General features: G+C 38.9%; 3 protein-coding genes and 1 pseudogene across 6 annotated transcripts; all 4 read left to right on the top strand.

Annotated features, from left to right (window-relative positions):
* The first annotated feature begins 17,246 nt into the window (after positions 1 to 17,246).
* Positions 17,247 to 22,501, top strand: LOC126781954 (pseudouridine kinase-like). 2 transcript variants are annotated; one of them, XM_050507085.1, is made up of 9 exons: positions 17,247 to 17,382; positions 17,465 to 17,596; positions 17,969 to 18,071; positions 19,536 to 19,583; positions 20,432 to 20,529; positions 20,608 to 20,722; positions 20,921 to 21,003; positions 21,260 to 21,824; positions 22,242 to 22,501. In XM_050507085.1, exons 1-9 carry the CDS (start codon positions 17,299 to 17,301, stop codon positions 22,298 to 22,300), a joined length of 1,287 nt encoding a protein of 428 aa, XP_050363042.1. In that variant the 5' UTR covers positions 17,247 to 17,298; the 3' UTR covers positions 22,301 to 22,501. The 2 variants fall into 2 exon arrangements, with proteins under 2 accessions (XP_050363042.1, XP_050363043.1); XM_050507086.1 differs by having other exon boundaries at positions 17,299 to 17,382; positions 22,171 to 22,501.
* Positions 22,502 to 30,688: 8,187 nt separating this feature from the next.
* On the top strand, positions 30,689 to 34,873 carry LOC126783843 (pseudouridine kinase-like; annotated as a pseudogene).
* Positions 34,874 to 36,827: 1,954 nt separating this feature from the next.
* LOC126781952 (3-ketoacyl-CoA synthase 4) lies at positions 36,828 to 38,979 on the top strand. 2 transcript variants are annotated; one of them, XM_050507083.1, is made up of 2 exons: positions 37,216 to 37,299; positions 37,386 to 38,979. In XM_050507083.1, the coding sequence occupies exon 2, from the start codon at positions 37,394 to 37,396 to the stop codon at positions 38,732 to 38,734; it is 1,341 nt and encodes a 446-aa protein (XP_050363040.1). In that variant the 5' UTR covers positions 37,216 to 37,299; positions 37,386 to 37,393; the 3' UTR covers positions 38,735 to 38,979. The 2 variants fall into 2 exon arrangements, with proteins under 2 accessions (XP_050363039.1, XP_050363040.1); XM_050507082.1 differs by having other exon boundaries at positions 36,828 to 38,979.
* Positions 38,980 to 43,520: 4,541 nt separating this feature from the next.
* Positions 43,521 to 46,667, top strand: LOC126781946 (putative pentatricopeptide repeat-containing protein At3g18840). 2 transcript variants are annotated; one of them, XM_050507074.1, is made up of 3 exons: positions 43,521 to 45,872; positions 45,960 to 46,199; positions 46,336 to 46,667. In XM_050507074.1, exon 1 carries the CDS (start codon positions 43,555 to 43,557, stop codon positions 45,589 to 45,591), a length of 2,037 nt encoding a protein of 678 aa, XP_050363031.1. In that variant the 5' UTR covers positions 43,521 to 43,554; the 3' UTR covers positions 45,592 to 45,872; positions 45,960 to 46,199; positions 46,336 to 46,667. The 2 variants fall into 2 exon arrangements, with proteins under 2 accessions (XP_050363031.1, XP_050363030.1); XM_050507073.1 differs by having other exon boundaries at positions 43,521 to 45,876.
* The last annotated feature ends 9,108 nt before the right edge of the window (positions 46,668 to 55,775 follow it).

Raw genomic sequence — 55,775 nt, 5'->3', positions numbered from 1 at the left:
GGAAAAGAATGTGGAAACTGAACATCCCTCTCAAGTTAAAAACTTTTGTTTGGACCATGATTCACAAAAAGCTTCTATGTAATGTTCAAAGAGCCAAGATAAATTTACTAATATCAAGACTTGTCCTCTTGGCAATTTGGCTGATGAGACCATTCTGCACATGCTTAGAGATTGTCCCAAGGTGAAGCACATATGGGGTTTGTTTCTCACTCCTAGATCTCTTCTAAATTCCTTTTCCTTAGAGTTTGATAGCTGGTTGAGAGCTCAACGGAACTGTCACTTATTAGTTTAAGAATAATATCAATTGTTCTTGTTGCTTTGTGTTCATTTTTGGTATATTTGAAAGTGGAGAAATAAACAGCTGTTTGGCCCTAGATTTTCAGTTTCGTTTGTCTCCTAAAGAAATTTTTTAGAATGCAATTGAGGAATGAACTAGTGCCAATTTGAAGCAAAATGTTGATTCTATTTACAGTTATAAGTTCTTTTCTTGGAAAAAAACTTCTTCTAGTTTTCATAAGTAGACATTGATGACACTAGAAGTTCCTCTTCTAGTATGATCAGAGCTGGTGGTGTTATCAGAGACGATAATGGATGCTGGCTATATGGTTTTCAGATTAATCTTGGCAAAGGGGAAATTCTTGATGCTGAACCTTAGGGCCTCTTTTATGGCCTTAAAATGACTTATACTCTTCATAATTCTAAGCTTGAAATTGAGTCTGACTCGACAGTTCTTGTTCAGCTCATGCAGAATCTATTCCACTGTTCATCCTCTTGGTTCTTTGATACAAGGCTGTCACAATTTTATGAGCAACATAAATTCTTTATCTATGTGTCATATCTTTAGAGAAGCCGACATGACAGTTGATTCTCTTGCCAAGAATAATATTCTGCATGATAAAGGCCTGATGCAATTTGACTTTCACCCAATCCATACTTCTCAGTTCTATTTGAATGATCTTATGGCTGTTCTTCTAGCATTTCTTAGTTTCATTTTTTTTGGTTCTTTTGAGCTTCGTTTATAACAAAAAGAAAAAAAAAAAGACAATGCACACTGAGAGACGGCTAAAACCATATTAATTTACTCCTCATACCTTCGAATCATAGTATAGTTCAATTAATCTGCCTAGTGTCACGGACCTAGCCATTCGGCTGCCACACTTGGTCCGTGCGGCTCTCCATCCCCATGGAGCCAACCTTATCCAACAAGGCAATACACTGGCTTCGCCCTGCCTTGGGCTCATCAAGAGATCGGCTCCAGACCCCAACCTGTGTGTAGGGCGGCCAACTCGCTTCTTCGACGTTAAGTCCCCGAGTAGCGATAAACTCTTCGAATTGAACTAGGTCGGCATGTCTGAGCCCCTCGAAAGGAGTAGCCATATATCTCCCACACTTTTAATCTTGGAGCAAATCCCACATATGCCTGATGTTCATATAACCAGCGACGTCCACGATTGACACTCCCGAAAACGGGACGTGACATCCTCCCCCACCAAACTTTGTGTACGTCCTCGTACACGGCATTCTCACTTGCGGCCCACATATCCCTTGTACGCCCGTGATGCCTAGAGTGACAAAAAAAAGTTCCCAAGGATCGCCCAACAATGACTTCGCACCAGATATTGTCCAGGACTTTGCCACGGATCCTCTCGTCCGGTCCTCCCTTCCGGAGGCGACCCTGCCTATTCGACTCCCCCGCGGAGCCCTCTCGTATCTTGAGGACATGGCAACACGTATTAGCGCTTGGCAACACGTGTTATCGATTGGTGACACGTGTTAGCGCTTGGCGACACGTGTTAGCGCTTGGCGACACGTGTTAGCGCTTGGCGACACGTGTTAGCGCTTGGCGACACGTGTTAGCGCTTGGCGACACGTGTTAGCGCTTGGCGATACAACGACATCGATGTTGAGGTGGCTTTGATACCACTTGTCATAGACCTAGCCATTCGGCTGCTACACTTGGTCCGTGCGGCATTCCATCCCCATGGAGCCAGCCTTATCCAACGGGATAATGCACTGGTTTTGCCCTGCCTTGGGCTCATCAGGGGATCGGCTCTAGACCCCAACCTGTGTGTAAGGCGGCCAACTCGCCTCTTCGACGTTAAGTCCCCGACTAGCGACAAGCTCTCCGAATTGAACCGAGTCGGCATGTCTGAACCCCTCGGAAGGAGCAGCCATATATCTCCCACATTTTTAGTCTTGGAGCAAATCCCACATATATCTGATGTTCTTATAACCAGCGATGCACACGATTGACACTCCCGAAAACAGAACGGGACACTAAGCTCTATGTACTTATGGTATTTCATCAAAGTCTCTAAATTCCACTCCGTACGACTTTTTATATTTTAAGTTTCTATTTGCCGCCCAGATGAGCTTATATCATTTTTTAATTAATTAATTTTAGTTTTGCGTTGTACTATTCCAGGAATGATTCGGAGATGATATTTGTTTACGACTTTAATTAGCTTAATTGTGGTACAAGTAATTATCGAATGTCAATATAGTAATAATTTTTAAAGACGCTAAACATTCACACAACAATGAATATGGTCTAAACCATCATAAACGTAGAGGGTTTGGCGCGCTAATTAAATTAGCAAGGTGAGCTACAGACGCTGGAAATTCTATCTGGCGATCCCATGCATTCGAATTACAACTGTTGATCGACTGAAGTAAATTAAAAATGACGGGAGTAGCACAATCAGACACCAAGTACAGTACTCTAGCTAGCTCTGTGTTGTAACAAATTACAAATAGAATCAGTGGAGGATCCTTTCGTAAGATTAGGGATGCTCAACCATCTCCATGTCAATTAGAAAGAAAAAAAATTTGTATTAATTTTTTTTATTGGAGCTAGCATCCCCTACTCTCTCCCACACTCAATCCCCCCCCATCAACACCTACACATACACTCACCCACACCCAATCTCATCTCACACCAACCTCTCCAATCTCACACCGACCACCAAATTTTTTTTTCTTCGTTTTTTTTTTCTCTCCGTATCTTCTTCCCATTTTTTTTATTCCATAAAATTAAATCTCTAACCCTAAAAAGTAAAGCCTAATTCTTAAATTAGAGTGATAGATTACATTTGGGATTGGGCTCACTCCACCATCCCACCAAAAAGTTATGCGCGGTCTCCATTTCTCTAGTGAGCACGCGATATCATGATCGAATTGGGGATTTTCTCATTTGGGATTTTTGCGTTTGCTTTCCATCTACCTCGGTTACATATGATTGGAGGTATTTTGATGCAGATAATGTAAAACAATCAGCTCAAAAGTAAGAATCACAGAGTATTTTGTGTACATTGGTTGAATCTCATCTTTCGTGTACATTGTAAAAAAACATTTTTTTAACTTTTGCCCAAATTTCAAACTCTCTAGATTACAATTCTAGATCAAGAATCCCCTAAACACCAGTCCAGATCCGCCACTAAATAGAATGGAAAACCTAATATTGGGTGGCTGATAATTAAGTGATAACCAAGCTGAGCATGATAAGATTAACCTAGATTTATTGTCGATCGAGGCTAGGACTACCACATACAAAGCCGATCTGATCTCTTTTGTGTGTTCGGGATAATCAAAACAACAAGTACATGGTTTTGCATCAACGACTCATGCAACACAAGATGCATTTTTCGTAGGTTGGGTGAGAATCTATAGAATTAGTAAAATTTATAGAGTACGTACGTATATTGACTAACTAATTTTGACATTGGAAATGGGGGACACGACAGTAGCGATCGATGCATGTGAGCTGCGCATCAAATAGGGTTATGTGGCTTATTAGATCATATCATGAGTTCATGACACCTTGATAATCTTAATTATGTGTATTACTATATTTTTCGCGTCTTACTTGTATGGTTATATAGTATGCACATTATTATCTAGTACTTCTATATTAGTATCAAGTAGTACGAATAATTCATCTAATCATCACCTTAATTGCCTTCTCGTGATTGATCATTTCAAACATCAAGATCGATCCAGTAATCTAGTGATCATGGATCATCATTTCACGAGATTCACTTGATCGAGCTATCTGAATGAATAACAGAGATACTAGTTCTTTTATTTGTATTTTATGATTTCTATCCATCTATACTTGTAGCGTTTTCCATACGGGGTTACGTAATTATAAACACCTTAATGACCAGGAGGAAGGCTGTTCTCGATCAGGCTGGGTTTCATTATCAAAAGATTCAAAACACGGCAACCCTCCCTCATCAGTTTAGCGAAACCAACAAAAAAAAGATTATAAAACTTGCCTCTCACGGATATATAGAATTATAGATACACATGCTGCATTAGCCATTAGGTATGAAGTCCGTATACGTATGTATCAATGATCAATCCCAAATCTTCAGTATTTAATTACAAAAAACTAGTACTCGATTAGTTAATTTATCCCATTTAATCTCATTCCTGCATTAACAACAAAGTTATTCATGAAAACAACACAGATATAAAATATTGCAATAACAACAGCAGCAGGTAACCAACAACGTACAAGATGAAACTCATCTCTCAGAGACTGATATATCGATATATAAATCATGTTAACTTGACCGAATTCAAGTCCCCATCGATCTCATTCAGCTTATTTATTTATATGATCAAGCAGACCTTCGACGAGAGCTACTAGTTTGTCAAGTTAAATGACCAATAGGGTATTCCAAACCTCTCAATTCTGGCAGTTTTGAATTGGCTGTTTACCAGATTACATATGGCTCTTCCTGGTGCTTAAGAGTTAAGAGTGGTCAAGAACGAACTGGGTGTCTTTTCCAAACCTGGGTCCAAATACGTGCATATTAATTTTTCTTCAATAATTTATTTAGGTCCGCACAGGTGCTTGTTAGAGTTTGAAAAATTGGCACTGGATGGGAACTTGGTCCTGCAAAACCGGGCATATGCATTGAAACTTCGTCTATTCTTTCAACTCTGGAAATCTTTTGCAGAAGAGAAATCCGTAACCACTAAGTACTAACTTTATATATACTCGATGAGTACTCACCAAATACATCTCGATCGTTATCCAACGTCGACTGGCCGTACTTTGAGTAACCGATCGACTTACTGACTTGGACTAACTTTTGAATGAAAGAATTGAATGAACATACTATCTTTCAGCTTTTGTACTCCTATCTTTCAGCTTTTGGTTGACATAATTTAGTCATACGGACAAGTGAGACAACTGTTGATTTATACAGGATTTACAAGTAAATTGGCTATGAACATCATTAGCAGTGGCAAATTTAGGATGAAAATGTTAGCCGGGCTAATTTTTATACACGAAATGTTTTTAATAAAGGAATTATTAGGGTTTTAAAGTGTGTAATTTTGAGTTGAAATCGTCATTTTAGCCTAAGTTAGCAGGTAACAATCTTTTTTAGTTAATAAAAATTTCATTTTATGATCAAAGTAAGATGCAACTACAACACCATAAGAACAGTAGCTAGGGAACCTAAATCTAACAGAGACTTAAAAACCATAATTATAATAAATAAAATTAGAGCTAGACTTTAACAATCAAAATAAACTTGATTAAATATCGAAAAAAAATTAGAACCAAACTTTAACAAATAAAATAAACTTGATTAAAATGTAAACAAATTTAGAACCAGACTTTAACAAACAAAATAAGCTTAACGAATGTCGTTATGCCATAGTTAATTAGTTGGACTAAAGAGGACTGGAAAAATCAAAATTAACAGCTGTTGGAGGGAATTGAACTCACCACCCAACCACTAAACCACCCGTTTTATTTGCTACGAAACTAATGCAAGGGCATGAGCCCATGCTCGGCTAGATCCGTCACTGATTATTCATTAGCTAGGTATAAAATCATTAACTTAGGAAAAAAACCTAACTTAAGTTGATGCGTACGTTCATTGAGTTTGAGTTTCTAGTCAATTTTTTTCTGCCCTATTCTGGTCATTAACACTAAAAAAATATGAACAAAAGACACAAAACAAATGTGAGCATCATTTTTTGTTCAAGTATCCTACATACGTACGTACTTTAGAGCATCATTCTTCCTGCTTTGCACACAAAGTGATGAATGGAGTTATATATATCGACGTATTTAATTTCATGATTCATACTTACTTGTACGAACGTCAACGCTAATGAAAATCAAAAGAAGCAAGTCCTAGTCGATCTGTTGTGATAAAACCTGCAGTTTGGTGAAGGGGGACTTCGTCAATCCAAATCAAAGGCCCCATCCATTCATCACCGCAGAAACCCCGGCCCTCACCAGGAAGTATGAACTTCCCTGCCACAAACTATTCGATCAAAAACACAATCCCACACCTCTACCGTCTCCTGATCAGTTGCTAAAGCCGCCGAATCACAGTTATCACACCCATTGTGCACCACGTACAAATGCAGACGGAAAAATAAGTATGATATATCTTCTCCATTGCTCTGCGACGTACTGAAATTGCTTCTTGAACTAATAACTTAAGATGGTCAAGACGGGAAGTCAGGAACAAGATAAAAATACCGTCTCCAAATAGTGCAATATACAATATATTGGGATTCGATCTGGTCGATGTTGTGCCTCAGAGCATATCGATCAGTAAATAAAAGCTTGAAATCCAACAGTGTGCCTTAGAAAACTCTCGGATTCTCACTAATTGATGAGTGTGCGTAGTAAATTAGAAACCAATAGAGGGTTTACCCGACCACGCCAAATCACCTCGTTGATTGCATTTAAGTTAACTTGAACATGTACGTTGGTGGCCGGCTATATAACTTGAGGCGTAAGTGACTCGATCCAGCTTAACTTAATTGATGTCTTCACATTGTCACAGCCTGTCTCAATCGCGTCTCCATCGATCGCTCCCTCAAAACCCTAGCTAAGAATAGTGGGTTTTTCTGTTATCTATGGATCACGAATCAAGTCAAGCGGTATCTTTACCTAATACGTGGAGTGCAAATTTTAATTTTACATTGTTAGGATTTTGCGTTTACATGTAACTTTGATCTTGTTGTAGAACGAGAATCTGAAAACAAATAAGAATGCAGACACATGTACGAATAAAATGTGATTTATTGATAATCAAGCGTGAGGTTACAATCTTTGTGAACTCCTCTGATTCTATTTCCATATGTAACTTGGCTCAAGGGTGACGTGCATTTGATCTTGAGAATTTGAATTTAGATTCGGATTTGATGAAGAACGAGTGATTTAATAGCTCGATGATTCTTCGTGGACTTGAGTTTGGATTTGGATTTGATGAAGAACGAGCGATTTGGTAGCTTGATGATTCTTTGTAGAGTTGAGTATGAATTTGGATTTGATGAAAAACATGCGATTTGGTAACTTGACGATTCTTCGTGGACTTGGGGGACTTCGAGATTTCTCGAGAGTAATCTTGCTCTCTCTTGTGTTGAAGTCGAAGTAGGGGTCCTTCTCTTGAACTCTAGTACCTCTTCTCTTGCTCAAGTGATTTTCTCTCATTTTCTCAAGTCTCCTCTCTTCATGTTGAAAGGGGTATTTATAGTGTCAAGGCTTCTTTTTATAGAATATTTTAATGAGACTAAAATAATAATATTTCTTTAATTATATAATTAAATCAATATGTATTTTCTAATTAATTAGTTATTCTCATAACTAAATTAAGCAGAAAATAATTGATTTAATTACAACCGTTAAGGAATTGATTAATTTAATCAAATGTCTGACATTCAATATCCGATTTAAGTCGGAATCACGTAGCTTTTATTACGATCATCCATTTATGTGCTACATGAGTTTTATTCAGATCCGCACTAACTTTGTTGACTTTTGGGCCACATGTGCAATTTTATCGGGTTTTTGGTCGATTTACTCATTTAATGAAGATGATTTACTTAATTAAATATCATGTGTCTACAAATGCCCCACACCTCAAGTCGTGTTGCAGACATGTCGTCGTCACGTGACGAAAGCGCAGCTTGAAGAATGCACTTTGATTTGGAGAATTTGTGGAGCTAGCTTCCGAGGCTCCACAAATTTTGCAATAATATTTCCATCATATATTTTAATCAAATGAATTTAATTTTGAAAATCTTTCCATCCACCACCGAAAGCATCAAACTATTTTTCTCATTTGTTTTGTCTTCTTTTTTCTTCTATTTATCTCTTTTCCATCAATCTTTCCCACCACTACTGAAAGCATCAGACCATTTTTCTCATTAACCACTGAAAGGCTTACTGTCAATTTCTCAGTGAGCCCCACTCTCCTGTCAAAGGAAGTCACTTTCTCAGATGCACTTGCTGTCAACCGATGCTTTCATCAAATGCTTTAGCCTTGTTTATGGCATCTTGTCCAATAGTTGAACCTTTAGCAAACATAGCAGAGCATTTTTCTCATTAACCGTCGAAAGACATCTTTTACTTTAAGAATCTTAATGGCTTCTATGCTTTCCTTAATGCTATCATGTGGCTTCTTTGCCACTTTTGTCTTGTCACAGCTTTAAATTTCATTTTCTTGTTAGCTCTCCTTTCTTTCTCTTTATCTCTCATATCATGACTTGCTTGTGATTTTGGTTCTAATGCATCATGACTGGGTTGCCTCAATCTCTTTTCCTCCATCCTATCACGATCTTCTCTCATGTCATGAGCTTCCAAATCATCACATTTTCTTGGCCTCCTATCTACCCTTCTATCATTATATTCTCTTCCCTTTGGATGTTCATACTCTTCATGTCTTATTGATCTCATTTCTTCCCTCCTACCATAATCCTTTTGGCCCATTCGTTCAATCAGTAATGCACAAACGTTGCCCTCCAATGCACCAGCATACCAGAAATAGTCTCCAATCAACCTAGCCAGTTCCAACGCAGTAGAGTAATGAAGATTGGCATCAACCAGTGATCCTGGCAACATCCAATAATCACCCATTGTCTTCTGCGCACGCCCAAGCCTCTGTTTCTTTGCCTTTATAACCTCCTTTGAGTTGAGAGTAGCTTGAGAATCCAACGGTGTCTTGACAATAGTCCCTGCAGGCTCAGCCTTCAACACCCATTTCTCAAACTCCATTAGCAATGATGCCGCAATGTCCTGCATCATTGTCTGCAAGTGAAACTCCTGCGTCGCCCGATCCGCCGGAGGAAACAGCATCAAATTCCATCCTTTCTTACTCCCATCTTCCAACTGAGAATTCGTGGGGCAGAAGGCGAAGCAGGATGTTTCGAATTGATCCATGACGGAGTCGAAATCGGGGGAGGAAGGGCAGTGGCAAATTCCGATGACGGCGAGGGTTTTGCGGTTGGACTGGAAGTCCTTCCAGGGGAAGGAGGGGCGCCGCCGAGGACAAATTTGAAGCGGAGGCTGCTGGAGTCCCAGGGCTGGTGAGCGAAGGGGGATTTCTGGTGCTCCATGTAGAAGGAGCTGACGACGGAGAGTGGGATCGACTGGTGGTGGAGCAGCATGGAGTGGTAGTCACGGAGGAGGACAGGGGGGACGTGGCAGATCGGGAGGACGGCTACGCGGATCATGAAGCTGGTTTCGATGCTGACGTCCGGCTCCATTTCGGATTCGGGTCGGAGTTTCGGGTGTGAGGAATGGTGGTCAGATCGGGGATCGGAGAGAGAGAGAGAGAGAGAGAGAGAGAATGAGGAGGGTGAGTAATTTAATGATTGAGTTTGGCTTCTGCGGGTGTGCGGGTGTGCGGTCGTGCTCTAATGCGATCTTTTTTTTAATTTTTTAAGGTCATGGTATTTATTTTGACTCTTTTTTTTGTAGGATTTTAACAACAATTTGAGAGTCGCGGTCGATCTAGCTATTTGAATGCTTTCAAAACACATTGATTTCTGGCGGATTTGAAGAACGTAAATGACTTAATCGCTTGACTGCTCTCATTTCATAGACTTGACAGCACTAAATAAAAGTGGTTTAGGCTTTACACATCATATTCACCACAGTGGCTTTCAAGAGTTTCAAGAACATAAACGACCTAATCTGTTGACTACTCTCAATTCATATACTTGACAACACTCAATAAAAGCGTTTTAAGCTTTACGCATCACATTCAGCATGACGGATTTCAAGAGTTTAAGGACGGGACAATCACTATCCTTGACAATGTTGAAGATGAGCAACATGATGGCACCACCGCAACGAGGAGCTAATTTCAGACGTTTTGATGCTGAAGTCTGTACATCGTGACAAAGATGCTCTTACGGTGTCATTCAAGCTTCTCAACGACTCTATATCCAACAACTTTGTGCAATGGGGTGCATTTCAAACTACCGACGGCTTTACCTATACAGAGTGCTACTGGGAGTGGGTAGAAAATGTATTAAGCCAAAAAAAGACCACATCAAGAAGATGGGCCTCTATTGAGCAGTGATTGCGTCATTATTCAGCTATGATCGTGTTGCTCCCATTGTGCGAGCTTCTTGTGAATATTGGTGCCCTACTACAAAGACTCTACACACATCGCAAGGGGAGATATCTATATCTTTTTTGGAACTTGAGCATATTGAAGGCTTGCCTATCCTTGGAAGGTTTTATGACGAAATCGTTCCACACATTGATGAGTTTTATGCAAAGAGTAAAGAAAAGGAGCTTCTCATCCCCAAAAACTATCGTTATTTATTTCTTGCGTACCATAGATTGTGCAAGAGAGAGCGTAGCAACATGAAGATAAATACATGGATACGTTATTGGTATAAATGTCAGATGAGATAAAAGAGACCTCCCATAAAGATTACACGAAACAAGAGGGACGCGCCCACTAGTACTCACAATCCATCTGGCGCCATTTCGGGGATTCGGCAGCGAACTCCGGGAGACCTTTTACCATTCGAGAATCTAGGCGTAGAAGAAGCAAGCATGGAATTTGTTTACCTCTCTGCCTTTTTTTGCGTGTTGGCTTTGTTTATTCGTATTCCTGAAGAATTAGGCAGGTTTTATCCGTCTGAGAGTTTTTTAAGATCGCTCACAGAATGTCCCGAGGTCAAAACTATTGTCTGCCAGTTCCCGTATTAGCGATTATATATCAGGGTTTGAATGCCATATCTTTAAAAGGATGGCTCCAATCTTTAACATCAATGGTGTACACTGACACTATATGAGAACTGGCACACTGGAGTGAAGACTTTGTTTTCACGACCCACCTTTGGCAAATTGGGATCCAAATTTCGTCTCCAGACAATGCCAAAGTCGCCGCCAAGTTTGCTAATGCATCTGCCATTTGATTTTCTTTCCGTGGCACATATATGAGTGTAACATTATAAAGCCCTTCAAGAGTTTTGTGGCGAGTTGGAAATAAGGTACCAAATCTTCCTTCTTGACCTCGTAATTAGTTAGCAGTTGATCAATCACCAACTTCGAGTCTCTATACACTTCGAGACTTTGGATTTCAATTTCTAATGTTGTTTGCAATCCCATGATCAACGCTTGGTACTCTGCGACATTGTTGGAGCACAGTTTCCCAAGAGTGAAAGAATAAGGCAATATCTGTTTTTGTGGAGAGACAATGATAACACGAGCCCCTGCTCCGTCTGCCCTAGATGAGCCATCGAAAAACATCTTTCAAGTAGGAAAGACCTCTGCAAGGAAGACTTCCTCGTCCGGGAAGTCATCTGAGATTTCCCAATCCGCTGGAATAAGGTGGTCTGCTAGGAAGTCAGCCAACGCATGTCCTTTCATTGCTTTAGCGGGCACATATATGATGTCTTATTGGTTCAAGAATAACACCCACTTAGCCATGTGCCCAGTTAGAACTGGTTTAGATAATATGAACTTAACTGTATCGGCTCACGCCACCAAGTGGATTGTGTAAGCTTGCATATAATGCCTCAAATTTCGAATGACGAAGACGAGTGCAAGACACATCCTCTCTATTAGCTCATGTCCGATAAGGGTCCGACTTAAGTAGTACATGAATTTCTACTTCTTGGTTTTATTTTCTTGGGCAAGAAGGGCCCTAAGTGATCTCTCTTGAGCCGCGATGTAAAAGATAAGAGGTTTCCTGACGATAGGTGCACCCAACACCAGAGGATTCGCCAGGTATTTCTTTATGCTCTCAAAGGCATTGCGACAAGGTTCATCTCATACAAATGAAACATCTTTCTTGATGAGTCCAGAATCTGAAAACAAATAAGAATTTAGACACGTGTACAAATAAAATGTGATTTATTGATAATCAAGCGTGATGTTACAATCTTTGTGAACTCTTTTGATTCTATCTTCGTATGTAACTTAGCTCAAAGGTGACATGCACTTGGCATTGAGAATTTGAATTTGGATTCGGATTTGATGAAGAACGAGCGATTTGATAGCTCGATGATTCTTCGTGGACTTGAGTTTGGATTTGGATATGATGAAGAACGAGTGATTTGGTAGCTTGATGATTCTTCGTAGACTTGAGTTTGGATTTGGATTTGATGAAGAACGTGTGATTTGGTAGCTTGATGATTCTTCATGGACTTTGGGGACTTCGGAATTTCTCGAGAGTTATCTTGCTCTCTCTTGTGTTGACGTCGAAGTAGGAGTCCTTCTCTTGAACTCTAGTACATCTTCTCTTGCTCAAGTGATTTTCTCAAGTCCCCTCTCTTCATATTGGAAGAGGTATTTATAGTGTCAAGGCTTCTTTTATATAAAATATTTTAATAACACTAAAATAATAATATTTATTTAATTGTATAATTAAATCAATATGTATTTTCTGATTAATTAGTTATTCTCATAACTAAATTAAGCATAAAATAATTGATTTAATTATAATCGTTAAGGAATTTATTAATTTAATCAAATGTCCGATTACCATTTCGAATCGTCAATGACATTCAATATCCGATTTAAGTCGAAATCACGTAGCTTCGATTACGATTTAAGTCTTTACGTGTCGAAAGCGCAGCTTGAAGTATGCATATTCTTCACCATGCATAAATGGTAACGCATAAACTTCACCATGCATACTTCAAGCTTCGCTTTCGACACGTAACGACGACATGTCTGCATCACGACTTGAAGTGGGGGGCATTTGTAGACACATGAAATTTAATGAAGTAAATCATCTTCATTAAATGATTAAATCGACCAAGAACCCGACAAAATTGCACAAGTGGCCTAAAACTCGTGTCAGCACATAAATGGATGATCATAATTGAAGCTACGTGATTCCGACTTAAATCGAAAATTAAATGTCATTAACGATTCGAAATGGTAATTGGACATTTGATTAAATTAGTAAATTCCTTAACGGTTATAATTAAATCAATTATTTTCTGCTTAATTTAGTTATGAGAATAACTAATTAATTAGAAAATACATATTGATTTAATTATATAATTAAAAAAATATTATTATTTTAGTGTTATTAAAATATTCTATAAAAAAAGCTTTGACACTATAAATACCCATTCCAACATGAAGAGAGGGAACCTGAGAAAATGAGAGAAAATCACTTAAGCAATAAAAGAGGTACTAGAGTTCAAGAGAAGGACCCCTACTTCGACTTCAACACAAGAGAGAGTAAGATCACTCTCGAGAAATCCCGAAGTCCCCGAAGTCCACGAAGAATCATCAAGCTACAAAATCGCACGTTCTTCATCAAATCCAAATCCAAACTCAAGTCTACGAACAATCATCAAGCTACTAAATTGCTCGTTCTTCATCCAATCCAAATCTCAACTCAAGTCCACGAAGAATCATCGAGCTATCAAATCGCTCGTTCTTCATCAAATCCGAATCCAAATTCAAATTCTCAAGATCAAGTGCACTTCACTCTTGAGCCAAGTTACATATGAAGATAGAATCAGAGGAGTTCACAATTGTAACCTCACGCTTGATTATCAATAAATCACATTTTATTTGTACATGTGTCTGCATTCTTATTTGTTTTCAGATTCTCGTTCTACACCTGTTGAAAATTTGATTAATACCATGTTTGGTATCACTAAGGACATTATAAGTGAGCTTGATTACCTATCACCTTGTTTTCATCTTGCAATTTTTAAAGTGTTAGATCTAATCTTATGGATAAGATTTGGTTCTAAACCCAAAGGTGCCAAACAAACTAATGTCTTCTATAAACCTGTTTTATATATAAAAAAATGGGTTGATATTAGGGCTTATCAGTAAAGGGAATCACTCTGTCGGGAGTCATTCCGTTTCAGGGGTCTCAAAGTCGTTTACTAACTCTATCCGGAATGAAATTATTGTGGGTCCCACAAAAACTCACGTTTTATTCCTCTGTTTTGATTACTGAAGGGGGGGGGGGGACTAAGTATTCATTCCGAATCAGGCCTCAATCAACTTTTTCTTCCCAAATTGTCCTCATAAATTTATGATAATCCATGAATACCCATTTAAATTGCCTATAGGAACCCATCAATCTGCCCTTCTTCTTCGTCTGCTTCCTTGTTCATCGATGAAGATTTCAGGTAAGATTCTTTGTTTCTCTTTCGATTCATCTTCATCTTTAGAAATACCTTCGTGTTTCATATTCATCTTATACTCCTTGTTCGTCTCTCCCCATTTTGATTTCTAGTTTTGCGATTTTTCTAGTAGGTGCTCGGACTGCTCTCTATCTTGTTCTTCTTGAAACCAAGCTTGAATGGTGTAATTATTTGTTGTCTTAGGAACCCAAGTGATATCTTTTGTTGCATAAGTCTTGCTCATTGCATTTGTTATGATATGTACTTCCATAATTGAAGACATGATTTGCCATAATTTTGTTATTATTTTCATTGTTGTAGTTGTAATTGATATATGCTTTTGTGTAATTGGATTATGCTGATGTTCCTTGAATCCTTTTGTTAAAAGATCAGTTAAGCCTGGTAGGAGGTATAATTTGTGTTTTTATTTTTTATTGGTTCATCAACCCTTGGTCAATTTGGATATGCATGTGAATGATGAGATTTGATTTATGGGGAAGAAGCTCAAGCTATTTTCCTTATTGTTTCTCTGACCAATTTGTTATGCTAGTTTTGATGTATATTTTTTTGTCATTTTTCTTTAAGTTGCAACTTTTTCTTAGTGTTTGATTTATATTGTTGGAGTTGAATAGATAATAATCATAATTGAAGTTTGTTAATTGGTTAATGAAATACTGAGCTGTGGTTTTGGGTGGTGATCCTTTACAATCCCATGGCGAGGGGAGTGGTGGTGTTAGTTTGTGATGAAATATTGATTTAAAGGTTGGCTTAGTGGTATTGTAAGGAGGAGAAGGAGGATGGGAAGTTGTTGTGGTTGTTTGTTATTTAAGAAGAAGGCTTTCATATGGCTACTGGTCTATCATTGATTTTAGGATGAATGAGTCAAGTGTGCAAATGGGAGGTTTGGATTTCCTTTATTAAGTTGAAATTTATTTTGATTATACTTCATCAAATGGGAGGTTCTATCATGTGGTGCTGAGATGTAGAGGTTGAAATTACAGAGCAAGCAAGTTTTTCAAATTTGAATTTTTTGTAGTTTTTCTTGGTTCTGCATTAACAGAGATTTGGTTAGAATCTAGAGCTAATTTTATCTCAGTGCAAAAATATGGCTTGAACTGAGAACTTAAACTCTTAGTTGAATATAAATTTGGTTAATTTAGCATGGCTTAAATCTTGTTGTTCCTATCTTTGGACAAGTTCTTATGTCGCGACTTTTCTTCTTGATCATGACCCTCATATGCTCGTTTCATTTTCATTTTTTTTCTGCAGTGACACTAATTTATATATGCTGGTTGATTAAGCTTTATATATATATGCATATATGTGTGTGTACCTTCACTTCTAGCTACAAAGACGTGATAAAACATAATGTCTCTTAATTTTATCTCCAAATTTAGTGTCAAGTGTTAATCATATTATCATATATAATTTCTATGTTTCCTTTTGTACTTGCTAAACTAACTACTTTTATTTGTAGGAGAGCAATATAGATGCTGCTAAACTGAAGTTGTGAAGAAACATATGGAAGCGATCTATGGATGATTTTCTCTTATGAGAACTCCATGGCATATAGGCATTGTAGACCTACTATAATATGTCATTGTTCATAATTTCATATTATGTTACATTTCCTTGAAATCTATTATTACAATGTTTTGTATCGTAATTTGTGTGAACATCACATAAGTTGGCTATTACAATTTTATAGTATTAGCAAGTACTCATGAATCACATAAGTTGCGCACCATGACCGCCTGCTCTAGATTCATGATTCTCATCTAGGGTAGCATGATCAAAATTACTTTCACAAGTAAACTGCTCAAATTCTCTACTTGCATAAGATTGTCCATATTCAAACCTTGTATCTCCATCACCTTGTCGACTTCCACTACTACCATCACCATTACCACCACCACCACCACCGTCATCACTATCTGAACTATCTGGAGTTGCTACACCGCCCCACACACTAGTATCATTTCCCGGGTCTCCAATTTCATCAGATAATACCTTGTTTACATCAATTCTAAAATTAGTTGCCTTTTCTACGACATGTGGATGAGGGTTGCCATTTTCATCATCGAGGTGTGCAGACATAATCCAATCATGAAGAGAATCAATGCCATTCTGAAGTGTTTTCACTAGCAACATGAAGTAGATCGATATAGTTGTTTTCATTGATCACATTATTCTTTGCTCTTTTATCACGTAGTCGTAACTTCATGTTGTAGTAGCAGTATATGAGTTTTTCCAACTTCATGAGACTACGTTGTGACCCTTTATTTTGGATTCCCTCAAGGTTAATAAGAGCACTGGTCACTCATATGGCTTGAGTTTTAAGAGTTAAGACTTAAACTTTCACTTTTCATCTCAATATCTTTTACGAAATATTAAAAATTAGCCGATTAAAGGACTACTCTTATAGTCTTATTTTTTATATCCCTCGAGGCTCGAGGTGATTAATTAATCAAAAACTTCAGGTCAAGGAGAGTCTGAGACATCTTCAAATTGAGTTAAATTTTTTTAAGTGAAAATTTTCAGATACTTCTCTAAAATATCGAAAATATATCGGATATATCATAAATATTGGAGAAATATCGGAGATATTTTATGTTATCGAATAAATATCACAGATACGGGAAAAAAAAAGATTTTACCCCTAAAAAATATTATTTTTTTAAAAAAATCGGATGATATATCAAAAATATTTTGGAGATTTTGTACCTTGCTCAGATATGCCTTTATGCCCCAAAGTTGATAGTGAATCTCTTTGGACCATGAAATAATTTATACAACAAGCCGGGTCAAAGCCCAAACCCGAACCAAGGCATCACAAATTCACAATAGAAAATCAAGAGATCTGGACTTCAGTGTTGACTACTCTTCTTGCTTTGCTTGCTATCACAACGGTAAATGGAGAATAGAGCAGAGAGGCGATTGGATTCTATTACCCGCCACCTCCTTCTTCCATTGGAATCCAATCATACCCTTCATAAGGTACTAAATTCGAAACTGATTCATTCACCGTCTATCTCTGTATGTTTTTGGTAACTTTGAATTAATCAATTTTGACTGCTAGGTGGGTTTATCAAGTAACAGTGAGGGATTGAAGCATGAAAAAGGAGAGCCAATGGTGATTGGGGGTATGGTATTGGACATTCACGCCACTCCCTCTATTCCTGCTAATCCCAGAACCACTACTCCTGGCAAGGTATTCACTTTTCCCACTAGTTCTTTTTTTCATGAATTTTTCCTTCGTTATGTATAAAGTTTTTATTTTTATGTCTGTATTGGATATTCTGAATAGTATATATGTCCAGCTTTGCCGTTTTTGTTGTAAGTTAATCGGTAGTTGAGTTTCGAGTTTGTTGGATCAGTTCATTAGTTCAAGCCAATGCCTTTATAAACTGACGAATAGTTCAAGCCAAGCCAATGCTTATGGAAAAATAGTTTCTTTGATTCCACTTTATTAGTGTTTTTATTTGATGAAATTATAGGAACCTGTAGCAGTAGTTCTTGTGATGTTGGCTATTTTATATCATGACGTGATGATTGATTACATATACTCTTGGGAATTATCCAGGTGAGCTATGTGTTAGGAGGGGTGGCGAGGAATGTTGCCGAGTGCATGTCCAAGCTGGGAGCAAAGCCGTTCATGATTAGTGCCTTGGGGCATGACATGGCAGGTGATTTTGCAATCTTTTTGTATCTATTACAATCAATAGTATTGAAATCTCTTCAAGAGCCAAGCTGGCCTCATAATATAAATAGGAGCTTGTTAAATTCATGAAATTACTTAGATTGGAAGTATAATGAAGAACTTCTTTTGGGAAGGGTTGTTCGTGGCAAAAAGGATATAGTCTTACAGTCTCAGTTGGTGATGAAAGAACTGCAGTCTGCATGAAGAGATAGATGTCTGCCAGTATATATCAACCTAAAAAAGTAGAGACTATATGAATATTGACGGGAATGGTAATTGGGGATGAGTGAGGGTTCAAGAAGTTTGGTGAGGAAAATACAACCATATGTAACCTGTTTTCTTGTCTGGAAAGTCTTTCTATTTCAGAATGCTAACCTAGCAATAGAATGTCAAAATCCAAGCTTGGAAACATCCATTACATCCAGGCTGATTTTAAGAGTGCAAGAGTTGGCGTACGAGTGTTCTCTTATTAAAAAAAAAACTAATAAATAACTCTTTTAAAAAGGTGTGAGCTCTAGCTGGGATCATTGCTCATAGGATGATGAATACTTAAGATATGGTTCAGAGGAGATGGTTTTTCTGGTGTCACTATTGGTAGGCGATGTGTGAAAAGCCAGCTGAAATTCCCGTTCATGTTCATCTTCATTGCCCCATTGCAGTGGCGTTTTGGCAGGATTTATGTAAAAAACCTAATGTAACATGTCAGCTTCTTGCTGTCTTTATTATGTGAGAGAAATAAGTTATATGGAGGAAGTCAGGAATGGTGCTTGTAGGATGGATGTGCCTTGTTGGTTTGAAGAAATAGGACTTTGATGGAAGCGGTAGGAGTCATAGGTAGATCTTTTGTGTATGGTGAATATCTGGCACCACTTTTGGGCATGTGTATATTCAGAATTCAGAGATAGCAAATTCAGATATAGCTGCTATATTATTGGATAAGCAGGCTGTTGGTAGTTCAGCTTGATGTGTTACTGGTTCTTTTCACATAAACCTTTTTTAGTTGTTTTTTAAATTTATCAGTGGATACGATGTTTTTCATACCAAAGTCAAACAATTATTTGCATGATTCACTATAATATTTTAAAGGTTGCATTTAAAGCTGCATTACTTCTATGACATAACTTGTTTCGTTTATCAAAAGCATGGATGCAGGTTTCCAGTAATTTGAAAATTGATATGTATCTGCAACCGAGTTCTCCTTGTAATTTCTATAAATTACAGAATACATATTCTATGCATATAAATTCAACATGCCTTTATTAGTCCATTATTTATGTCTGGGAAAAAAGGTAGCAGTGCATTATATAAATATCTCTCATAAACTTTAACTCACGGATTACATGATATCTCTAACCCAGACATGTACGATCTGACTCATTTTCGAATACATCAATCTAACGTATCTGTACAGGTGAAACTGACAGTTATCCTCTCTTCTATTTGTAACTAGGAAACTTGTTGTTGGAGAACTGGAAGTCGCATGGGCTATCAACTGAAGGTCAGTTAATATTTTATATACATTTCAACGAAGTATGAAAGTGTTCATAAGGTGAGAGCCGATTCAATAACTTTTTACATGTTTCCATATATGTTCAAGTGCCAAACTGATAGACATTTACTTCTTTCTCCTGAGTTCTATCGAAGCATTATAACTTAATTTCTCAAGTATGCTGGCAGCTTGGATTTTTCATGGTTGGGTTAACTTCTTACAAGTTATGTTGGTGCCCTAGCAGTGTTATAATTTTGGACTCAGGTGTAATGATTTAATCAACCAGCTATCATAATTAAGCCAAAGGGCCTAAACCTACTGAACACCTTTCTATTCTGTTGCGAATACCAATATGCTTGCTACTGATTGAAGCGATAAAATGATTGATGGAGGACTAGTATTTCGTAGGGGTAACCATTTTGAAATCTGGATTACATGTGGTGTTCTTGAGAGCCTGCCAATTCATGTGATTCTGGATCGTATGTACATCACCCTTAAGTAGGCATTTTTATGCTCTTCTGCTTTATTTGTAATAAAGCTTCCTTTTTAAGTTTATATTTCCTAAAATATTTTGACATAGGTGTATTAATTATGTATCTGTCATCTAAATGTAAAGTTGTAAACAAATGTGACATTCTAGCATTGTTATCTCTTTCCGTCATCTTCAATTGGTTATAACATGTTTGCAGGTGTGTTTTTAACATGTAATCGTAATTTGGGGCAATTTGGAAAATACTGATGTTAAACATGGACTCTTTGGCATAAAGATTCTTGTTAATTTGCATTGCCCTCTTCAGGCTGAACCACGGTTCACATTTCATATTAGTTTATTGACATGTGATTGTGGTTTGACATAGGGATTTGGAAGCACCAAAATATCGAGACTGCTGTTGTTTGCAGCGTACTTGATGCCAGTGGGGAGTTAGCAGCTGCTGTTGCAAGTGTAGAATGTATTGTAAGTCTCTGATAAAATTAAACAAAGTAGAATGGTGTATTCAAATGCTTTATTTGCATACATAATGGCATGACGCAGGAAAAGTTTCTAACTCCTGAGTGGATCGAGCGGTTTCGATGCAATATACATTCTGCTTCAATAGTGATGGTTGATGCAAACTTGAACCCATCTGCTCTCAAGTCTTCTTGCCAATGTAATTTGTGGATTTTACTGTAGATTTCCTCTCTCTCTCTCTCTCTCTCTGTCTCTCTCTCATTATGAAGATATATGTTTCTGAATGACTTGGTTTACATTTTTTTGGGCAAACTCCAGTTTCCTTTTCTTTTCTCGGTTTGTATTTATTTTGGCTTTTCTTTCTTTCTTTTTTAAATATATTTATTTACTTTTTAAGTGGCAGCAGAATCTAAAATTCCAATGTGGTTTGAGCCGGTTTCAGTAGAGAAATCAAGAAGAATCAACTCAGTTGTCAAGTATGTGAGTGTTGTGCTCTTGTCCCTTTAATCCCATGTCAGATACTTGGCATCTTTTATTATACATGCAATACTATGTATAACGTTGTACCATAACTATAATAATTAGGAGCACAAAAATTTTACAAGTAAGAACAGGTATTATTTTTGATGCTGATACTCATACTTTTGTTTTAGCTGAATGTGTGTATGTGCGTGGGTGTAATTATTCATGGTTTTTTTCTTCCTTCTGCAGCTCACATACTGACTTATCTGTGCAGATAAGTTTTGCTTCTCCCAATGAAGATGAACTTGTTGCTATGGCAAATACTTTATCTGGTGGTAATGTTTTTTGCCCAATTGAACGGGATAGTAGCATAGGTAAATGTTCAAAAGAAAAGCTGTTTGATATGCTAAAACCCGCCGTCTGGATTTTGCTAAAGAATGGCATCAAAATAGTTATTGTGACTCTTGGTTCGGATGGAGTGTTCTTATGCTCTAAAGGAGGGCCAAGCTTGATGAGAGCTAGTTGTGATGGAATCAAACCATGTAACTCGGCTGATATTTTATTTAATATCATGACCGCAAGTTGTCCTCCAAAACCGTTTTCGACTCTTCCGGATTCTGAGCGAGGCTCCTTTCTGTTTGCTGTGCATTTTCCTGCACTTCCTGCATCAGTGTCTAGGCTTACAGGGGCTGGCGATTGTTTAGTTGGGGGAACAATTTCTTCTCTTTGTTCAGGCTTAGATATCATGCAAAGTGTGGCAGTTGGTATTGCAGTTTCGAAAGCTGCAGTTGAGTCAGAGACCAATGTGCCTTCCGCATTCAATTTGGCTACAATTGCAGGTTTGCATTTTAATATTTTGCAAAAGTAGATGAATTTGTACTTATTAGTAATTAAATAATAAAAAGGAAACAGAATGAGTAAGAAAAACGTTGGAAGCACCATGGACTCCGCACACTTTACATGAAACAATAAACCTTCACTGTAAATTTTCAAGTAAGAATCATCAAATCAATGAAGTTTTCTTTCTCCTAAGCCTGATATGATGCTTGAGATGACTCAAGATGGTAATGTAGTAAATCTAGGTCATAAGTTGAACCAATTTTCATAAACCCATTCTTGAGGGGCATCCAGATACTTATTGTTGTAGTCTGAGGTACTTATCTGTGGCACATATTACTCCTGCAGCCCTGCTATAAGCTACTCACTACGTGGACCTAGGGCTGGATGTACTGATCATTGTGCAATTTTCTATGCAGATGATGCAATGTCAGTATACTTGGCTGCTAGAGTTATATTCCATCAACCAATGCTGTGAGACAGTGAAGTCGAGAATTTTCTTTCATGCTAGATATTGAACCTCCTCATCCCATGGTAACCGTAAAACTTTCTAATAATAGAAGTGCATTTAGTAGCGCACTGTTGCTGAGTTGGAACTGAGAGCATTGTAGCACGGCTAATGCTTGATTGCTTGTAGAGTAATTGGAAAACTTAATAAATCTTTCTAATATTTCATTTATGTGGTCTAATTTTGAGCTCCATGAAAGGCTCTATAAATATTATCTTTGTCCTGTTTGGTTGGATGCTGCTGTCCGCACTAAGTATACTATTTACAAACTATTGTTAAGCCATAGTATTGATTTTTAAAGCACATCACTTGTTCTTCATATTACTCTTAACCATAACTGCAGTTGCGTGCCTACTCTTCTAAATTATATCATTTGAAGTGCGGAGAACCGGAGATGACAAAAATAGCAATTATACAGGTCATGAGGGAAGTTTCATTTTTGTTCTTGCACTTGGGGTCTTACTCAATTATCTATTGAGCTCCCAGAGAATGGTACTAGTTACTCCTTAAGCATTGATCTATATATACTTGAGTTTGGACTCGGGGCCAATTATGGCGTCTTCTATCATCGTTCAGTTCCCCTTGTTTGAGTATACATTTTGAATTCTAGATTGAGAGATGGATTTTCTGTCATGCATTGATGAATACAAGAAGTTAATACAAACAGTTATTTCGTGCTATTCCTGCAATTGTGTATTCAATAGCTTGTTACATCATGTGCACACTGAAGTTCTCCTTTAACATTTAGGGATTTACCAAATGGTAGTTACTTGGACTTCACAACTCCCTCTACCAAATAGTCAGTATGAAAAGAAACGGAAGAACTTCCGCAATGAAAACTGGTATTACAAGCTTTAGTCTCTCTAGATCATGATGCTTCGTTCGTCTTTCTCTGCTAGAAAAATATGAAGCGACACATTATTGTTTAAGATGTAAGATTCCGTCCAGCAGACATTTCGTAAGATAAAGATTTTAGTATATAGTGCCATCACTGGTTTGAATGTGGGACTTGCAAGATCCTTCTCCATGTCGAAGGGTTTTGGTTTGAGATGAACTGCTTTTAACGTCTACGAAACTCTGAGCTGCAGCAGATGTCTTCCAGGTCACATAAGTACACATTAACATAACATTAAATTATAAGCAAGGAAGTGAGCATATTGTCACGAGCTTACTCTTTTGCTATGCAACTCGTGCGGCCTTAGCAACTCCCTTATGCTAAGTCAGCCTTAAACTCGCAAACGCCCTGCTAGAACAATTGAAAGGCAAGAGAATATTTCGAAAGAGAACTTATATTGAACAAGAGAACTTACAAGTTTACTTGATAGCTTGCTTGCTAGATTGCTTGATTCCTGAAATGAGAGGGGTGCCTTGCTATTTATAGGCCTCCTCATCCTACTTTACAAGTTCTAGATATTTCTAGGACTATGTACATTGTAGAGAATTCTAGAGAACTCTACTTAACTCTACACAAGTCTAAGATGATCTTTGAGTGTTTTAGAGAACTCTAGAGTGGTCTAGTTCCACTAGCCTCTCCAAGGTTCTAGAGAAATCCGGAAATGTCTCAAGGCTTCTTGAGACTTCCACCATCTTCTAGGATCTTCTATGACCTTCCAAGGAGTTCCGTCATATTCCGGATCCGTCTAGAATGCTCAAGGTAAAATTTGGCTTAACTTTGGCGGGATGTGACATTCTCCCCCACCAAATCTCGCGATGCCCTCATCGCGCCTCATTGTATCGCTGGATCATGTCCTTGAACTGCCAAAGCGTATCCTCGGACTCCCAGCTTGCTTCCGTATCGGGCAGATCTCTCCACTTGATGAGGTACTCTTTGTAACTTGGTACGCCTCGACGTCGAATGACCCGATCTGCGAGTACTTCATCGACTTCCTTGTCGAAGTTGGTGATTACCGCCGTTGGTGCCCGATGCGATATTCCCCTCGATGGGTCTTCCTCGTCCTCATTGTATGGCTTCAACATACTCACGTGGAAGACCAGATGTATCTTTAACTTGGGCGGGAGGTTGAGCTTGTATGAAACTTTGCCGATGCGCTTGATAACTTCAAATGGCCCTTCATACCTGCGGATCAAGCCTTTGTGCACCTTCCTAAAGGCCTTGAACTGCTGCGGCAAGAGTTTCACAAGTACAAGGTCGCCTTCCTTGAACTCGACATGCCTCCTCTTCTTGTCTGCCCACTTCTTCATCCTTTTGGCAGCCTTGTGCAACGCCGCTCGAGCTAACTCCGCTTGCTCATGCCATGACTTGGCGAACTTGAATGCGGCTGGACTCTTCCCTTCATAGTGAGTGGCAAGGGATAGAGGGGTAGTAGGCTGCTGTCCCAAAACGATCTCAAAAGGACTCTTGTTGGTGGCCTCACTTTGCTGCAAGTTGTAGGAAAACTGCGCCACATCTAAAAGCTTGGCCCAATCCTTTTGATTGGCACTCACGTAGTGCCGTAAGTATAGCTCCAAGAGAGCATTGACGCGCTCCGTTTGACCGTCACTTTGTGGATGGAAGCTTGTTGAAAAATTCAAGTCTGACCCCAACATTTTGAACAGCTCCGTCCAAAATCTCCCCGTGAAGCACGGGTCTCTGTCGCTGACAATGTTCTTTGGAACTCCCCAAAGCTTGACTACATTGCGTAGGAATAGCCTTGCGGTCTCCTCTGCTGTGCAGTCGGCAGATGCGGCCATGAAGGTTGCATACTTGCTAAATCTGTCCACCACCACAATGATGCTTCCAAACCCTTCAGACTTCGGCAGGCAAGTGATGAAGTCCATAGAGACACTCTCCCATGGTCTCTCCGGTATGGGTAAGGGGTCAAGCAAACTAGACATGTCCTCACATACTCTTCGACCCCATCTCGCATCCTAGGCCAATAATACATGGACTTTAACAAGACAAGTGTGCGTTTCATACCTGGGTGGCCGGCCCATTTGGAATCGTGGCATTCCTTAGTTAGCTCCCTTCGCAAGTTGCCCCACTTCGGTACGTAGATGCGGTGGCCTCTCGTGTAGAGAAGGTCGTCGTCTAGCCAAAACCTCCGAGTTTTGCCTTCCTTTACTAAGGTAATGAGACTTTGTGCTTGAGGGTCTACCCTTAGTCCCTCCTTGATCTTGCTTAGCAATGGGCTAGTGACTTGAGAGATGCTTGCAAACTCCGCCTTGCGGCTTAGTGCATCCGCTACCACGTTCGCCTTTCCGGGCTTGTACTCCATGGTGTAGTCGAACTCCGCCAAGAAGTCTTGCCACCTTGCTTGCTTTGGACTTAGCTTCTTTTGAGTTTGGAAGTAGCTTGTTGCTACGTTGTCGGCCATGATCACAAACTTTGTCCCAAGCAAGTAATGTCGCCACACTCGAAGGCAATGGATGATGGCAGTCATCTCTTTCTCTTGCACGGTGTAGCGCCGCTCCGTGTCATTGAGCTTCCTACTCTCATAAGCAATTGGATGTCCCTCTTGCATGAGAACTCCACCGATGGCAAAGTCGGAAGCATCGGTGTGCACTTCATATGGCTTGGAGTGATCCGGTAGGCTAAGTACGGGCTCCTCGCATATTGCCTTCTTCAAGTCTTCAAAGGCTTCTTGACACTTTGTTGTCCATTCCCATGCCTTGTTCTTCTTGAGAAGGTCGGTTAATGGTGCAGCCCTCGCCGAGTATCCCTTGATAAAGCGACGATAATAGTTAACTAGCCCAAGAAAAGATCTTAAGTCATGTACCTTGGTGGGTGGCTCCCATTCTTGGATGGAGTGCACCTTGCAATCCTCCATCATAAGCTTGCCGTCCTTGATCTTGTGCCCCAAGAACAACACCTCCGGCTTCGCGAATGAGCATTTCTCCATCTTGATGTATAGCTGGTTTTCCCGCAAAACCTTAAGCACTTCCCACAAATGCTCCACATGCTCCCGCATGGTCTTGCTATACACCACTATGTCGTCCAAGTAGACGACCACAAACCGATCCAAGTAGGGGTGGAATAACTTGTTCATCAAGGTGCAAAAGGTTGCCGGTGCATTCGTTAGACCGAATGGCATGACCAAGAATTCATAAGAACCGTACCTTGTGATGCATGCGGTCTTTGGCTCATCTCCTTCCGCAATGCGCACTTGGTAGTACCCCGAACGAAGGTCTAACTTGGAAAAATATCGTGCATGGCCCAATTGATCAAAGAGATCGGCAATGAGAGGGATAGGGTATTTGTTCTTTACCGTGATCTTGTTGAGTGCCCTATAGTCAATGCACATGCGAACAGATCCGTCCTTCTTCTTTTGGAACAAGACCGGGGCACCGAACGGGGCTTTCGAGGGTCTAATGAACCCCGCATCCAAGAGCTCCTTCAATTGTCTCCTTAGCTCCACTAACTCCAGTGGTGCCATGCGATATGCGCCCATGGCGGGTGGTTTTGTCCCTGGTTCCAACTCGATCTCGTGGTCGATCTCTCTCCTTGGGGGTAGTTTCTTGGGCAGCTCCGCAGGCGAAACATCCTTGAACTCCTCAAGAACTGCGGCTACCTCCTTGGGCATGGCATCTTGCGGCCTTGGCTCCTCGTCATCGAACTCATTAAGGATGGCCAAGTAGCTTTCCTCGTCCCTCTTGATGCCTTTCTTGAATTATAATGCCGAGAACACCTTGGTGTCCTGCTTTGCCCTTCGGGTTGTTGGCACCACGCACGATCTTTCGCCATCCATTATGCATAGGCTATTGGCGAATGGCACCGGGAATGCCTTGACTTGATCGTGAAATTCCAACCCCAAGACTACCTTGTAGTCATCCATCGGCACAATCGAGAAGTCTAGGTTCCCAATCCAAGCTCCTACGCTTGTCTTGACTCCTCGAGCCACTCCTTGTATTGGGTGGGCAGGTGAGTTTACCGCCTTAATGGAGCCTCCTCTATTTGTTGCCTTGGGTCCAAGCTTGCGTGCCTCTTCCACGGGAATGAAGTTGTGAGTTGCCCCCGTGTCGAGCATCGCCGTTGTTGGCTTCTCACATATGGTGATTTCCGTGTACAGCAATCCTTTGGCTTGGACCTTGGGTGTAGAGCGAATCGCATTAAGCACCTGCATAGACCTCATGTGTGCACCCTCATTGCCACCCTCGACTTTACTCTCGCCTTGATGACTTCCTAAGAGTGCGCTTAGTGCTCTCCTTTGTGGGCAATGCCTAGCCCAATGTGGACCATCGCATAGGAAACACTTGTTGTCATTTGGCTTGTCTGAGCTCCGCATGTCCCTTGACTTGCCTTTATCCTTGAATCTTGCCGAGTAGCTCTCGCGGCGGGGCTCCTCCTTGCGTTGGGTTTTGTCTCCCCCACCTTTGGCATAGTTGCTCTTATTCTCCTTGGGCTTGGTAGACTCTCTTGGACTTGAGAAATCCATTAAGCCTTCGGCCACGGCAATGGCGGAAGCAAGGTCTTGCACTCCTCGTCGCCTTAGCTCCGTCTTGGCCCATGATTGGAGACCATCCATGAAATTGAAGAGAGCATCCTTGTCGGACAAGTCGGGGATCTCAAGCACTAAATTCGTGAACTCTCTAACATAGTCACGAATAGGCCCGGTGTGCTTGAGCCTTCGCAAGCGAGCTCTTGCCTCATCCTCGGCATTCTCGGGATAAAATTGCTTCTTGAGCTCTTTAACAAAGTCATCAAAGGTAGAGATGGTGCACATACCTCTTTCGACATCTCCTCGCCTTCTCCTCCACCATAACATGGCGGTGTCGGTGAGATAAAGAGTCGTGGTCTTTATCTTGGCATCCTCCTCCATGATGCCTACGGCCCCAAAGTATTGATCTAGCCCCCATAAGAAGTTGTCTACTTCTCGAGCGTTGTGCATGCCTCCGAAGCTCTTTGGCTTTGGCACCTCGATCCGCTTGGCTTCCACATTGCTGCTGGTACTGGCCCCCGTGGCTAATGCGCGTTTGCATAGGGCAAGGTCTTCTTGCATTGCCTCTATGCGCGCAGAAACTGCTTGCATCTCCTCCATGCGTGCAAGCATGCTATTGTGCTCCCTTTCTTGCACCTCACGCATCAGGGCGAGTTCCCCCATGAACTCCTCGCGAACCTTGTCAATCTCTCCCCGCAAGGACTCTTCTAGCTTGAGCATCATGCCCTTGATCGCAGTGTGGATTGCGGCGTCCTCCGCCTCCAAGTCTTCCACCTGGGCTCCCATGCCACTCACGCTCTCTTCCACTTGAGCTAGGCGTGAGTCGATTGCAGCTAACATGTCCTTCACTCGTTCCTTCTTTGGAACCGTCGGGTTGACAAGTTCTTCATGACCCTTCTCTTGCGTGTCGTCGGAACCGCTACCAACAGGATTGTCATTCTTTGCCATTGTGTCGAGCTAGCCTCTTGATCGAACTTCGGCTCTGATACCAACTGTCACGAGCTTACTCTTTTGCTATGCAACTCGTGCGGCCTTAGCAACTCCTTTATGCTAAGTCAGCCTTAAACTCGCAAACGCCCTGCTAGAACAATTGAAAGGCAAGAGAATATTTCGAAAGAGAACTTATATTGAACAAGAGAACTTACAAGTTTACTTGATAGCTTGCTTGCTAGATTGCTTGATTCCTGAAATGAGAGGGGTGCCTTGCTATTTATAGGCCTCCTCATCCTACTTTACAAGTTCTAGATATTTCTAGGACTATGTACATTGTAGAGAATTCTAGAGAACTCTACTTAACTCTACACAAGTCTAAGATGATCCTTGAGTGTTCTAGAGAACTCTAGAGTGGTCTAGTTCCACTAGCCTCTCCAAGGTTCTAGAGAAATCCGGAAATGTCTCAAGGCTTCTTGAGACTTCCACCATCTTCTAGGATCTTCTATGACCTTCCAAGGAGTTCCGTCATATTCCGGATCCGTCTAGAATGCTCAAGGTAAAATTTGGCTTAACTTTGGCGGGATGTGACAATATACTTGTCTGTCTGACAATTAGTTTGAGCTCCTTATATCCAAAAGTCCTGTTGATTCCGACGTAATAAAAATCATCACTTAAATGATGCTCCACCGTTCTTGTATAAGAGACCTCTAAATCCACGGCAAGAAGATACAAAGCTCAGCAGTTCCCACGAAACCAACTCTGCAAATCAGAGAAAAGTAGGGACATCTGCAACTTCAGTAGAAAGCTGGACGAACTACCAACTGCTGTGCAGCAACAAATGAAACTCATCTATTCAGACAAGTAGAGTTTCTTAATATATGATCAATAAGTGCAACTATCTTCAAAAGTCGATCTTTTGGTGGATGAAGCAGCCAGCACATTACAAATTTACAATGCATGTCATAAGAGAGAGTTGGATGGTTTTTGCTTTCAATGTTTGCACTCAGCATTCACCTCGGAATAATTTCTTTTTCCATACGTGGAAGGTTTGAATGAACTAAAATGAATGTAATTCAGAGAAGAATTGCTGATGATTATACTACTCAAAATTCAGGAAATTCATAACCAATCTATTCTGCTTTTCTTTTCTTTTTCATTTAAGATTCACCATAACAAATAAATGGGAAGCTCAATAGATACATGCATATACATACCAAAATATTTAACTTAACTCGAGCTGTTTAGTGTTTACGAATTTGTCACTGGGTTAAAGTCGATCCATAATTACTATATTTGTACAAGTTCTATATACCTTTTGGTTCAACAATCGTCTTGTTCCACTTGGTCATCATTTCTCAGATGTCACTGAGTACATATAACTGAGCTTGATTACCTATCATCTTCTTTTCATTTCGCAATTCTTAAATAATGTTAGATTAGTCGTCTACTCTTCTTACGGATAAGATTTGGTTCGAAACCACAACATCCCCTAAACACTGTATGCATGTATGCCCTAGGTTAACGTTGATTACTCAATAATCATTCATTTACGGTTTTCCCCACTCTTTGGGCCATTGTATATACAACAAGCTGGGCAAAGCCCAAACCCGAACCAAGGCATCACAACACTATCGCGAGTTTTTGGTCCGATACAATAAGAACTGCTTATTTATGTCATGCTATTGCCGCCGCTGAAGCAGCTATTGGACCGGCTATTGTGTTCCTGGATAACAAGCCCAAGGGGTTTCTTGTTGATGATAGTGACGATATTGATGATAGTGACTGATATTTTTGCAACCAATCTAATAAATCTAAGCGTCTACAGTGTCATTGTAGAGAATCCCTGTTTTCTTTTCCATATTTTTATTTCTAATATAAAAGCATATTCTAAAGATTATATAGAAAGATTCGGATCTATTTAAACCACGATCATGAGCAAGGGCGTAAATAGGCTCAGAAATGAAATGTTCCAAATGTTCCTGTAACACAAGGTACTTATTCGATCTAATAAGTACAATACCATTGTGAGAAGAAAATTAGAACCGGAACTCTTCTTGCTTTGCTTGCTATCATATCACAAGGGTAAATGGAGAACAGAGCAGAGAGGCGACTGGATTCAATTACCCGCCACCTTCTTTTTCCATTCGAATCCAGTCATACCCAGGTTTTAAATTCGAAATTGATTCATTCACAGTCTCTCTTTGTTTGTTTTGTACTTATTAATCAATTGCGACTGCTAGGTGGGGTCATCAAGTAACAATGGGGGATTAAAGCATGAAGAGGCAGCGCCAGTTGTGATTGGGGGTATGGTATTGGACATTGATCCCACTCCCTCTATTCCTGCGATTCCCAGAACCACTACTCCTGGCAAGGTATTCACTTTTCCCACTAGTTCTTCATTTTCATGAATTTTTTCCTTGATCACATATAAAGTTTTTATTTTTATGTCTATATTGGAGATTCCAGTTAGTATATATATCCAGCATTGCCCTTTTTGTTGTAAGTTAATTGGTAGTTGAGTTTCGAGTTTGTTGGATCAGTTCATTAGTTCAAGCCAGTGCCTTTTAGAATATATATTGACGATATACGCTTATGGAAAATCGATTCTTTAATGCCACTTTTTTAGTGTTTTTATTTGATGAAATTATAGGAACCTGTAGCAGTAGTTCTTGTGATGTTGGCTATTTTATACCATGACATGATGATTGATTACCTGATACTCTTCGGAATTATCCAGGCGAGCTATGTGTTAGGAGGGGTGGCGAGGAATGTTGCTGACTGCATGTCCAAGCTAGGAGCAAAACCGTTCATGATTAGTGCCTTGGGGCTTGACATGGCAGGTGATTTTGCAATCTTTTTGTATCTATTACAATTATTAATATTTTGACCTCTTCCAAAGCCAACCTGGCCTTGATAAAAATAGGAGCTCGTGAAATTTATGGAAGTAATTAGATTGAAAGTGTAATGAAGAATTTCTGGTGGAAAGGGATGCTAGTGGTGAAGACGATCAATGTCAAGTAATTATTTGGTCTCACTAGTTAATGAAAGAATAAAAAACCTTTGCTTTTGAAATAGCTGCAATGAGATACATGTCCACGGTAGGCTGTTATCAAAAGTAAGTATAGACTTTATGAATACTGGCAGGGATGGTAATTGGGGATGAGGAAAGAATTTGGTGAGGAAACCAGCCATGTCTGACATTTTTTTTTCTCGTTTATAAAGACTTGATTTCAGAATGCTTCTATTGTAGGGTATGCCAACATCCAAGCTTGAATATATAGTGCATTACATCCAGGCTGGTTATAAAAAGAACCAATAAATAACTCTTCTAAAAAGGTGTGAGCTCTAGCTGGGATCATTGCTCATAGGATGATGAATACTTATGATATGGTTCAGAGGAGATAATATTTCTGGTGTCACTATTGGTGTGTGATGTGTGAAAAGCCAGCTGAAATTCGAGATCGTGTTCATCTTCATTGCCCCATCACAGTGACCTTCTGGCGGAAATTATTTGGATGAAGAGAGCAATGTTGCTTGGAGGATGGATGTGCCATGTTGGTACTTTTGGTGGTGTGAAGAAATAGGACTTTGATGGAGGACCTAGGAGTCAGAGGTAGATCTTTTGTGCGATGGTGGATATCTGGCATGACTTTTGGGCATGTGTATATTCATAATTCGGAGATATCTCATATGTTTATTTAGAATTCAGAGATAGCTGCTATAGTATTGTATGGGAAGGCTGTTGGTAGTTCAGCTTAATGTGTTACTGGTTCTTTTTACATACAACTTCGTTTAGGCTTTTTAACATTTATCAGCAGAAAGTTTGTTTCTTGTACAAAAGTAAAACAACTATTTGTATGTTTTACTATAAAATTTGAAATATTTCACTTAGGGCTGCATTACTTTTATGACAGAACTCAAAATCCATGGATGCAAGGCTTCCAGTAAATTTGATATGTATTTGCAATTGAGTCCTTGTAGTTTCCATAACTTACAAAGAAAAACATATTATATGCATATAATTCCAACATGTCTTTATTTGTCCATTATGTATGTCTGACAAGAATTATGTAGCAGTGCATATAGCTACTTGTACTGAGGTGAAAATTGAGACCTGATTGTAAATTTTATATAAATATCTCCCAATAGGGATTCAGAAGCTCCAAATTATTGAGACTGCTGTTGTTTGCAGAGTACTTGATGCCAATGGAGAGTTAGCAGCAGCTGTTGCAAGTGTTGAATCTATTGTGAGTCTCTGATAAAACTGTTGTTTCTTTATGAGAATGGATTGAAATTATAAACTCAAACAAATCAGAATGGTATATTCAGATGCTTTATTTGCTTATATGATGGTGGGACACGGGAAACATTTCTAACACCTGAGTGGATTGAGCGGTTTGTATGCAATATTCGTTCTGCTACAACTGTGATGATTGACTTAAATTTGAACCTGTCTGCTCTCAAGTCTTCTTGCCAATGTCAGTCTTGGATTTTAATATATATTTCTGTCTCTGTCAATATGAAAAATACATGTGATTGAATTCTATAGACTTGGTTTAATCTTTTTTTTTAAACTGCAGTTTGCTTTTTCTTTTCTTGGTCTCTATTTATTTTGCGTTTTTTTAATTAACAGTGGCAGCAGAATCTAGAATTCCTGTGTGGTTTGAGCCAGTTTCAGTAGAAAAATTGAGAAGAATCAATTCAGTTGTCAAGTATGTGAGTCTCATGCACCTTTATTCACAGATTCTGATTTGTTATTGTATGTTATTAGTTTTAACCCCTTCTCATTTTGTGTTTGAACTTTGGGGCTGGTAGGGAGAAGGCTTGAATGTGGTGTTGCCAGACACCTGAATGTCTTACATATTCAATCATTTTCTTTTTATTCCTTCTGCAACATACATCTTGAATTTCTGTACAGATAAGGTTTGCGTCTCCCAATGAAGATGAACTTGTTGCTGTGGCAAATACTTTATCTGGTGGTAACGTGTTCTGTCCTGTACAACGGGAAAGTAGCACAAGGTAAATGGTCAAAAGAAAAGCTGTTTCGTTAGAGAATGGCATCAAAATAGTTATAGTGACAGTTGGTTCAGATGGAGTGTTCTTATGCTCTAAAGGAGAGCCAAGCCTTATGGGAGTTGGTTGTGAAAAGATCAAACCATATAACTTGAATGGAACATTCTTTAAAACTTTGACCACAAGTTGTCCTCCAAAACCATTTTCTGGTCTTCTGGATTCTGAGAGAAGCTCTTTGCTGTTTGCTCTTCATTTTGCCGCACTTCCCGCATCAGTGGTTAGTCTTGCTGGGGCTGGCGATTGTTTGGTTGGGGGAACTATCTCTTCTCTTTGTGAAGACTTAGATATCGTGCAAAGTGTGGCAGTTGGTATTGCAGCTTCCAAAGCTGCTGTTGAGTCAGAGACCAATGTGCCGTCCGCATTTAATTTGGCTGCAATTGCAGGTTTATCTTCTTCGTTCTTCATTTGAATTATTTAGAATTTAACCAATCAATACTTGCATTTGATTTTATTTTGCAAAAGGAAAGATAAATTTTTACTTGCTAAGTTGCTAATAAACTTTTGATGAAAAGGAAATAAAATGAGTATGATAGGTTGGTTTTTCCCCTTACTGTCGGCACACTTCACTCATAGCTTTATCACTTACTGTAGATAAGTTTTCATCAAAGCAATGAGATGTCTGTTCTCCTGATCCTTATATGACGCTTGAGATGAATGATGATGTAGTAATTCTAGGCCACTAATCACACAGCTTTATGTCTTATTTACATAAGTTGAACCAATTTTTTTTATAATCCATATCAAGGACATCCAGATACTTATTGTTTTATCTTATATATGTAACATTGGCAAGCATTTTACTCGTACCTATAAGCCAATTACTACCGGCCTAGTGCTGATGTTCTGATTATTGAGGGATTTTTCTCTATGCAGATGATGCAAAGTTGGTGTACTTGGCGGCCGAAGTTGTATACCATCAATCAATGCTGTGAAACAGTGAAGTTGAAAATTTTCCTTCATGCCAGTTATTGCACCTCTAAATTCTTTGTAAATGTAAATCTCTGTTCGACTATTTTTGAGTTTGAAGACGAAACATCCGAGCATGGCTACTGCATGTAATGTAATTGTAGAACTCGCTGAATATCCTTCTCTCTATATTTCATGGACAGTGCTTCCAAATATGAAGCTCCATGGAATTAAATACAGAAACTTGTATTGTTGATGTTTGCGTTTTTGTTTGGAAACTGGTAGTCACTAAAGTTGGCCTTGAGCTTCAGGTCCTGTTAATCTATATGAGAGCCTCCAGTGTGCTACCCCCGCTCGGGTTTGTATCTCTCAGAAATGATCGAACTTGTCAATGAGATGTGGTGGTTGAGTACCAAGACTTTTAATCAATCCCCTCACATGGCAAAACCCCTTAGCCACCACAAACCCCACCCCATTGGAGCCTTTAAAAACATACTTAAACTCATGACCAACTATTATTTATAGAATAAATGAATAAATTGTTCATCTTGTCACGAGGCATACATGTTTTGCACTTCAGCTTATTTTGTTACGGTTTGTTTTATTTATGTCATGGAATGGGTTGGCTTGGGAGTATGAAGAATGATGTTTTCAATTGTAAGTTTAGGGGGCGCGGGTATGGTCTGATTGATGTATTGTTTTTCGACACGGGATGCATTGTCTGCTCGTGCAATTTTTCCATCACATTTTGTTTACAATATCTGTTTGTATCGGTTGATATGCACATGTTTTATGAATGGTGCGGCTATTGCCACCTCATTATTTATTTTGTTCATTCATTCTACTTATTTTATCTCACATTTTAAATTTAACATTAAATTTGATTATTTCACCTACTTCTTTTTCCAAAACTATCCTTAGATAACATATCGAATTATAAGATAATTTTTAGAAACAATCTTTCAATTAATTTACACCAATATAAAAAGAATGATACAATTTTTAAATAGAATCATAATCTGATTCATATATTTCTTGCTTATATTATATATATATATATTTTTTTTTAATTTGTTTCTAGAAAAAATTAAGTGTTTATCTAATATAAATTTCAAAAACCATAGATTAACAACTTTAAGTTGTGAAAAAAAACATCATAGATTATCAACTTTGAACAATGAAAAAAATATTGATTTTTATTTGTGATGTTCATCAGGTATTATAAAGATATTATTAAGTTAACAGTAATGATTTATGATTTGAATAACAAATTACATATGAATATCGAACAAAAAAATGAAAATTTTCAATAAATAAGATGGAAATATTTTTAGATCGGGTGAAAAAGATTAATATTTCAAATCACAAATTAAGTATTGTCTGTATACCTATAACTAATTGATTATGTATTTAAAAAAAATTGTATATTAATAGTCATTTTGCACTTGGGTAATATAGTCTTTCAGTAATTCAAATTTATGTGGGGTGAACAAAAAAGTTAGTGGGGTGACAATAACCGCACCCTTTATCAAGTAGCCAGAGTCATTATTGTGATTGGAATAAGACAACCAATATGAGATTTTTGATTGATTTTCAAATAAAAGTTCTTTGTTTGGGTCTTTTGGGGAGTTGAAATAAAAGTTCAAATGAAGGCAATTCCAACTTACAGAATCGAGTCTCATGTTTACAGAAACTCATTCAAATTGAAAGTTTCTTTAATTCGACTTGATCAATCATATAAACTGTTTTATCAAAAGGTAACATTTCATGTCCAAATATTATTTGTAGAATGGAAATGCAAGCAAACTAAAAGTCAGATTAATGTACATTCAGAGAGAATATGTAAAGATTAAAAGACAAATGATTCGCTTAATGAGTTTTACACTATAATATGACTTGTTTAGGATCACTTTTTTTTTTAAGAAGTTTAGAATCACATTTTCATGATATAAGTGTGAAAACCCCTAAAAGCTTTCCACTAGAAGTCTAGAATCGACCAAAATGATGGGCTTCAAATTTGCTAGATGTTACACACATTTGTAGGATAGACACAAAAATAAACGCCTGCTATATATGGGGTGCGCGAGGACCCTGCAGCCTGCAGCGCACAACGCCTTATTTCACTGCTGTCAGTTTTTCCGAACTGAAGAAAACGTGCATGGAAAACGCATTGAAGCTTCCACCACTCATCTCCTCCAAAACCCCAAAAATATTCAAATCAATCAAAAACCCCCCAAATTTATTTATTCCCTTTCTTCTGGTTTCCTCTCTTCCTCCTCCTAAATCTTGGACGAAGCAGAGACAGGGTAGCAATGGCAAGCAGACCAACCCCTTCTTAAACCTCTCTCACTCTTCTCCATCTTCATCCTCATGTCATGTCTCTAGTCTTACTTGGTCCATAATCGCGTACGGGTCTTTTTCGCTCTAGTTGTTGTATCCACCACTCCTTGAAACCCGACCCATTCAGATCCGTTTTCTTCACGCAGACACTGCTCTGCTCCCTATATAACCCCTTCCCCTCAAAACCCACTTCACTAAATCTAATAAACTCGAAAGCTTGAGTGTGTTTCAGAGACCCAACTCAATCATGAGTTCTGTCGACAATGGCGGAGCTCAGAATGGTATTCAGATCCACCAGGAGCGTAGCAGACTCCCGGATTTCTTGAACAGTGTCAACATGAAGTATGTGAAGCTTGGCTACCATTACTTGATAGACAATCTTCTGAAGCTCTGCTTGGTTCCTCTAATGGCTTTCATTGTTATTGAAGCCTCTCGAATGGAACCAGATGACATCCACCAGCTTTGGCTTCAACTCCAGTACAATCTGGTCAGTGTCATCACTATCTCTGCTGTTCTCGTTTTCGGATCCACCGTCTACATTATGTCCCGACCCAGATCCGTTTACCTCGTGGACTACTCCTGTTACAAGCCCCCGGAGCATTTGAAAGTCAAGAACAAGAAGTTTATGGACCATTCGAGGTTGATTGGGGCCTTTACTGAGTCCTCATTGGAGTTTCAGCGCAAGATTCTTGAGAGGGCTGGCATTGGAGAGGAGACTTACTTCCCTGAAGCAATGCATTCCATTCCTCCCAGGCCGACAATGGCGGCCGCGCGTGAGGAGGCAGAGCAGGTGATTTTTGGTGCATTGGATAATTTGTTTGCTAATACAAATGTTAAGCCTAAGGACATTGGGGTTGTTGTTGTGAATTGTAGTTTGTTTAACCCGACTCCTTCGTTGTCTGCTATGATTGTTAATAAGTATAAGTTGAGGAGTAACATTAGGAGTTTTAATTTGGCGGGAATGGGGTGTAGTGCTGGAGTTATAGCTGTTGATCTTGCCAAGGACATGTTGCAAGTTCATAGGAATACTTATGCGGTTGTTGTGAGCACTGAGAATATCACTCAGAATTGGTACTTTGGAAACAAGAAGTCTATGCTGATACCGAATTGTTTGTTTCGTGTTGGGGGGTCGGCGATTTTGCTGTCGAATAAGTCAATGGATAGGCGTCGGGCTAAGTATAAACTAGTTCATGTGGTGAGGACTCATAAGGGAGCTGATGATAAGGCGTTTAGGTGTGTTTATCAAGAGCAGGATGATACTGGCAAGACTGGGGTTTCTTTGTCTAAGGAACTAATGGCAATTGCTGGTGGAGCTCTTAAGACTAACATCACAACATTGGGTCCCCTTGTTCTGCCTCTAAGTGAGCAGCTTCTATTCTTTGCTACTCTGGTGGCAAAGAAATTTTTCAATGCCAAAGTCAAGCCTTATATCCCAGATTTCAAGCTTGCTTTTGATCATTTCTGCATACATGCTGGTGGTAGGGCTGTGATTGATGAACTTGAGAAGAATTTGCAGCTTCTGCCAGTTCATGTTGAGTCATCTCGGATGACACTCCACAGGTTTGGTAACACCTCGTCCAGCTCGATTTGGTATGAGTTGGCTTACACCGAGGGAAAAGGCAGGATGCAAAAGGGGAACCGTGTCTGGCAGATTGCATTTGGAAGCGGCTTCAAGTGTAATAGTGCTGTCTGGGAGGCTCTCCAGAATGTAAAACCATCTCCCAGTGGTCCTTGGGAAGATTGCATTGACAGCTACCCAGTGCAGATTGCATTCTAGCCGTGCTCAACCACTATTTGGTTTGATACTCAATTTGAAGGTGGAAAGAAAACATATTGATAGAGTAATTGGTCAACTTAATTTCCGTAGAAATAATTTTTTTTTCTCTTTTCTATAATTTGAAGCGATTAAGCATGTCAAATCACTCAAATGTTATTTGGTGATTCAAGTCAAGATGTGTATCTCATTTACTTTGCTCGAGTTAATTGAGTGGCTTGAAATCTTTGATATTTAGCAGAAAACGTTTATGCTAGATGCAGTAGCCCTGTGATTACTAAATATTATGCAGGCCCTTAGAGGTCAATATAAAGCAAAGTGTATCTACTATATTTTCATTCAAAGACAAAGAAATGATGGCATTGAAATAATTTTCCAACTTTAGAAAAGCGTATGCAAACCAAACACATAAAACTACCATACTGGTCATTGATCCATCATGACATGTCTCTATCTGCAAGTGTGGTAACATGATGACTCTTATATTGCTAATATTGTGAAATCTTCGTTCTTTTTTTTCTGCAAAATGTGACGGCGATGCTGTTCTGGGCAGTGTGATAAATCTGGTGTCTGCATATTTCTTGCTCTTCAAGAAGAAGTTATCATCAATGATGCATGTGGGATTTGTTCAGCTAAATGTCTGGACTCTGGATAGGATGAATGTGACCATCTACTACTTATATCACTGGACCAGGAATTCACCTAACATTTCATGGTTTCTGTTATTAGGGTTTAAATCCAGAATGATCTTTGTCTTCTGGCAACTAGGCAGCTGGTACATCAGTAGGGCACATTGCAATTTCTCCATTGCTTTCAGACAACACATGATGGTGATATATTGCAGTAGGGCCTGGCATCTTGGATAGCTATGATTATTATTGGCAGATGCATCAAATTAGGTTGCAATCTCCTTTTCTTAATTTTTTTGCTCACTCTGATCCGAATCTTTTGTGAAGCACTAGGTTTGTGGAATGTAGTATAAGGTAGACAAAGATAAATTATTTATGGAAACCATAGGGTAAAATATAGCTAAGAGAGATTTTAAATACACACCTCAAATCTCTTAATACACACTCATACTTAATACATCACCTATTTCAATTCTCATTCCAATATTTTTACTAAATACACCACATAAAAAACTTAAAATACCCTTGAATTAAAAAATAACAAAATATGTCATTATTTGGATATATAAGGCTACTTTTTACAGTGATTATATATATATATATGTTAACATCGTATAGATGTTCATATCGATTCTTGTTTGTTCTTATGAATCATTATAGATTGTAATTATTATTATTTTCAAATTCTTTAACCATAAAAATGATAAACAACATGAATATATATATATATATATATATATATATATATATATAAGAGAAAGGGATGAATTGATTGTTTGAAGAAGATGAACATTTCTTTGTTAAGAATGTATGAAGATGAAATTTAATGAAGGATGAAAAATCATAATTCTTTTCATGAATTACCTTGTTTGGGACTCTAAAATAGAAATGATTTTTTTGGTGAAAATTAAGAAATGAATTGATTGTTTGAATCTCGCACTTAATTTTCCATCAAAATATATATTAATTTAAATTTCCCTGTAAATTTTCTTATTTTAATTGTTTCTAAAAATAAATTATTAGTTTTGATAATTTAATTTGTTTTTAATTTTCTGAATTATTACATGTACTTATTTCGGTCATTCAACATACATGCAAAATGTTATTTGAATTATTGAATGATAGGGGGTGTGTATCAAGAGTTTATGGGTGTGTATTTATAACTTCTCTATGTCTAAAAGCGATATAGGTACCGAAAAAGATTTCAGTCTAGCATTAATGTAAACAGCATTCCGTTATAGGTGATTGCTGAACGTTGAAGGATTTGTTAGGTTGAACAGATGAGGCTGGATAGAGGAATTGAATTGGAACCTCTTTTGGTGCAGGCACAGAAGGAAGCAATCTCAATCACAGATCTTAAAAATCAATCATTCACATATCTTTATCTTTGCTACTACAACAGGAAGCCCTCACTTTGCTTTCATGTAAACAATTTCCCCAAAAAATTTGACTTCCGACATTGCCCATGAGAGAGATATTGTTTCACTAAAATTGAAGACATTGTTGAGGGTAAGTATTATAAAAGCACAATGAATTGAGTGAAAATACATACGGGAAAATGGGAGAGAAGCGCACACGATTTGCAAATGAAAGAAAAACTGTAGGGTGCCGGATGACCGAACTCAAAAGGAAGAGAGCAATTCAATCCCAAAATACAGCAAAATCAGTATTTTGAAGATTTAAAAAAGGGATTCTTATAAAAAAGTCAATTTTGATACATGAAATGAGAAAAAAGTCACCTAAGTTTTGGAAATTAGAAAAAAAAAATCAGTTTTCTAAATCTCTTATACCATTGCCACTGAAGTTTGAATTATTTACAAAATGCCACTGTGCTCATGACTTTCCTATGTTTCAATCGCCGAGAGAAAAGGGAAGATTTCCCGTCATAACCTTCTCCTCCTCCCGTTGTTATCGTCGTCGGTGTGTTTGTAGACGGCATCGTGGGGGGATGGGCTAGGGTTCCGTCGACGTCGTCTCTCCAAACCGCTCCAATCTGATTTGAAAAAGGAGGTCACCATACACCAACTTATGCGACGACTTGGCCACCAAGGCCCCAATTTCACAAAGTTCAATCATATCCTCAAAGCTCAGGCTGGGTCGTCATTGATGCTTTAGTATAGTAGTAGCAGCGTTGGGTGGCAGTATGGTAGCGTTAGGTCGTCATCGATCTAGCAGGTTACAGTAGCGTTGGCTCTTCATCAATGTCATTTTCGTTGCTTGAATCGAAGGCGAAGGAAGAGGTGAGGCACTGATGCGGTAGTTGGTCTGGGTTGGGTTCGGTTAGGAACATGGCGATTACGTCGGTGAAGATAGTGATTGGGTGACTAGAGTTTCGGGGTGCCTAAATAAGAAATTCGTTTTTTTTCTTTTTTGTTTGTACATCTTCAATTGTCTGAAGGCGACGACGATGCTTCTCCTTCTACTACTGATGCTCGTAGGAAAAAGATATTGAACGAGTTTATTGTTGTTGTATGACAATAGCTATCACATTCTCTATCACACTACCTGTCACAACAGAAAGTTAGTGTGATAGGTAGTGTGACAGTAGGTGTGACAGATAGTGTAACAGTGAGTACGATATGTAGTGTGACAGATAGTCTGATAGGTACTGTGACATCGGTAGTTAGTGTGATAAGCAGTGTGATAGCGGGTGTGACAGTAAGTGTGATAGTGGTCAGTGGGTGTGACAACAAATTTGACAGCGGGTGTGTGATAGGTAGTGTGATAGCATATGTGACATGCCGAGAAGAAACGTCTAAATATGCGAAATTATATTCAAATTCAAAGGAGATTGGTATGAGTATGTTCAAAATGAAAAGAATAACTAGAATTAGGAAACCTTGAGCTCGGATACAAATAGTGTGATAATGATTGTGACAGGTAGTAAGACATAAGTTGTGACAGGAGTTGTGAGAGGTAGTGTGACAGGGGGTTGTGACAGGGGCAATGTGTGTGACAGTGGTTGTGACATGAGGTGTGACAGTTAGTGTAATACGTAGTGTAATAGTAGTTGTGACAGGTAGTGTGACAGAAGTTGTGACAATTAGTGTAAATAGATATTGTGACAACTTCTGTGACAGTAGGTGTGACAGTTAGTATAAGGGGTAGTGTGACAGTGTCTGTAACAATGGTTGTGACAGTAGGTGTGACAGTTAGTGTAAGAGGTAGTGTGACAGTGTCTGTGACAATGGTTGTGACAGTATATGTGACATGCCGTGAGGAAATGTGGAAATATGCGAAATTTTGTTAAAATTCAAATGAGATTGGTATAAGTATGCTCAAAATGAAGAGAATACCTAGAATGAGGGAATCTTCAACTTCGGTTTCGTTGGAATTGCTTGGAGCACCGCCATCGATGGCCGCAACCCTTTGCGATGGTTGTTGCGCCTTGTACGGTTGGTTGATTCGGAGTGAGTAGTATATCAAATGAAAGAGGGGAACAATAATTTTCTAACGGTACCAATTTCATCAAAATCTATCGCCGAACGAGAAATGTATGGCCGAAATTAGAAAAAGAAAGAAAAAAAAAAGAAAAATAATGAAAAAGGGCAAAACAGTCCAGAAAATATTTTTTAAGTGATTTTTTCTAATTTTTCTAATTTCTACTTAAATTTGATAACTTTTTATAATTAATTCATAAATAGTGACATTTTTCTAATATAAGTTTGAGATAATACTTTTTTTTATAATTTACCCTTAAAAAATCATCAAAATTGCCTTTAAAGCCAACAACTCAAAGAGTGAAAATGTGTTTTACCAAATATATAATTTGTATTAAACATAATTAGATAAATCATTATTCCATAAAAAACTTTATAAAATAAAAAATAAAAAGTGTTGATAAATAAAATTATACAATTTTCTCTTTACACAATAACCGTGTGGTAAATAAAATGTGTATTGCACGGGGAGTCTGGTATACCCTATGTTATTATCTTCTTCTTTTTTAATCAACTACAACAATTTATATTTTGCAAGGAGTTTATTCAGTTGGCTTCTCACAAACTCACAACTTATGACTTATGACTTATGACTTATGAGGAGACTGTTATCTTATTTTCGGTGGGAGAAGCCAACGGCGTCGTTTAACACGTCCCTTCTTTTAAAACTTGGCTTCCACTAGTTTTACCGCGTTTTACAGCCTCCCAAGCACACACACCGCCTTATTCCAAATCCAAACTCGTTCGCATCTTAATGCAGTCTCTTCGAGAGGCTCTCATCTCTCACGCTCAATCCATCAAATCCGGATTAAACTTGCCCATTTTCACCTCCAACCAACTCATCCACCTCTATTCCCGCCATGGCCTCACCCACCACGCCCAGCACCTGTTCGACGAAATGCCCCACCGAAACGTCTACTCCTATAACGCCATCATCTCCGCCCACATAAAGTCACGCAACTTGGACCGGGCCTGGCAGCTCTTCGACACCGCTCCTTTGAAAGACTTAGTCACTTACAACTCCATGTTATCCGGATGTGCGGGCAATGAAGGGTACGAGGCTTGCGCGGTGGGGCTGTTTAGGGAAATGCAGTTGCCGGAACGGTGTGTTGGAGTTGATGAGGTTAGTTTGACTAGCATGCTTAACTTGAGCGCGAAATTGGAGGTGGTTGGTTACGGGAGGCAGCTGCATTGTTATATGGCGAAAACTGCGAGTGATGTGAGTGCGTTCGCGGTGAGCTCCTTGGTTGATATGTATTCCAAGTGCGGGTGTTTTCGTGATGCGTGGGGTGTGTTTAGTGCGTGCAGAGGGGTGGTGGACACAGTTGCGAAGAATGCAATGGTGGCTGCTTGTTGTAGGGAGGGAGAGTTGGAGATGGCGGTTGATTTGTTTTGGAGGGAACCGGAGAAAAATGATAATGTGTCGTGGAACACGATGATTTCGGGGTATGTGCAGAGTGGTTGTGTAGAGGAGGCGCTGGATTTGTTTGTTCAGATGGCGGAAAATGGGTCCCAGTGGAATGAGCATACTATTACGAGTGTTTTGAGTGGTTGTTTGGGTTTGAGGAACTTGAGACTAGGGAAGGAAGTCCATGGTTGGGTGTTGAAGAATGGGATGAGTTCCAATCCGTTTATAAGTAGTGGCATAGTTGATGTTTATTGCAAGTGTGGAAATATGAGTTATGCAAAGTTGGTTCATGAAGCAATGGGAAGTAAAAATATGTTTTCCATCACTTCTTTAATTGCGGGTCATGCCTCTCATGGTAACTTAGGCGAAGCGAGGATGCTTTTTGATTCATTGGCGGAGAGGAATGTAGTAGTATGGACAGCTTTGTTTTCTGGATATCTCAAATCACAGCAATTTGAGGCTGTATTCAAGCTCTTTAGCGAGTTCAGGGAAACAGAAGTAATAGTTCCTTATGCCTCAATTCTCATTAGTATGCTTGGTGCTTGTGCAGTTCAAGCTTCCCTGGACCCTGGTAAGCAGATTCATGCATATATCTTGAGGAATAACATTGAAGGAGATAAGAAATTGTTCAGTGCTTTAATTGATATGTACTCAAAATCCGGGAATATTACCTACGCGGAAAAGATTTTCAATAGTGATTTGGACAGAGATATAGTGGTTTACAATGTGATATTAGCTGGCTATGCTCACCATGGTTGTGAAACTAAAGCTATCCAAATCTTCAAAGAACTTTTGAAGAGGGGTATTAAGCCTGATGCTGTCACATTTTTAGCACTGCTTTCAGCTTGTCGTCACTCTTGTCTGGTGGAAGTTGGAGAGCGATTTTTCAAGTCCATGACAAAAGATTATAACATATTGCCTGAACTGGATCACTATGCCTGTATGATTGATTTGTATGGCAGGGCTAATCAACTTGAGAAGGCAAAAGCTTTAATGATAAATATTCCTATGGGGTTGGACACCAGTTTATGGGGAGCATACTTAAATGCTTGTAGGGTAAATGGAAATACAAAACTTGCCAGAGAGGCAGAAGAGAGACTTCTGAAACTCGGAGGAGCTACAGGGGATCGGTATGTGCAGTTGGCTAATTTCTATGCTTCCGACGGAAATTGGAAGGAGGTTGGGAGATTAAGACAGAAGATGAAAGGGAAAGAAGTCAAGAAAGCTGCTGGTTGCAGTTGGTTATACGTGGATAATGGAGTCCATACATTTATTTCTGGTGATAGTAGTCACCCAAAAACGGACAAGATATATTTCACCTTAGTATCCTTGACAGAGGAGCTACATCAGATATCTGGAGAATCTATTGAGGTGATAATTTGAATGTTAGCATCTCAATACAATTATTGAATGCTTTAGGAGAACCCAATCAGATATAGTGCTGGTTTTTTCCAAGCTAGCACCCCACTCTCCACAATAGAATGGTGTGGCAAATTCCAAGAACCACCACCCCTGGAAGTGACTTGCTGCTTTATTCATTGATTTTCATGTACCCATTACGTTTGGGGCAAGCCTCTACTCTGCAGTTTACCTGATTAATAGAGTCATTTATCGTTTGTGCGGTCTTAAACTTCACTTGGAGCCACACCCTTAATTTTCTCAATGTAGGTAATACATCATATTTACTCAAGTTCAAACTTATAGTTTGGTGCATGTTTCGTTAGCTTACTGTCCAATGTGTTTTGGCACAGATCCAAAGGTCCTTATGCCCTCAGTTTGCGAATTGGCAATGATTTTGTAGTTCCTTCAAGAATGGAAGTGCAGGGCATGACAAAAGAGAAAGTATTTGATTAAGTCTAATTTATTGAATGAGACCTGGTAACCACAAGATAGTTATCTGGATGCTGTTGCAATAAAGATCCCATTGAACACTAAGAACATAATCCACCTTCTCCATGTAAAGGCGGGGACAGCTGATATGGTTCAAGCAGGTGATTCCTCATTTTTTTGTTGGTTACTTTATCTATTCATGGTCATGTGCAACAAGGTATGCGCACATTAATGGTTTGAGCCCCCTAACAGTATCTACCTAGCTACTTGCTAAAGTTTCTCATTTCTTAATATTAGGGGACAATTGAGATTTAAGTGTTCAGCAGGAGGCCCTAGTTTGAGCATAAATCTGCAAAAGAAGGTTTCCTACTATCTTTCTCAATTTTTATCCTTATGCTGGTTATTTCAGCATGGGTTGGTAGGCACACACTTCAACTCTTGATAAATTGGGAATTCAAATTCTTTGGTTATCCTTAATTTATTGTATATCTCTTTGTTAAAAAAGAAGTTTGAATTAAAGTTGTTGTGACAAGGAGCAACCCTATATTAGCGAGTACTGCTTCCATTATTGTTTACTTACTCTCTTGATCATAGTGACTGTTGAGGAGCAAATCAATAGTCTGAACCTAATCTAAAAAGATGGGAGCTGGGGTTTTCTCAGAGGAATTGAAAAAAGGTGAATACAGAAATGTTATGCATTCATCTCCGTGTTGATTTCAAACTTGTTGTTTGTAACGTAAAGCCGTTAGAAAAATCCTAGCTAACAGGATCTAACATTGGTCCCTTTGGTATCAATTAAATTTCTTACATGTGCAAATAGATAATAATCAGTAACTTATATCATTTGGATTTGCGATCACCGATTGTGTTCTGTTTACAAGCTGAGATTATTAGCTGATTTCTACTTTGTGTAATGCGCACATTTGATTTCAGCAACTTCTCAACATCAGTTTTTCTGTCTTTTTATGAACTGTTAAGATACAACATCATAAGTGTGATGGAACAGTAATGACCCCATCAAAATAATCAGCCACCAATTATTGCTTTTCATTCATATCGTGGGCCTCATGTTTATCCAAAATGAAAAGGACATCGTACATTTGATATACTATTCCATATGGCTTGTTAATGTCTCAGCAATTTTGCAGTATTTGGAAATTCGATTATATATAAGTTATATAGTTATCCAGAATTAGGTATTGCTGTCTAGATATTGGGAGGGTGTAAAGTCGACTGGAGGCACGAAACCATCTACATTGATTGATAGTCTGCTATCTGTACACAAAATGAACAAGTGATACTCAGTAGTTTTACATATACTGCATTCTTCGATTTTTTCTTTTCTTCTGGTTTCCCTTAGGTGTGAAACAGTTAGGGCTGGGCAAAAAGCCCGAAGAAGAAAAAAAACCCGGACCGGACCGCCGGGCCCGTCCTGGCGGGCCGGGTTTTTTGCCGGACTCATATGTTGTCATGTGATAAACGGGCCGGGCTTTGTTATGTCCGGGCCGGTCCCGGGCCTTCAAATCTTTAAACAAAAAAAACCCGGAAACCCGGGACATTAGGTGTTATTATGTAATTGGCTTTCGTAAGTGATCCTAAACTTATAGAATAGATACAATGACACTGGAACATAACCAAATAATCTTAAACTTAACTAATTTCAATCTCATGATTCCCATTGTCGTCGCCTCGCACTGCTGATTCGCCGCCAACTAGCCAAAAACAGAGTTAGGCCCGGAAAATCGGACGGGCTCGGCCCGGATATTACCGGTCCGGGTTTTACCCGGGCCCTGCAATTAATTGACCCGGGCCGGGTTTTACCCGGACCCTGATTTTTTTAGAAAAAAAACCGGTCCGTCACACTACAACCGGGCCGGTCCCGGGTCCTGAAAAAAATTGTCCGGGCCGGGCCCGTGCCCAGCCCTAGAAACAGTTTGTTGTAGAAAAAAGTTATGGCATCTTCGGATAATAAGGCTATGCTTTCCACTTTCTGTTCTGTATTACAAGGCTATGTTTTACCCTGCTAAGCACAACTGAAGCTCATACAAACTAGGTGATCTCTAGTGAAACAAGTCTCATTTCGGAATTTGACTGTTCATGAGGCATACAGCCTGAAAGTATATAAGCTGGTTCTTGATTTGTATTAATTTAACAAGGACTTGCCCACTATGTACACCACCATGAGTCCGTGGTCTGAGCTGTCAACCGTATGGGTTCTAAATGTTCTCTGAATTATTTCTTGCAATGCGGCTGATGTAATCTGAATTATTTCTTGCAATGCAAAAAATCTGCCTTGATGATAGATGTTGCATGATGTTGTTGAAGTCACATCATCTCGTGAAAAAAAAATATTATCTTACTTTAGTGGTATATCCCAAATTATATTATTGTGCAAACAGAGAACTAAACAAAAATCCTTAAAAGAGAATATATATGCCATGATGAAATATGAGACTCCGTAATTTTAATCTGGTATGGGTTGTTACGACAAGAAGCCAACGAACATTCGTATCAAGTAGACGGAGAGCCTGTTTATGCACCCAAGAGATCCTTGTGGAGGTGAGTTTCTCAATGTAATTTCTTTTTTTGATTGTCAATAGTTTTGAATTTGTAATGTTTTCTCTTATCATTTGTTTCATATCTCATCTATGTATCTTAGGCTGATGGAATTGCGTTGAGGACTATCTAGATGAAGGTGAAGTAATGAAGACAGAGAGCCTGTGCTTTTTTTTGTCTTACGTTACAACATCTCTAAGTTGGGTGTGCAATATATTAGGCTTGGGCGTTCTTAGTTCAATATGCATTTTTACAGTTGCCTATGTTGTGCTTGGCTTGCGTCTAGGATTCATGTTGGTGTTAAACTGATGGAGTCAATACAAGCATTTTCTTTTTCTGCTAGGACGTGGCTTGGTTTAAAACGATGAGCTAGAAAAAAGTTGATAAACTATGCTCTAAGTCGGGCTTTTAATGTCGGTTCCAGAGCTCAAGGTAGGCTTGATGCGCTCATGCGGTTCGAGTTGGCTAAAGGTTTGGTTTAACTATACTTCATGATAGAAAATTGAGAAAAGAAAACATAGATACACAAAAAACTTAATATATTAGTAGGAATGAAGTATGCAAATCAATAATCGTTAAGAAGTGGACCGACAAATGGGTTCAGATTGGTCCCGTCATCAATTTGTAACCATCTCAACTTAAGGAATTTGGAAGTTCAGACCAGTTGTTTACCAAAGACGTTATCAGTACTATATTCATGTTCCAGTGTTCCTGCAGGTCTTAGTGGCTGTGGTACCGGCAAATGGGGGACATTCCTCCAAATGAGAACTTCACTATCAAAGATTGCTTGCACCTCTTCATACTCTTGAGCTGATGCGCCTGACTCTATCTGGAATTCATCTGTGGCCTGAAAACCACTCCATTGTGTCGCCTTTCTGGTTTCAACCCCTTGCTCGATTTGCCATCAAACCAGGCATCATCTTTTGAAAGGATGCCCCAGTGCTACAAAACATTGGCTCTTCATTAAACTTGACCAAAAATTCAGAATGGGTGGGTAGATGCTGATGCTTGTCGTTAGACTTGAGCATTCCTAGCTGGTACACTTGTCTTTATCCACACATGTTAGTTTACATGGAATTGAACGAACAAACAAGCGCTTGATCCCGAAATGCCTTTTAATTCTGCAAACTACATCCTCGATGTCTCTTCGAGTGGATTTTAGGTCATATATGTAGTTGTACTAGCATTTTGAAAACACAAGACATCTATCTCGCTTATTTAAATGGGTAAACGCCATTAAGTTATCAATCTCTCTCTTATGATCTTATCCTAATACAATTGATGTCACAATCCCGAAATTTGAATGAAAAAAATTCGAATTCAAAGACATGAAAACTCTAAAACAATCTCAAATATATTGAAATCATCTTATCATAACAGTGTATCAAAATTGAGTCAACAACATGACTCAGTCGACTTGAATAATACACAACCAATGGAAATGTAAATTTCACTCAATCCTCATCACAAACAGCAGAAAGAAATCTTCGACAATCTTCAGAGAAAACTCTCTAATTCTGCTAATCCACACCTGCAGAACTATTCTCTACACGATCGAATAGATGCACCGGGATAGTAAATACAAACCCGGTAAGCTTTGCAGCTCGTATGAGTCAACCAACAGTATAACACACATAGTATACAAGAGAAAAATACTGAAAAAATGTAATTATAAATGCACTCATAAGTCACATGACGTCCCATCTAGATGTCCAATAATATCTGAAAATATAAGTGCTCATGAGACATTGGGCAACCCATCTGTTTACCCGATTTACATTTATAATACGGGTACTCATGAGACCCAAGTACTCATCTGTTACCCCTCATGTAGTACGTCGTCAGACACTGGGCAACTCATTTGTTACCCAATATCACAAAAATATGGGTACTCATAAGCATGCAACACATATGTTACCCATCATGCAATACACCAGTTGACAAATTAGAGCTCTAACTGAATCGTAAACGACACCCGGCCAAGGCTCGGTTCTGATTATTGCCAACACGTCCGAAGACAGGTCCGAATACAGAAAAACACGTCTGAAGACAAAAGCACATCCGAAGACAGAAACACGTCCGAAGACAAAAAAAAACACATACGAAGATAGAAAACGTTTTAACAAGACTCAATGTTAAAACCACGTACAATAACAATCTACCCATGTTATTGTACTACAACAAAGCGACTCTTGCTCAAATAAAATGAATATAGTTGCCACAGTATAATTCATTCGGAAATAAGAACATGACAGTATATAATATAAGAACTTATATATATGTATCATATTTACCATTTTATACACATACACAACCCACTATATCATATACATGTCCTAGTTCAATCTTTTAACAAAAAAAACGTAACTATGAGTCACCGCTAAGGGTAGACTCGTCATAGTGAGATTTACTCACATTCACCATAGTCCAGAATCACTAAAACTTTTTCATATTAAAATAGCATTTCACTTACCCATGAACCATAAACGATCAAGTTCACGTAATTTAAACCAAAACATATTTTTAAAATAATTTTTATAAACTAGTGATGCAACGACTATGGTGACAACTCAAACGAAATTCAATAATTATAATACTACTTCGATCATGATGATCATTGTGAGGTTTACTCACCTTATTTCTCGCGTGCAACTTCCACGACATCGAAAGTGATTCCCTCACTCGTTTTGCCGGTCACCTAATAGCATGATAAAATGCTTAGCAAATGATACGTAAAATATCATATGACGATTTTATTACAGCTAAAAACTGTTCATAAAACACTGTTCATAGAAATGTTCGTGCATTTTACTGTTCACAAAACAATGTTTGTGCTTTACTGTTTTTACAGAATAATATTCGGGGTTACTGAACACTGTTCATAGTTACTGTTTTATGAACACTGTTCACAATTACTGTTCACGAACACTATCCACAGTAATTGTTCACACGCCGCCACCATTTTTCGACCACTACCAATGACCAGCAAATTTCACCACCACAATCTAAATGACATTCCTAACAACTTTCTAGTTCACAACAAAGTCTAAATCAAAGCTTAAAACCTCCAATTTCAGAATTTCTGAAAAAGCTCAAATCAAGAACCCTAGAATAGAAGTTTCTTGGTTCGAGTTCTTACCCTTCAATTTAGCTCAAAACATTTGCAGAGGTTGTTAACAACGTTGAGGCAAGGAGTTTGAGATCGGTGGTGAAGCCTAAACTCGCCGGAGATCGCCGGAAAATTGAAGAACACAACCTGGTCACCGTCGGGTTTCCGGGTCGACTTTCGGGCTTCGATGCATGAAAACCGACGTGCTAGTCCACAATCCACCACCACAGGGAGGCACGCAAGGAGGAGACGAAGCTATCTGGGTTGGCCCGATCGCCTGAAACCGCCGGAGTCGGCCGGAAAAGTCGGGTTGGGTCGGCTGAATCTGGGTCGTGTCAAGTGGGGTCGGTGTTGTAAAAATCAGTGATATATTGCATATATAATTAATAAGCTGAATTATAAATAATTATAAATCAGAAATGAAGAACACGAAAAGAAATTCAACAAAATACCGAACGATTTGTGATGGAAGAAACAGTCGAGACGTGTGTGATACCACACTGTCCTTAAGACGTTTACGCCTCCTCTACCGGTGCAAGGATGTTTGGCGCTTGTCTCCCAGGATATAACGACTAAACAATTCTAAAAAGTTGCACTACTAACTAGAACCCTCAACGAACTCGAAAGGTACCTCTATCTATCACCAGAGAAGAACTAAGAACTTTGAGAGTGGGAGAGAAATGTGTTTTCGAATGGGATTATTTTACAATGAAATGATGGTGGCTATTTATACTGTGAGGATTTGCAATCAGCAATAAATAAGATGGCGGTTATAGAAATCAAAAGATCATAACATATATGAGTTACATATGTTACAAACATTGATTTCAATTCTGTTATAAATCTCCATAACACACAATAACTCAGTTGTTACAAGAAGAATTCAAACAGTCAAGAGAATTTGAAAAGTCAAAACCGAATTTTCAGAAATGCAAAAAGAATCTGCGTTCCGACCCTCAATTCGGTGTTGCATTCGTGTCCGCAGGTCGCACGGGCATACACGAGTTTCCCTTGCGACCTAGGATTTGCACCCCCCCCCCTCTGCGCGTGCGCGAGAGGGTATAAGGGGGCTTACACACTTTACAATCCATACACAATGGATTCTATATAAAGTCTTTTCAACACTTCTCTTTTCTAATGTGGGACAAATACCTTTCCCTCATTCTAAGTAGCCATCTTTGAGTGATAATTTCTTATTCACCCACAAACTAAATTACACAAACAAACATATGATCTTGTAGCCCTCATTATGGAGAACTCAAATCTATGTTCATCTTTGATTAATTATAAGTTTAACTTAATTTAATTAATCAATTAAAATTTGGTTTTAAATGGTTTTTCCAACCATTTTTCCAACAATTCCCCACATGAATGAAATTGGCCACCAAAGACTCGATAGAATTTGGTGATAGATTTCTACGGTTGAAACCTGCATAGGATAGGTAGGTTTGACCCTTTGAACCTTCCCTTATAAAAGTATGCTTACTTTACTGCCTAAATAGTAGACGCGATGTCTTTGAACTATTCGTCATTTGTGTAAATGATAACATACTTTACACATGAGTCTCCCTGGTACACTTCTGTTCTCATTTTTGTGCCCATTTTGGCCATGGAACACACGCCTGGTTCTGCAAGTAGTTTGATAAGAGTTATGCCCTCATTAAGTCCCCTAGAAGCGGCCCCACTTCTCTCTTGCATAGGTGATCTCTTAATTAAGAGTAACCCGCATTACTCTGCTCGATTTCTCGACGCATAAGAATCATTAAAAGTTTTAACTTAACCTCATCCTTTACGGGTATCACTGGTTTTTATCATAGGAATGGACTTGGGGAACTCCCCACAGTTATCCGAACAAATCTGTACAGTTTGGTTTTCCCTTTTGAACCTAGATCTTGGGATCTCCAGTCAGCTAGGTTGGGTATCCACTGTAGTGATTTTTAATTTTCAATGGGCTTTAGTCCCATTCCCTTCGATGATTTTTCAACTAACTCTCTGTTTAACCCTTTAGTTAAAGGATCAGCAATATTATCCTTAGACTTTACATAGTCTATAGAGATAACTCCAGTTGAGAGTAGTTGTCTAATGGTATTATGTCTTCGACGAATGTGTCTAGACTTACCATTATACATCTTACTATGTGCCCTGCTAATTGCAGATTGACTATCACAATGTATACCAATCGCAGGCACATGTTTTGTCCATCTAGGAATGTCCTCTATGAACTGGCGTAGCCATTCTGCTTCCTCCCCACATTTGTCTAGTGCTACAAACTCAGACTCCATTGTGGATCTAGTTATAACAGTTTGTTTTGAGAACTTCAAGGACACGGCCCCACCCCTAGCGTAAATACATATCCGCTAGTAGACTTTGAGTCTTTCATGTCAGATATCCAGTTCGCATCAGTGAACCCTTCTATAACAGCTGGGTATGGTGTGTAGTGCAACCCGTAGGTACGAGTATACCTTAGGTATTTGAGTACTCTTCCAATCGCTTGCCAATGCGTAGCTCCAGGATTACTCGTGTACCTACTTAGCTTATGAACCGCATAAGCTAGATCTGGTCTTGTACAACTTGTTAAGTACATTAGACTCCCAATTATTCTTGAATACTCTAATTGAGAAACACTTTCACCTTTATTCTTGGACAAATGTAGATTCAAATCTACAGGAGTTCTGACAATTCTAGAACCTTCCTTGTCAAATTTCCCAAGAATATTGTCCACATAGTGTGTTTGACTCAACACTAGCCCTTCTGATGTTCTCCTAATTTTAATTCCTAAAATGACATCAGCAAGTCCCAAGTCTTTCATGTCAAACTTAGAATTCAACATGTCTTTAGTAGACTTGATCATCTTATCGTTGCTCCCACCGATTAGCATATCATCCACATACAGACATAAAATGATATATCCATTTTCAGTGTCTTTGATATATACACATTTATCACCTTCATTTATTCTAAATCCACTGGTGATCATGGTATTATCAAATTTCTCATGCCATTGTTTTGGTGCTTGTTTTAAGCCATATAATGACTTAACCAATCTGCACACCTTCTTACTCTGAGAAGGAGCAGAAAAACCTTCTGGTTGTTCCATGTAGATTTCTTCTTCTACATCTCCATTTAGGAAAGCCGTCTTTACATCCATTTGGTGTACTTCAAGTTTGTGCAACGCTGCACTTGCAAGTACCATCCGTATGGATGTTATTCTCGTCACAGGAGAATAAGTGTCAAAATAAACCAAACCCTCATTTTGCCTATAGCCTTTAATAACAAGTCTAGCCTTGTACTTGTCTATTGACCCATCAACTTTTAATTTCGTTTTGAAAATCCACTTGGAAGTCAAAGGCTTACATCCAGGTGGCAAATCCACTAATTCCCAAGTGTGATTTTGCATGATGGAGTCAACCTCACTTTTGATTGCTTCTTTCCATAGAGGACCATCAATAGAGCTAATTGCCTCTTTGAAGGTACGGGGATCACCTTCAACCATATATGACAAGAAGTCAGGTCCATAGGACTTTGCGGTCCTTGCCCTTTTACTTCGTCTAGGTTCAACCTCAGACTCAGATTTGGATTTCGACTCAGATTCTTGATCCTGAGCATCATCAGTTTCGGCTCGGTTGTCTTCACGTGCCCGTTTAGAAGAATTAAATTCCTCTCTAGACTTCCGTGGAAATACATTTTCAAAGAAAGATGCATTTCTCGATTCCATTATCGTATCCTTATGAATTTCAGGAATATTCGAATCGTGGGCTAGGAATCGATAAGCCGAATTGTTATGTGCATATCCAATAAAGATGCAATCACTGTTTTAGGCCAATTTCTTCACCTTTTTAGGTTTAGGAATTTTCACTTTTGCCAAACATCCCCATACTTTTAAGTATTTGTAGGATGGTTTTCTCCATTTCCATAACTCATATGGAGTTTTTCTCTTCTTTCCTTTTGGGCACCTTATTTAAAAGGTAATTTGCCGTGAGAATCGCGTCTCCCCACATGTTGGGTGGCATCTCAAAATTGAGTAGCATAACATTCATCATATCCTTTAGAGTATGATTTTTGTGTTTTGCTA

Source organism: Argentina anserina, chromosome 2 (assembly GCF_933775445.1).
Source record: "Argentina anserina chromosome 2, drPotAnse1.1, whole genome shotgun sequence".
In the NCBI taxonomy this organism is placed as follows: domain Eukaryota; kingdom Viridiplantae; phylum Streptophyta; class Magnoliopsida; order Rosales; family Rosaceae; genus Argentina; species Argentina anserina.
This window is presented reverse-complemented; position numbering and strand designations above follow the sequence as displayed.

Excerpts from the sequence above, each read along its gene's own strand:
- LOC126781946 (XM_050507074.1), top strand. The coding sequence starts at position 43,555 with ATGCAGTCTCTTCGAGAGGCTCTCATCTCTCACGCTCAATCCATCAAA.
- LOC126781952 (XM_050507082.1), top strand. The coding sequence starts at position 37,205 with ATGAGTTCTGTCGACAATGGCGGAGCTCAGAATGGTATTCAGATCCAC.
- LOC126781954 (XM_050507085.1), top strand. The coding sequence starts at position 17,299 with ATGGAGAATAGAGCAGAGAGGCGATTGGATTCTATTACCCGCCACCTC. Across the intron at positions 18,072-19,535 it reads CTTGGGGCATGACATGGCAG|GAAACTTGTTGTTGGAGAAC; the intron begins GTGATTTTGCAA and ends ATTTGTAACTAG. Across the intron at positions 21,004-21,259 it reads TCAACTCAGTTGTCAAGTAT|ATAAGTTTTGCTTCTCCCAA; the intron begins GTGAGTGTTGTG and ends TTATCTGTGCAG.